The 64,607-nt window shown below is 42.9% G+C and overlaps 1 protein-coding gene across 3 annotated transcripts; it reads right to left on the bottom strand.

The window, feature by feature from the left end:
- Positions 1-4,477: 4,477 nt before the first annotated feature.
- On the bottom strand, positions 4,478-54,268 carry DDX23 (DEAD-box helicase 23). Of its 3 annotated transcripts, XM_073614073.1 has the most exons (18): positions 54,115-54,191; positions 51,503-51,586; positions 47,597-47,759; positions 30,234-30,347; positions 26,052-26,151; positions 23,876-23,941; positions 23,398-23,536; positions 20,951-21,084; positions 17,891-18,003; positions 16,911-17,054; positions 13,462-13,687; positions 12,138-12,283; positions 11,369-11,546; positions 9,885-10,127; positions 9,636-9,787; positions 9,128-9,236; positions 8,686-8,860; positions 4,478-5,002 (listed from the first exon to the last, which is right to left on the bottom strand). In XM_073614073.1, the coding sequence occupies exons 3-18, from the start codon at positions 47,740-47,742 to the stop codon at positions 4,779-4,781; spliced, it is 2,409 nt and encodes an 802-aa protein (XP_073470174.1). In that variant the 5' UTR covers positions 47,743-47,759; positions 51,503-51,586; positions 54,115-54,191; the 3' UTR covers positions 4,478-4,778. The 3 variants fall into 3 exon arrangements, with proteins under 3 accessions (XP_073470174.1, XP_073470173.1, XP_073470172.1); XM_073614072.1 differs by lacking the exon at positions 51,503-51,586 and having other exon boundaries at positions 54,115-54,268; XM_073614071.1 differs by lacking the exons at positions 51,503-51,586; positions 54,115-54,191 and having other exon boundaries at positions 47,597-47,776.
- Positions 54,269-64,607: the final 10,339 nt, after the last annotated feature.

Here is a 64,607-nt window from a genome sequence, read left to right as displayed (position 1 = left end):
AATGTGCCTTGGTCATGCAGGGCAAAGTAAAATTTTCACATTAACCACTTCAGCCTCGAAAGAATTGACCCCCTTCCTGACCAGGCCATTTTTTGCAATACTGCACTGCATCGATTTAACTGATAATTGCACGGTCGTGCGATGCTGTGCCCAAACAAAATTTACTTTTTTTGGGGGGGGGGGGGGGGGGGGGGAATATTGCAATAAGCGAATATTGAGTGATTTGCGCAAAAGTTATAGTGTCTAAAACAAAATAGAGGATAGGTTTTAGGCATTTTTTTTTTTTTTTTTACTAGTAATGGCGGGGATCAGCGATTTTTATCAGGACTGCGATATTGCGGTGGACAAATCGGACACTTTTTTGGGACCATTGACATTTATACTGTGATCAGAGCTAAAAATAGCCACCGATTACTGTATAAATGTCACTGGCAGGGAAAGGGTTAACACTAGGGGGCGATCAAGGTGTTAAGGGTGTGTTCTAACTGTGAGGTGATTGGACTGACTGTGTGAGAAGACAGATCGTTGTGCCTACTAAGTAGGAACACACAATCTGTTTCTCCTCCCCTGACAGGACAGGGATTTGTGTTTACACACACACACAAATCCACTTTCCTGCTCTCGTGCCAGCAATCGCGGGTGGCTGGTGGGGATTGCCACGTGCAGTGGGCGCCTGCTATAGCTCTTAAAGCAGCCGCAGTATATATACACGGCGATTCGCGCAGCAGAGCCATTCTGCCGATATATATATACATACATATACACACACAAGTCGGTTGGGAAGCAGTTAATGGCACATCCACTGACTGTATATATTAACCTTTCTTTAAGACACTACAACATTTGGCAATGGGGAGTACAGATGAAGCCCTGTGTAAGTCCCATGTAGCAACAAAGATGAAGGGGAAGCTAGGAAGTAAGTCACATGATTTCACTATTCCTGGAAGCACCAGGTATTTTACTTCAGTCCTGGAAGCAGGATAGTGTAGAGAAAGAGGGTTTGTGCTGCCAGTAGGGCAATTATTAAAAATAAAAATGTAGCTTTGGCCTCCATGGGTAAAAGAACAAGCTCCATTTAAGGAACGTACTAGTAGAGATACCTTATAGAGGAAAATAACAGTAAATGAATCTACAAAGGGGACACTATCCTTAAAGTGCAGCTCTATATACAAAGCTGTTGATTGCTCCCCCACGAAAAATTAAAAGACAGCAGCTACAAATACTGCATATTAAGAAAAAATTGCGCTATTTGACTAAATTGGAAGCTGTGGCTCAAGATGTTATACACCAACAGAAATAAACAAAAAAAAAAAACCAAATACTCCAGGGAGCCCGCGATGTCGGCACCCCAGCCATTCCTGTTAAAAGGAACCTGGCAGCGAAGCCTTTTGGCTTTACAGCCGTTTCCCTACTGCACATGCGCGGAGCGTGCTGCACTTTCAAATTGGTCTGGCGGGGGAGTAAGGAGGAGGGGGCCCGAACTTCCGAGAGATGGTGCCGCAGTCCCACCTCCTGGAAGTGGGGAACGGTACCCGTCGAAACAGGTACCCCCCCCCCCTCGAAAGGTGCCAAATGTGGCACCGGAGGGGGAGAGAGACGGATAAGCAGAAGTTCCACTTTTAAGTGGAACTCCACTTTAAAGGACAAAAAAAAAATATAGCAGCCTAACGGTGGCCGTACATTATACCATTTTTCTTGAACAACTTTCCTTTAGATTTACCAAAACCATATAATAGGAAGTCAAACCTAAACACTTTCAATTTTTATACAATCAGGCAGGCCCTAGCACTACATAGTTCAAGGTAAATCTAAAGGAAATTGAATAAGAAAATGGTATAATATATGGCCAGCTTAAGGGCTTATATGAAACCAGATAGAATAGTAGATAACATCATAAAATAGTTCAGATCCGGAAATAAGTTGACATGAAAGGGTAACTACACATTTAGTAAACAGCATTGTGTGGATACAAAGTAGATAACAGCTAAACATCTCCGAATGGAGTACAATGGAAGCTTCAAAAAGTCTGTAAAAGGTGAACAAAACAAGAGGCAATGAAAGAATTTATAATTTCGATGACTTGCGTTATGATACGATGTTTGTCAGAAATGACAAATTACAATTTAAAGTGGAGCAGTCAACTTTCTTACTCACACCTCCATTACACAAAGTGCACTGTGGACCAAGACAAAGCAGAGGATATCTATCTATGCTTCTTACTACTTCAAAGGGAGGCTCTGAAGAGATTAAACACTAGGGGGCGTAATCATAAGGCCGCTAATCTGACATTCACTGTAGGTGAATCTTTCAGGTGCCTGGGTTTTAAATGAGTGACTGATTCACCACCAGTGAATGTTTGATGAAAGCAATGATCACTGCTTCATAAATATTCCCAGGTACAGTGCCTTGCAAAATTATCCCCCCCCCCCTTGGCTTTTTACCTATTTTGTAACATTACAGCCTTTACTTCAATGTTTTTTTAATCTGAATTATATGTGATGGATCAGAACACAATAGCCTAAGTTGGTGAAGTAAAATTAGAAACATATATACACAAAACTATTTTTCAGAAATAAAAAACTGATAATTGGCATGTGCGTATGTATTCACCCCCTTTGTTATGAAGCCCATAAAAAGCTCTGGTGCAACCAATTACCTTCAGAAGTCACATAATTAGTGAAATGATGTCCGTGTGCAATATCAGTGTCACATGATCTGTCATTACACAACTTTTTGAAAGGCCCCAGAGGCTGCAACACCTAAGCAAGAGGCACCACTAAACAAACACTGCCATGAAGACCAAACAAGTAAGGGACAATGTTGTTGAGAAGTACAAATCAGGATTAGGTTATAAAAAAAATCCAAATCTTTGATGATCCCAAGGAGCACCATCAAATCTATCATAACCAAATGGAAAGAACCTGCCAAGAGACGGCCGCACACCAAAACTCACGGACGGGGCATTAATCAGAGAAGCAGCACAGAGACCTAAGGTAACCCTGGAGGAGCTGCAGAGTTCCACAGCAGAGATTGGAATATCTGTACATAGGATGACAGTAAGTCGTACGCTCCATAGAGTTGAGCTTTATGGCAGAGTGGCCAGAAGAAAGTCATTACTTTCAGCAAAAAACAAAATGGCACGTTTTGATTTTGCGAAAAGGCACGTGGGAGACTCCCAAATTGTATGGAGGAAGGTGCTCTGGTCTGATGAGACTAAAATTGAACTTTTTGGCCATCAAAGAAAACGCTATGTCTGGCGCAAACCCAACACATCACCCAAAGAACACCATCCCCACAGTGAAACATGGTGGTGGCAGCATCATGCTGTGGGGATGTTTTTCAGCAGTCGGGACTGGAAAACTGGTCAGAGTTGAGGAAAAGACGGATGGTGCTAAATACAGGGATATTCTTGAGCAAAACCTGTACCACTCTGTGTGTGATTTGAGGCTAGGACAGAGCTTCACCTTCCAGCAGGACAATGTCCCCAAACACACTGCTAAAGCAACACTTGAGTGGTTTAAGGGGAAACATGTAAATGTGTTGGAATGGCCTAGTCAAAGCCCAGACCTCAAGCTAATAGAAAATCTGTGGTCAGACTTAAAGATTGCTGTTCACAAGCGCAAACCATCCAACTTGAAGGAGCTGGAGCAGTTTTGCAAGGAGGAATGGGCAAAAATCCCAGTGGTAAGATGTGGCAAGCTCATAGAGACTTATCCAAAGTCCATATCTCTATGGAGCTGTGATAGCCGCAAAAGGTGGCTCTACAAAGTATTGACTTTAGGGGGGTGAATAGTTATGCACATTGACTTTCTCTGTTATTTTGTCCTATTTGTTGTTTGTTTCACGATAAAAAAATAAAAAAAAAATAAAAAAAACACATCTTCAAAGTTATGGGCATGTTCTTTAAATTAATTTATGCAAATCCTCAAACAATCTATGTTAATTCCAGGTTGTGAGGCAACAAAACACAAAAAATACAAAAGGAGTGAATACTTTTGCAAGGCACTGCATATTGAAGCAACTTGCAGGCATTGATGTAACATGCAACACGTCAAACACTTGCAGAATATTGAAGTTTCCTGCACTGGAACAAATGTGAATATTTTGTGGTGTGACTGTCGCCCATATTTGATTTAAAGCGGAACTAAACCCACATATCCCTTTGTAGCCAAAAACTTTGCCATCTTAACCTTGATTTAAAGCAGATACCATGGTGCTGCACCGTGACAGTTATCAGCAGAGGATGCATTGAATGTAGTATTCACACTGTGCATACATTTAAAGTGTAGAGACACATATTAGGGTCTCTGGAGGAGGAGATTATGGTAAAAGACCCAATCCAAAAACCTTCATTACAAAACTTAATTGTTGATTTGCTCTAATCGTACACCCAAAGTAACTGTTCCACACAAGATAAGAAAATGACAAAAGTAGTGTGATTGCAAAATGTGGAAATAAAAGGGCAGCGATGATACAGTTGGGACCTACAAAATTGTTTTATTGTCCAGGTTTTATTTAAAGGAACGTTCATTTATAAAAGGACACATTTGGTTTGCCCCTCCTTAGCACACCAGGCTGGAGAGATTTATTATCTTATCAGCATGTCAGCTCTTCCTTGAGTGAGAAGACTTGAAGGGCCTTTTAGGATCTACTGATAAGTAAACAAGTCACTGTCATTAGTCTCTTATGTTCAAGGTACATTTTATCAATAAAAAAACTCAGTACACAAAAGCACTGATAAGTGCTGAGAAACACAATATACTGTCTTCAGATACGGTTTAAGCAAAAATGGTCTCTTCTCTTCTCTTCTTGGTAAGGATGGTGCCAGGCTTGTGCTGTGCGTCAGGATGATTAGCCAGCTCAGGTGGGCACGAGGACACTGGACTCTCAAGGATAGCTTGTTTGAGGTCATAGAAGACAGAAGAATCTTCTCTTGTGAGGAAAGTGATGGCAACACCACTCTTGCCAGCTCTTCCAGTTCTACCAATACGATGGATATAGTCTGTGTAGACAGAAAACAGTGAGCATAAATGACTAACTGTACAATGCCACTTTGGTCAGTTTGGATAAATGCTATATTGCACATTCAGGGAGTAAGCAAAATAAACAAAAAAAACAAAAAACAAAAAAAAAAACAAAAAAAAAAAAACAGTATAATCCACATGTAGCAGGAGAGGAAGGACTTTTCACTAGTGCTGAAACAACTAATCGATTAATCGACAACTAATCGATTGAAATTAATCGATTACCATTTTCATAATCGATTAATCGGCCAGTAACATAATGTGGTTAAAAAAATTAAAAATGAGCCCTTTATAGTACAAAAAGAGCAAATAATCGCTACTGTACTTACACAGTTCTACAGAAAAAAAAAATGAACCCCTTACAGTAGTGATTATCTGCTTTTTTTTTGTACTATAAAGGGCCAATTTTAGTTTTTTTAACCCCATCATGTTACTAAACGTTTTAGACCTGGTTCACATTTATGTGTTTTTTGGTGCTTTTTGCAGAAACGCACTACAGTTCATGTAAGCTCTAAGGAGCAGGGCTCTCTGATTCCTACTGTATTGTATTGTAAGTGTATTGTATTTGTACTGTCTACCCTCAAGTTGTAAAGCGCTTTGTAAACTGTTGGCGCTATATAAATCCTGTATAATAATAATTTACATGGTTTCCTTTGGGACATGCTTACATCTATGGTTTTTTCAGCCGCTGCATATTTGGAAAGGGTCAGAGACTTTTTTTAATGCAAAACGGTGCTTTTTTGGTTCAATATACTTCAATGGAGAAGCTGCAGAAAAGCATGCAATGCGTTTTTGCAGAAATGTGTGTTTTTTAATCTGCCCAACGACAAATTGGCCAAAAAAATGCAAAAACACAAATGGCAGCAAAATCATGTGCGTAAAAATCAAAACGTACTTCAGGAACAGATCAAAAGCAAACTGCATAGGTGTGTACCAAGCCTTGTGCTGGCCACACAGATCAATTTTCAGACGAGAATATTCAGACGAAAAATCTTTGTACATTCGCTGAATGAAAGAACGTACATTTCACTTGCTTTTAACGTTTCTGTTTTTAAAATGAATGTAATTTCTGAACAAAAGCCACATACACTGTCTGAAAATTCCTTTGACCAAGAAGTTTTCTATTGTTTCTTTTTTTTTTTTTTTCAATTCAGTACTTTTTTTTTTATTCTTTTCATAGCAGTACAAGTTATACATACATTTTATTCCAGATAGACAATCTTCTAGCATTCGCCCACCCCAAAAAAACAAAACAAAACTAAAAGCAAAAAAAAAAACAAAAACCCAACAACAAAGAAGATTTCCTCCCCCTACTGTATCGCCCTCCCCCCGTCCTCCCATCCTCTCCCAATATTATAATATTGTTTCCAAATTTTCCCATCACTGTGATTGAAAATGAACGTCGATTTGACCCCACTAATGATTAGAAAATTGAATGAACGTTCTTAAAATTTTTTTTGAAGGAAGACATTTTTAAATAAAAAAAATTTGATCTCTGAGTCTAATGATATTTACAAGATTCACCCTTTAATAGTATATACAGTATATCTCTCCTCTAACAGTTAATACAGTATATGTCCTCTACTAGTATATACAGTATATCTCCTCTAAGGGCCAGTTCACACCACATGCAGTCCAGTACATTTTTTTTTCTGCATCAAAAACGCATGGAAAGTAGGCTATATGGCTTTCAATGGCATAGTTAACACCAGTGCAGTCAGTTCCAGTGCGTTACAGTTCCAGAAAAAAAAAAAAGAACATGCTGCATTTTTTTCTGCACTGGACTGTACTGGAATGCTGTAAAACGCATCAAGAACGCTCCAAAAATGCACTGGAATGCACTTGTCCTTTTTTAAGGTTAAGAAAAAAAAGGGGGGGGAGCACTGGACTGCATCAAAAACGCACTAAAAAAGCGCCTGTAGATAGGCACCTGGAACACATCCGGACTGCGTTTCTATGGTGTGAACTGGCCCTTATAGTATATACAGTATATCTCTTCTGTTTGTTATTCTCAGAGTGGATTAGTTATTTTGCTCCCTAACCATATAGTTGGTTATTTATATTTACCACTGCATAGAGATATTTAAGAATACATTTCTTAAAAACTTTACATATTAACTAAATTATACACCACACTTTTTTTTAAGGTTATTAACCAATTAATCGAAACAATCGGCCAACTAATCGATTGTGAAAATAATCATTAGTTGTAGCCCTACTTTTCACCCCCACTATGTACCTCAGGTAGTAAAGTCATGACAGACGCCTATTCTCAATAGCCCATGACAAAAATACAACTATACATTAGTATAAATAAATGGAAACCTGGGGTAGTCTCCAACTAGAGGTAGCTAACAAACTGAAGACTATGTACAGGTATCAGGTAGTTGTAACTTGTGGTCTCATATCTTGTTGTATTTAGTAGAGATAGCCTCTATTTATGTGTGTATATAAAAAAAATAAAGCTCTCATCTATAGAGAAAAAATGTATCTATCTAGATCAGCTTTTTAAGAGGTAGGGTATTGTGGACTTCAGTTATTCAAGCTTGAAGTGTTGGGGGAGTAGCCTGCATCCAACTGCAAGCTATCAACTTTCTGGCTGTGAATAAGGTTTCGTGCAAGAATATGGTAATACATTTATCTGAGTCGGGGTTAGGGTAGAGCCCCAATAGGCACTGTTTGGAGTTTAAGGACAGCGGTGACCCCATTTTGCCATATAGGAATTGTATCACTTGCGACCAGAATCTCTGAATCTTAGGAGAAGCCCATAGGGAGATGACCAAGAAAAAAAGTGTCAGGTTCAGTCGACCACTTCAGCCATAGCGAGCTATGCATAGGATGGAATTTTGCCATGCGTATCGATCCGAGCGGGAAGTTCACCCCCCCCCCCACCCCCTCAGTCTTTTGGGACACATCACAGGTCCCAGAAGACTAAGGACCAATCACAAGGTGCAGCGCGGCTCACGCAAGCGCAGTAGGAAACCAGCTGTGAAGCCTCAAGACTGCACTGCCCATTTCCCTTACTTGGGATACCAGAGCCTGTACCCAAAGCTGATTTGAAGAACTAGCTTGAGTCAGGACATCACTATCTCTGGACATGGAAGTGTCCTTATATTAAAAGTCAGCAGCTACAGTATTTGTAACTGCTGATAATTTTTTGGTGGAGCCTGGACCTCCACTATAAGAAGGTCCTTTGTAAAATAAAGGAGTTGGGCAAGGCTGTCAGGCAGCTCCGCCCACACAGCTGCGTTATCCATTCACAGTTTCCTGTGAATAAACTACAAGTACTGTCATCCACCACAGCAGACAGAACTTATCATTTGAATGAACTGATCAGAGCGCCCGTAGTTCATTCACACTGCTTACAGCTCCGCAATCTCAGCCGTATACAAGCAACAGAGCTGCTGGCAGTGTGTGCAGGAGCCCGAGATTGCACCCGCGATCTGCTGATCGCGGGTGCAATGCTTTCCGGGATCCAGTTTAAAAAAAATAAATAAATGCAAAATGTTTTTACCAGCAAAAAGATGTCCATCTATTTTTTTTTTTTAAGTAAAGGTGAACTTAACCTTTAACTAGTAAAGTTCATGTACCGTCCTGCCAACACCAATTATGTTAAGCCATCAGTAAGAATACAATGACAGAATAAAGATAAAGCACATACCTTCAATGTTTTTAGCCATATCGTAGTTCACCACGGTGGACACATCATGGATATCAATACCTCTTCCAGCCACATCAGTGGCAACCAGAATATCTTTAGCTCCAGCCTTCAGGTTAGACAATGCAAACTCTCTCTGTTCCTGGCCTTTACCACCATGAAGAGTACAAGCATTGTACTGGAAACAAAAAGCACACACATTCAAGAGATTTCCAATTCCTTAATACTTCATCAAAAAACCTCCCACCCCTTACTGTCTGACTCTTACTGAAGCCACTATGTGTGCTCAAATATGGTAACTTGATTTTATATTGGAGAAAACAAATGCAATGATTAGACCTAACATTTATATCTTAATTCAAATGCAAGAAGTGATTCAAGCAATAAGAGTTAGTACATATACAGGTGGCATTTAAATCCCTGTTGCTAGATGTAATATACATACCCCCATCTTCTCAAGGGACTTGGCCAAAACATCACAACCTTTCTTCTGGTTAACAAAAATAATGATTGGTGGGTCAAATCCTTTCTCCAGGATTTGAAGAAGCTTCTTCCTAAAATAAGAACAAACACTCAAACATAAGCTAAAACATGAGATAATAATAGCAAACTAAACATTTTTCACTTTGACTCAGAAATCAGATTTAAAAAAAAAATAAAAAACTAGGGGATATCCCCAAAACTCAATCACAGTCCTATATGAGATTAGTGTTTCGCTAATAAAAATACTGTTGGGCTATGTTCATGGAGCAGATGCTAAGGAGCTGTAATCTACAACGTCTGTTTTAACAGGAGCCTATAGAGCAGGATAAGGCAGAGTTGCCAACACAGTGAGGGGGTCTCAACCAGGGATCGACTTTTTAAAAAAAAAAGTCCCACAAGGTGTTTTATTCTAAATGGTGCTTCATAACCAGGTGTCTCAAATTCATTTTACTCATGAACAAAAACCTCACCTCTTTTCACCTTCAGACATGAGGAACACTCTCTGTTCAACTCTTTCGTGTGGTTTACCAGCAGAGCCAATGTACACCACTGCAGGCCGCCGCAAATAGCTTCTGGCGAGACGCTCTACAGCTGGAGGCATAGTAGCTGTGAACATGACTGTCTGAATAAAGGGAAAAAAAATAAAATAAAAATGATTCTGAGGCAGTAAACAAATATACAAAAACCTGGAATTCTACAGATCTTCCACATGAACTCACTTGTCTGTACTTGTGCTTTCCAGACTCAAAGTTGGCAGTCATTTTTTCTGGGTCTTCTGCTTCATCTGTGTCTGGCTTCTGGTTCGTAACTGGCATGTGCTCCAAGATCTTCTGGACATCTGGCTCGAAACCCATGTCAATCATACGGTCAGCTTCATCCAGTACTACATATGTACAGCGGCTCAGGACTAAGTAGCGATTTTCTAATACGTCTATCAGACGTCCAGGTGTAGCAATCACAATCTTTAATTTTAGAAAAAGAAAGTCACTTGTGAATGAATAGTTAGGAAAATGAAATTACTTCTAGTAGTCAATACCGCAGTTTAGATAATGTCTTCAGTTATGCATTACGGAGGAAGAGAAAACATGCTATGCAAACAAACATTTTGTATTTAAAAAAGGACAACTGCTTAATCTGTACATATTATTTGGTCCTTGTAGTCTGTACAATAAATTAAACGCAATACCTGTTATACTAGGATCAATGTGTTCAACATATTGCAGTCAGCAGTATCTCTCCCCCTTTAGACTACCAAGTGCACACTCTAGTGGCAGGTGGGAGCAACTGCAGGCAGTACACATGCCAGGAGACCGCAGTATAAGTATAACATCAATCCTGGGAAGATGTATAAGGCATTCAGCCGATTTTTTTTTTTTTTTTGTACAGCCTGCTAGGTCCAGGCCAGGAGAATAATATGTACTGAACAGTGCAGATGCTCTTGAGCCCACATGTACTTAGTGTATAGCACTATCTCTTATAGCATTCTTCCTGTGTATTTTTTCACAGGGCCTGGACCCAGACTGAGCAATAAAGGCCAAGTTGTGTAACAGATCATGCACTGTCCTTTTTCTGCCCCCACCCCCAACCTTAATTTTTTTGTAGATGAAAGAGTGACTAATTTTAAAAGGAAAATGGCCATCAGTACAGGGCCTGGAGAATGGCAGACCATTGCTCTCTATGGAAAGCCACTACTGTATACACATTACAGCTGGGGAGCCGAAAGGCTGTAAAAAGCACTGCCCAGGTCTATATATGCAAGAGTAGTGAAAAAAATAAAATAGGTGATATACACTGTATATACTCATTATTTAATAAGGAAAGGGGCCCCATATCATAGTTTATTTTAAAAGTATAATTATCATATAAAAAGGCACTATGTGGATCTTTTGCCTTTGGAACAATCACAAGGATGCAAAATTTTGAGGGTTCCACATCTTGCAATGTATTACTACACACACTCTCATAGGAAACAAAGGAAGGAAAAGTGTTGACTGATTATTTTTAGTAATTTCAACAGACTTTTTTTTCTTTTTAAATAGGCCGATTTTGAAGTAAGCAAAGTTCTTCTGACAAAAGGATGCAAGCACGGTTGTAATATGTAGCCAGAAATTGATTCGTTCTACACAAATGCATTTCTATGTAGATACTGAAACATGGTTGCCTTCTTCATGGAAGAAGAGAAAATGTAAATTATTATACCTACCTCACACCCCATTCGCAGACGGAATCCTTGGTCCTCACGAGAAATACCACCAATAACAGCCACAGTTCGAATACCCAGTGGCTTTCCAAATTTGATGGTTTCCTCCTCAATCTGTTGGGCCAATTCTCTTGTTGGAGCCAGAATAATAGCATAAGGTCCCTGGTCTGATTCGTCAATCCTAAAAATCAGAAAAAAAAGAAGAAATACTGTCATATAAAGTTGCATGTCACTGCTACCTCTAGGAGACCAAATGGTGTTTGAAAATGAAAGTGGTTCTAAAGTTGAAATGCTTTTTTTCTTTACCTTAATACATTCCCTGCATTAAGGTAAAAAATGTTCCACCATTTGTCACCCCCTCATCCCTGACTCCTTCCAGTGCGGCCCCGTCTGCAGCCCTGTTGCGCTCTCTTCTTGGTCTCACAGGAGATTCAGAGCAGTGTGAGCCATGGGCCCCTGCTACTGTCAGTCAAATCCTATGAGGAGGGAGCAGGGAGGCATGGCTGAACCACGCTGTGTGCATGTATGGACGCACACAGCTCAGCCTAGGTGCATGCCCACACAGGTGCCCCTTCAGCTAGCTCTAGTTCAGGTGGCATCCAAAGAAAGGAGATCCTGATAGAGCCAGCGGGGAACCAAAAGAAAGAGGAGGTAAGCCAGCATTCTGTGCAATATCCTATGAACAGAGTAGGCAAAGTATGATGACATTTTTTATTTTGATTAAAAAAAAAAAAAAAAAAAAAAAAGTTTATCATTTTAGCAGTCGCCTAACCTGTCAATCTTGGGCAAAGTTGTGATCCAAACCAGTAAAGGAATAAGGAAGGCAGCAGTTTTACCACTACCAGTCTCGGCTACACCGATGATATCACGATTCTGCAAGCCAATAGGAATGGCTTGTCTCTGAATAGGTGTTGGTTCCTGTAAAATACATAAAACAAAAAAATTTCAGTTTTGATCATGGTCTAAAATCCCAGTGATATTATTATACACTTTGCCTTGTGGTTTGCAATTTTGGGAAAATTAAGTGCGTCTTAATAAAAATGTTGACAGGGTAATTGGGACTATACATCTATAAATAAACTAACACTAATAAGCTGGTATGAAATTTAAACAGTGGCTGTCTAAGTAAACAGAAAAGGGATGACCAGTCAGGTAAGCCAAGGAAAAACAAATAGCAACATTTTTTTTTTTTTCAGATTCATACTTACATAGCTGGATGCAGCATTGGTCCGATGCTGCATGTGTCCCCTGGCGCCTCTGCGCCGTGAGCAGAGAGCTGTAGACTGTCAGTCACAGCTCTCTGCTTTTCTCCCTCCTCGCTCATTGGAGCACTGGGCTGTGGCAGGATGCAAAACACACCACACAGCACAAAAATTTGTGCTTGCACCACTCCTAAAAACAATGCACCAAACCACATAGGACTGCGTTTGCGACCTGTTTTTCGGGTGCGGCTAAACAATGCACTGGCACACGCATGCAGATCACATGGACAGTGTGATAACCTGTGGTGTGGGAAACACACACGGAATGTCCCCAATAGGTGATCAACTACACCAGACACTGATAACTGTGATGGCTATTACATACTGATAAGGGGAAGTGGCCATAAGCACCTACTAATTGTAAGTTGGAGGGAGAGGGAGATGGGGAGAGTATGTATATATATGACATTCTTCTTGGAATTGATGCTAAATAGTTTTACTAATAATGACTACTTGCTCAGGTATATTTATGGAACACATCAACAAGTACAGTGACTGCCATTACTGAGCTCTCCTTTTCAAAATACTAATTGCCTGTCTATTTCTATCGTTACAAACATTACACAGATATAAAAGTTCGGAAGTCATTCAGTTTCCTGATAAATGTGCTTGTTTTAGGTCAGTGTCTCAGAGTACTGATGTCAGACATCAAGCAACTAGCATTTCCAAATTGGCAATGACAACCTTGGTATTCCCCACAACAGATTTGCTTTACACATTACAAGGGCTATCAAACCACACATGAAGCACTTTATATAATTCATATATCTTGCCAGATATCCCCATTGCACACTTAAGCCTGTATGAGGATTCTTCCTACTGGTGACAACACACCTTGTATCCGCACTTGTCAATAACTTCCAGAATATGTGGCGGCAGGGAGGAGTCAATCCAGGAGCGGATCGGATTGGGAATTTTGCCGCCTTTGGTTGTAATGCTGTAGTCCTCCCTGAAGATACGCCAATCTCTGTCTGTCATCTCATCAAGCTTTTTCTGAGACCAATGTCTGTCATCCCAACGCTGCTTGGCTTCTTTCTTCCGCAGCTTGCGCAGACGAACTCTGTAAATGCACGAGTCACAATGACACCTCTAGAAATTCAGCAAGGTGCCCCCTAAATGGGCACCTACATCTAGGACAATTACTACTACTGTAAAGGCTGTATAAAAAGATAGTATTAATAAAACAAAGGTCGGCGTTCAGTGAGAACAGGTAGTTTGCATACAGAGGTCAACGAACCCTTTTCGACAAAATATAAAATAAATGCAGTGCCAAACATAATGTAAACTTAAACAACCACCAATAAATAATATAGACCATAAATATTAATACATACTGTGTAGTGCACAATAAATATATTACATGTAATCAAAATTTATAAGTGAATAAACCAAATGCTTTCAATTATGTGCAAAGAATATATGACCAAAAAAAAGTCCCACAAAGCTGGCTGTTACTTAAAAGGGACCAGAGCAGTTATGAGAAGGAAAATCTGTTCATGTTTAGAGAGCACTGTTGCTGTCTTATATTGTGCATCCATTATTGCTGGTGAGTGCAGCCTGTTGGTGGTGGTCAGGTGACACCCACAGCAGGAAATATAATCACTCTCGGGATGCAACACAGATAATTGGTGGAAGTTAGAACTGTTTGCAGAGGCATATTAATGAAAACTTTTTTTTTTATTTAACATAACTGAAAGCATTTGATTTATCCACTTATGAATTTTGATTACATTATATATATGTATCACTGCACAGTAATTCTTTTTTATGGTCTAATATTTATTGGTTGTTTAAAGTACAACTAAAAAGGCAACAAATATTTTAGTAAATTCTCATATAAATACCTGAAAGTTACACATGGTAATAAACATAAATAACTGAAATGATTATTTTCCTACCATATAGCTGCAATTGGGGTTTCTACTCCCCTCCACCAGTCCTCCTCTGCTAGATAATGCTAGGGATGGTGGGAGGAGTTTTGCAGAGTTAATATGTCATTTCCTTCCACTGTGCTAGCTTCTACTTCTCCCACAGGGAACTACAGTTCCCATGACTCCTTGTGCCTTCTATACTTCTCAGTGTATTTTACATAACACGCGACCATCTGCCAATCAATAGCTGGGTGTGTGCTATATAAAACAGTCAGCACAAGATATGTGCCTTTACCAGTGTAATGCGGTCAGTGGAAGATGGAATAGTTGTCACTGATCCTTATGTTTATAAGGTCGATTTTTATCTATTATTTTTTAAGATTTATATACACGTTATGTTTTTTTTAAGAGAGAAGATAGAGAGAAAAAGAGAGGGTGTCCCCTGTGACCCCAGAGCCCCTGATCATCCTGTGAACCCACAGTTCCCGAATCATCCAGTGTCCACTGTGACCCTTGAATCTCAATCATCCTGTGTCCCATGTGACCCCCAAACCCTTAACCATGCGGTGTCCCCTGTAACATAGTCTACCGATCATCCCATGTCCATTGTGAACCCTGAATCCCTATCTTCCTGGGTCCCTCATGACCCCTAATCATCTTGTGACCCCTCTACCCCTAATCATGCTGTTGTCCCCCTGTGACCCCCGAGAGCCCCTGCTTATCCCATGATTCCTGAGTTCCATGAGCATTGTGTGTCCTCTGTAACCCCTGACCATCCTGTGAACCTAATCATCCTGTGTCCCCTGTGACCTGGAGGGGAGGACGGAGACAGGTGCACAGAGGAGAGGGGATTTGCAGCCAGGTGGAGAGTAGGACGGAACCAGGTGCACAGAGAAGGGAGTTGCAGCCAGGTGGAGGGTAGGACGGAGACAGGTGCACAGAGGAGAGGGGATTTGCAGCCAGGTGGAGGGTAGGACAGAACCAGGTGCACAGAGGAGAGGGGAGTTGGAGCCAGGTGCATAGAGGAGAGGGGAGTTGGAGCCAGGTGCACAGAGGAGAGGGGAGTTGGAGCCAGGTGCACAGAATTTCTGTAATGATTGATTTGCCTGACCTTTTCATGGAATGTAAGAGCACCTCCCCCAGTGATGTAAGCACGACAATCTGTAGTTTCTTCAGAGCAGAATCACGCAAAAGGGGACAACAGGCATTTACAGACAAAGGAAACAGCGTGGTCTCCTCCTTGAGGCTGCATTCACACCTGAGCATTTTCAGCGCGTAAAAAAGACATGAAAAATGCCTGAAAAACACGCAACAAGCAAAATCCCAACCATTTCAATGGCACCTGTTCACATCTGAGCGTTTTGTCACCTGAAGCAAAATGCCTGAAAAACGCTTTAAAGCTCAAAAAAAAGAACATGAGCTTTTTTGGGGCAGACTATAGGTGTTTTTCTACTTTTTACATTGGTGACCTGTACAAAATTGCGGCAAAAACACACGACTTTGAAATGCTCAGGTGTAAATGCTGCCTAAAAGGAAGTGGCATGAGAGTTTTAAGCTGCAGGGGACAAGGTAGATGTCTGAATATCCTTACCGAAGTTTGCAAAACAACTAGTGAGATGTTTAACACATTGTGGAGTTACATGACATATAGATTTTTTCATTTTGACCATAGTTCTACTTTAATAATTTTTGTAACTTCATTTATTGTATCTAAACAGATAACATCGTTCATAAGTTCCCATCTATACGGCCATTTTATCTGGACATCAAAAGCTTTTCCAAAGTTAATTACATCTAGTGTTGAAAAAGATTGCTGCCCACACAAGAACCTGTCATTCCTATTATCTCGCTACAGTTTACACTAATGAGTCAAGAAATAATTTCAACCACTAACCAAAGTATATATAAAGTGCGCGTCTGTTGAGCATATGTGGACAGGCATTCACTGGCTACATAAACTCTTATACTTATTCAAAAGGTGGCATGCGTGGAACTAGTAGTCATTACGTGTCAGCACAGCTGGTTGCAGTTAAGCAGTTTGCTGATAATTCATGCAGACCAATGTGAGGTTTCAGGGACACAATGGCATCACTTCCTTAGCATTCAGTATATTCTGTAGGTTGCCTTGAGAAAGGAGGCCAATGCATTCCTGAATCCCCATGTTGGTGTGTATGGAACTCTAGTAAAATACTTAAGTGGCACTGGGTGTGCTGGTACTGATTTACCACTGGTAGTGATGATGTATGAGGATCTTATGATCAATATAATGAATGATACTGTAAACAACCAGTTTCAGCTGGCACTGAAATACACAAATGTCATAGGTGTGAGCAAAAACAAGTCTCATTGTTGTGTTGTGTGACCTGAACAGCATAGAACAGTTCAAAATACTTTCTTTTGTAGTCCACTTACTCCTCCTGTTCTTTCTCCTCCAATGTCCGCCTTCTCTCCATAAGGTCTCCGTAGAACCGAGACTGTTCACGTTTCTGCTGTTTTAGGTCTATACCTGCAATGAACCCTCGACCAAGGAGCTGGACATGGTGTCGTTCTTTGTATCTGGAAAAGTAGACATGTAGTTGAGAATCGATTTTGAGGTATTTATGATTTGATGAGAAACAATTAAGGACACCCAATGTAATTTGTTGTTGAAGCAGAAAAGCACCGGCAGTTGAATTGCACTAGAAAAAAATAAGTAGCCAAGCCTGCAAACCTGTTCTAAAATTTGGGACGAGGCACCACAGTATCTGAATGACAACACGTGACTTAAAACAACTGTCTAAAAGGGCAGATAATGGGGGTCAGAACAGCCTGCCAGGCACGTCCATAAATTTCCAGGGGGAAAGAGACACAACTACAAAAATTGTGGGAATAGCTTGCTCAGAATTTTCTATTTAAGAAATCACAAGATTGAGACATCATAAAATTTGAAGTACATTCAATGCGTAATGCTAAATATTTTGTCCTCTAGTTCGAAAGTAGCAGTGAGCTTGTTTTATTGAATTTATGGGGGGGGGGGGGGGATGTCAACCCCCAGTCCACTGCTGTCTTGCCTGCTCTGCTGGTACTATAAGTGATGACACCTGCCTCCTATCCTTTTGTATTCAGGATGTCAATTGGGGAGACAAAATGAGAACGTGAGTGTCATTTTCACTGATCTCTTTGGCTGTAAACTAACACAAAATGTTCAGTTGAACGCTTGCTAGTTCAGTGTCACAATCATGCTGGATGGCAGGGAACTAGAAGAAGATCGAGGACTGTGCCCCCAACATCCTTCACCCAGCCCAACTGGAGAGGCATCAGGAATCTGAAACCATTTACAAATCTGGACACACCAATAAGTTCCCCTCACTAGTCTTATCACCACAGCAAAACACGCACCAATGTTCACTTACAGAGGGTTGTAATCAATAGATGTGTCTTCTGATGCATCCCATTCAAACACAAACTTCCTGTCATTCAAATGCCGCGTCCTCCTTCTTTTCTTTATTCCTCCGAGGTAACGCTCCTAAATAAGTGTTAAAGGATCACTTTAAACAGACAATTCTTCCCATAAAGAAATGTGTTATTGCTCTGATGATCGTAGTTTGGTTATTTGACTTAGTAAAATTCTTCTTGAAATCCTTAGTACCGTGTACACACGAGCCGACTGCCCGACAGAAAAAAATCCGACGGAAGCTTTTCATCGTATATACCGATCATGTGTAGGCCTCATCTGACTCTTTTTTTTCCCGAAAAATCTGATGGACCTAGAAATCGAACATGTTCTAAATCTTTCCGACGGACCCAATTCCTATTGGGAAAACCGCTCGTCTGTATGCCGTTCCGACGGACCAAAAAAGATGCATGCTCTGAAGCAAGTAAGAGACGGAAGCTATTGGCTACTGGCTATTGAACTTCCTTTTTCTAGTCCCGTCGTAAGTGTTGTACGCGTTCTGGACGGTCGGACTTTGGGTTGACTGTTTGTAGGCAAGACCGCTTGAATGGAATTCCGGAGGAGTTCCATCGGAGCTTATTACGACGGCAAAACCAGTCGTGTGTACGCGGCATAACAGTATTCCACCAAGAAGATCCATATGGCACACAAGTCTGGATATTGGCTTTTAAACTTCAAGCGATTGTAAAGGCTGGTTGTTTTTTTACCTTCATGCATCCTGTGCATGACGGTAAAAAAACCTTGTGTGTGCTGCTCCCCCCAAATACTCACCTGAGCCCCCTCTCGATCCAGCAGCACTGTTTGTGAGGGAGGAGCCAGGAGCACCGGTGGGGGACCCGAGAACAACAGGTTCGGGGCTGCTCTGTGCAAAACCATTGCACAGAGCAGGTAAGAAAGACGGTTTGTTTAAAAAAAAAAAAAAAAAAAAGCTGAACCTTTAATACATGATATGGATTCATTTCTGTCTGCATGTCCTGAAGAAGCTCATATGATTGGATGAGCGAAATGCATACATGTCAGCATGTCATGTGATCCGCCCCACATGATCACTCCATGCAGCCTTACGATCTATGAGCTGCTGTCCATCACTGAACGGAATACCCTGGCAGCATGAATCCCTTCCATTAGGAGAACACCAAGTCGGCCAGCATCACTGCAGAAGCAAACAAGGGGGATTTAACAGACACAGAAAAAAACACATATTGGACCAACTTGGGGACCCTGTCCCGGCTGTGGGTGAGATTGCTAAAGGCATAAGCCATACACAATAGGAATTCCGGTCCACTGATGTTATACACCCTGTGAGGACTGCCTATGTACCTTGTTACACCTGCATTGGGATTTACCAAAGCCCCCAAGCCCAGTACTTCCTTTCAGTCCTTCCTGTGGAGTATTAGCCATTAGCAAGTGGTTTACCATATATCACCCATATAGCTCCAACTTTCCCCTGCCACTTTCAGTGTGAGTTTGCATGTGAGCCCAGGTTTTTTGTTTTTAAGCATGTTGTCATACTGGTATTTTTATCTTAGTATGGTGACTTTTTTCATAATGTGTGCTTAACCGCTTGCCGACTGGCCCACGCTGATATACGTCAGCAGAAGGGCACGTACAGGCATATTAACGTATCTGTACGTTGCCCTTTAAGAAGCGGCTTGTGGGCGCTCCTGCCCGCTGCGAGCTCCATGAGTGTGATCGCGGGTCTCGTGGACTTGATGTCCGCTGGGATACCCGCGATCATCTCATGGAGAGGAAGAACGGGGAAATGCTGATGTAAACAAGCATTTACCCGTTCTGCCTAGTGACACTGACACTGATCACAGCTCCCTGTAATCGGTGATCAGTGTGTTGTCACACATAGCCCCCCCCCCACAGTTAGAACACATCCCTAGGACACCCCTACAGCGCTCCTCCCTGGTTAACCCCTTCACTGCCAGTCACATTTACATAGTAATCAATGCATTTTTAATCGCACTGATCGCTGTATAAATGTGAATGGTCCCAAAATACCGGCAAAAGTGTCCGATCTGTCCGCCGTAATGTCGCAGTCACGATAAAAAAAAAAAAAAAAAAAAAAAAAAAAAAAAAATCGCTGATCGCCACCATTACCAGTTAAAAAAAAATAAAAAAGAAATATTAATAAAATTTTTTTATATATTTTTTGGGGACATTTATCATAGCAAAAAGTAAATTTTTCAAAATTGTCGCTTTTTTTGGTTATAGCGCAAAAAATAAAAACCGCAGAGGTGATCAAATACCACCAAAAGAAAGCTCTATTTGTGGGGAAAAAAGGACATCAATTTTGTTTGGGAGCCACGTGGCACGACCGCGCAATTGTCAGTTAAAGCACCGCAGTGCTGAATCGCAAAAAGTGCTCTGGTCTTTTGCCAGCCAAATGGTCCGGGGCTGAAGTGGTTAATAAACTTGAATTTTTCTAAGAGATACTGCAGTTTGTTCCTTTTTGAAGCCCCTTTGATGGGCACTTCTCTGTGCTTTCATTCCCTCTTTCTTTCCATGTCAGGGACAGGTAAATACTTCCCGGTAATGCTCTCAATCAACAATGTCAAGCACACAAGATCTGGAAGTAATTACTTGAGAGTCAAAGAAAAAAAAAAAACCAACAGTAGCATTTATTTATGGTGCAGAAGAAAAATTTTACATGCTGCTGTGGACCCTGCATGTACCATCTAAAAGCAGGTTTAGCGAGTTATCATCGGCTATAAAAGAGCTTAGACCCTGGTGCTCAGAGAAGTAGTTTTGAGACTCTCTCCTATGGCTCATCTTGGACATTTCAGGGGAGCTCGTTGTCCTTTACCTTACTGTAAGTGAGAAATTGTCATTTTTTACATTAAAACTACAGTTTTAACACAACGCCTGTGCTTTCCTGTTTTTCTTCTGCACCAGTTTGGATCACTCCCAGACTCTAGAGAAGCAACAGGATTTATTGTGCGTGTCCTACTACTGGGTCATACACCCATGTGTGCCATTATATGCTATACTATTGACCACAGCATTTATTTACCTTTATAGCCTGTAGCTCTTTGGTTTTATCCTTCTCTTCTCTGACTTTTATCCTTCCTTCATCATCCTCATTACCATTGTTTTCACGATCCATGCGCTCTCTCCGCTCTCGTCTCTCTCGTTCCTGAGGATCCTCTGCAAATTAAACCCAAGGTATTTTAACAATGGAGATTATTAACCTAAAAGATTTACCAATTACTAAAATTACTACCATGACAACTCAGTCTAAAAAGAACAAAAACAAAAGTAATTATATTTTTATAAAATACAGGAACACATATAATTTAACAGACAAGAAGTGAACATAAATTCCTGACTGCACAAAGGGATAACAGCCAACACCAGACCAGGTTTTGTTTTTCCTGTTGGTGTTGCTCCATATTGCTGTGATCTAGTTGCTCACAGTTTGGTAGAAAACCTTCCCTCTTTCAGTTACCAACTGGAGCAGGTCCCCAAAGGGCCCAGAGAGCATGTCAGATTGCCTCTCTGCCTCAGCCAATCAGGGGAGGCTTTGTATTGATTCACAGAATACTAAGCTCCCTATGAATGCCTAAGCAGAGCCCAGCCCCGCTCGATTTTGCTCCAGAAGCGGGGTGGGAATTTCTGGTCCTGCTGTTGGAACACAGCACTGTATACTGTATGTAGCTGAGGCTACATACACTCTTATATAGTGCTCCCAGCCACTGCAAAAGAAAATAGCTTGGTCTAAGTTAATTATTTAAAGTTACATGAAACCTAGAGATCAGCTTGACGCTTCTTTTGTGGGCCCAATAGAATTATATCACTCTAAAACAAGACATACATGTAACCAAGGGTTTTTTGTGACTCCTGGAGTTGGGCTTTCAATAAAGAATTGTGAAAGATTTAAAGATATATATGACAGGGATGTATAATAAAACAGATTAATATCGGTCTTTCACATTAAGCACACAGCTAAAATGTGTAGTCCTAGTCTTAAAGTGTCTTAAAGTGGTTCTAAAGGCTAGATCGGAGTATGGCAACAGGTTCCTGTGCCGCCATCCCCTGCCTTCTAGGTGCTGGTCCTCGTCTTTCCTCCCAGCCTCCAGCCCTCTCTGCGGGGGGGGTGGGGTAAGGGGTGTTTTGGTGTGGGAGGAGGAGCCAGCCAAAATAACCGCTGGCGATTGGTTGGTAGGACACAGGGTGGTCCTAAGCAACCAATCAATAGCTTGCTAATATGAAACAGGGTCTGCCAGCTCCAAACCTCTGTCCAGAACTGTGCTGCCTCCCAGTCTCTGCTGTGGAAACAGGTAGGACACTGCTATGGGAGGGAAGGGGGTCCAGAAGACACGTACGTGTGTGTGTATGTGTGTTGTGATGTATTGTGAAGGGGGCAGAGGGCACTGTTATGGGCAGGGTCACCCCCATAGCAGTGTCCTCTACCACCCTTCACATTACCCCCCACCCCCCCTGAACCCAGCATTCTGAGCGCAACGCACTCCTGCACCCAGCATTCTGACCGCAACGCACTCATGATCCCTGCATTCTGAGCATATTGCGCTGGTAAACCCTGCATTCTCTGCATAACGCACGCCTAAACCCTGCAGTCTCTTGTAATACTTATTTTATTCTGAGTAAAAATATTTTATTTATATTACAAAAAGGGGGGAAGAAGTCGGTGTTACGGTCTTTGACTTCATTAGTGTTGTTCAAGTAGATTTCCATCTCTCTACATTAAGAAAAAGAAAAAAAAAACAAAACACACAAACACTTTCAAATAATGCTCAACCCCCAGACAAGGAGCCCAGACCTGGCCCCGCATACTCTCTCCCGATTGGGTAGCTGACTGACAGCAGCAGCCTATGACGCCGCTGCTGTGTTTCAGCCAATCAGGAGGGAGAATCCTGGACGGCTTCTGCACACAGAAGGCTTATCTTAATGCATAGAATTCATTAAAATAATAAAAACCTTCTGACCTTACAATCCCTTTAACCATGTAGAAACAACAGGAAGCGAGAAGAAACATCTTGGACAGGACACAAATGGCAAAAAATAAATAAACACACTGATAGGGATGTTAACCAGTTTCCACCCAGGCCAATACTGACATTTCTCTCCTACATGGAAAAATTTGTATTTTTTTGCTAGAAAATTACCCAGAACTGGTTAACTAGGGTTGCACTGATACCGGTGCCAAAACAGAGTATTGGCACGAGTACTCCTACAAATGTCCCGATACCCAAAACTGATACCTGGTCATAGAGACTTCAGCCTGGGTTCACACGGGGGCGGTGCAGGAAACTGCATGCGATTTGGACAGGAATTCATTTTCTATGGGCTTAAATCACACCACAGTATCGGCGAATACTTGACGAAAGTATCGATGAGCGTGCGTGCCGATAAAAAACGGTGCAACCCTAATTTTAACCATTTCCTACTCTAGCCAATTAAAAAAAGTTTTAGATATGAAAACATGATACTGAACATTACCAAGCATCCGCCTGCCCTGCTCCTGGAACTGTTTCCGCTTTTTGCGCTCCTCTTCTATTGATTTCTGTCTATCTTCTACCTCCAACCGTCTGCGTTTCAAGGCTTCAGCCTCCCGTTCTGCTTTGGAAAGGAATTTCGGCTATGCAACAATGAATAAGACAAGCTTTAATGCAATGCTTAAAATGTCAAGAGTACCGATTGGTGCTGATTTTAATATAAATATACACTTCTAAAAAACTAAGAATAAAAAAAAAAAATGCTGAGTGTAAAACATTTTCATTGTGGATAGATTTTGTTTTTAGTACAGCAATAGTGAAAACAACTTGTGTGGTTTCATTCGTGGATCCTTAATTGAGCATCACCATCCTCTTATGTACAAAGGAAGATTGCCACAACAGTCTTCTAATTCCGTAACACCAAGACGATAATAATACCAGTAACACTCAAGTTATAGCAAACATCAGATGCATTTGTCTACCTTAGATTCAGCCTCCTCCTCCTTCTTCTTCTTTGCTAACAACTCTTCCAGTGAAAGTGGTTGTACCTTGGATGCACAAAAACAAAACATGCTCAATTTGCAAGAATGCAATGTCTTAAAGGTCACAGTTTTCGAACAGTAATTTATGGCAGTATGTTTTCTTTATGAAGTTATTATTAGCTTTATCTACTGTGTGCTATCTGAGCCCTCGGCTATACTACTGGACATACTTGTATCTAGTGGTGCACCGAAATTTTGGCCGCCGAAAACAGTGTTTTCTCATTTGGCTGAATGAAAAAAACAGCCGATACAGAAAGGGGGCGTGGTCTGCCCGGGTGCCACCCAGTCCTCTACTCCCTCCTCCTCTCGCGGCGATCTCCGTGTTTCACTGAGCTGACTTGCCCGGCCGCAGTAACAATGGTGGGACATTGAATCAGTGTGACGTGATTACAGGAGGCGGGACATTGTTACTGAGGCCCAGGCTATTAAAATCCAGTTCCGTGACACATGGAGATGGCCGCTGAGGCAGGCTGCAAATGATGGGCACTGGTAAAGCTGCTGCGCATACATGATGGGCACTGGTAAAGCTGCTGCGCATACATGATGAGCACTGGTGGGGCTGCTGGGCACTGGCAAGCTGCACATGGACACTGATGGGCTACATATGACGGGCACTAGTGGGCTGCATATGACCGGCACTGGTGGGGCTGCTGGGCACTGGCAGGCTGCACATGACTGGCACTGGTGGGGCTGCTGGGCACAAGCAGGCTGCATTGATCTCTTGTATTATGTCTGCAGTCTCTGACCATCTCCAGTATCATGTCTGCAGTCTCTGACCATCTCCGGTATCATGTCTGCAGTCTCTGACCATCTCCGGTATCATGTCTGCAGTCTCTGACCATCTCCGGTATCATGTCTGCAGTCTCTGACCATCTCCGGTATCATGTCTGCAGTCTCTGACCATCTCCGGTATCATGTCTGCAGTCTCTGACCATCTCCGGTATCATGTCTGCAGTCTCTGACCATCTCCGGTATCATGTCTGCAGTCTCTGACCATCTCCGGTATCATGTCTGCAGTCTCTGACCATCTCCTGTATCATGTCTGCAGTCTCTGACCATCTCCTGTATCATGTCTGCTAGAGGTGCATCGAATGGAAATTTTGCTAATACTATTAGCAATGTGCTTAAGTTTAATTAAGAGATTGCAGACATGATACAAGAGATGGTCAGAGACTGCAGACTGCACTTTTCTTAAAAGGAGCCAATAATGGTCAACAATAAATTCATATTAATTTAAAATTGGTGATATTAATTAAAATGTTGTATACTATAATACAATTATATATAAAAAATATATATTTTTTTAAAAACTGTAATTTGCGGTATCGGTTTCGGCCTAGGGTATTTTTCATTTTCGGTATCAGTTTTGGCACCAAAAAATCCCATTCGGTGCACCCCTAGTTGTACCCAATGGCCTCGTTCACATAGGGCGATTACATTCGTTCCCTGTGCAGGGCACATTTTATCAGCATGGAAATGCACAGGTGTTATGTGTATCCCTACGCTGGCAGTCCCATTCATCTCTATTGGGACACAGACAGCTATGTTGCAGTATGACATCTCTGCAGGTGTGATCGGAGCAGGCACCTGCATAAATGTCATATTGGGACACATCGGCTGTATTCATGCAGCCACTGAATAGACATGAATGGGACGTGCCGTCACTGGGATGCGTGCAACACCTGTACATCCCTGTACAGGTAAAACACTTCCGTACAGAGCATGGATGTAATCAACCCGTATGAACAAGGCCATACTCTCTATGGAGAACACTCCTTACAGAATTATACAAGACACAGACATGTTGCAGTAGGACATCCGTGCAGGTGCGTTTGGGGCGAGCACCTGCATGAATATTATATTGGGACACAGCGGCTGTGTTCGTGCAGCCATTGTATTCGAATAGACTTGCTGTAATGGGCATGCACGCAACACCTGTGCATCTCTGTGCAAGTAAAACACTGCCCTAGATGCGGCACGGATGTGATCACCCTGTATGAACGAGGGCCATACTCTCCATGGAGAAAACTCCTTAAAAAATTATATAAGACACAAATTTTATATGTCTAACCCTAAATGATAGCACAGGGAAATACTGCGTAAAAATTAAGTTCACCTTTGACTTCTTCTCAGCTTGAGTTTCCTCCTCAGATTCCTTCTTGATATCTTTTTCTTTTTTAATTTTAACATCTTTATTGCGGCTGGGAGATGGGGACCTAAACAAATAAAAACAGATATTGTGCTATGCAAATATCAGTCTTCAACAGAAATATACAGGCAAAAAAACAGAACGGGGTCCTAACAGCAAACATCCTATAGCAGACTTTGACGGCAGACTAAATTATTAAGGGCAAGTTCACACCACATGCAATCCAGTGCATTTTTTTGCTGCATCAAAGAGGCATGGAAAGTAGGTAGTTCAAAAGGATCTTTTGTGAAGGCTTGCAAAACTACTGACAGGTCCCATTTAGGAAAATGTTTAGTAGGAGCTAGTCTGGACCTAGTAAGCACCTTAAAGAATCTTGTAACCAAAGGAACTGAAGAAATTGGCCTTTCTAGGTATACTCCCAGGGCAGCCTTTAAGAGTGCTAATCGCAAGACCTTTGTCCGTGCCATTTTGTAGAAACTCCAAAACTGACACAATGTGCTCTACGGTTCGGTTGGATGAATGACACCAAATGTTGTAGACTCTCCAAACTTTAGCGTAAATATCTCTAGTTACTTTCTTTCTACTGGCGAGTAAAGTGGATAAAAGTAAAGTAAACTAGAGGTTCTGACAATCCTTTGTTCCTTAACAGCTGCTCCTCAGATACCAGGCGGTGAGGCTTAGTCTGGCTATATCCGCGTGGTATACTGGGCCTTGAAGTAGCAAGTCCTGTCTGAGAGGAAGCTGCCAGAATGGTTTGACTGTCATTTGTAGAATGGAGGAAAACCAGGCTCTTTTCGGCCAGAACGGAGTAATCAGAATTACTGACAATTTTTCCTTTAGTATTTTTCTTAATATCAGTGGAATTAGCTGAAAAGGAGGGGAAGGCATAGCACAGTTGAAAGTTCCAGGGATGTGCTAAGGCATCTATCCCTAGTGAGCTTCTGCCTTGGTGCAGAGAAAAAACTACGGGAGCTGAGCATTTTCTTTTGACGCAAACAAGTCCAATTGTGGACGCCCCCACATCCTGGTGATCAATGAAAATATTTCTGGATTCAAGCTCCATTCTGCTTCCTGAAATTTTCGTTTGCTCAAGAAGTCTGCCCCTTTGTTTAGCGTGCCTTTGAGATGCGCTGCTGACAGGGAGAGAAAATGATTCTCTGCCCACTCCAGAATTTCCACTGACGGTAGTGGCATTGTCTGATAGAATCTGCACATGGGACCCCTGGAGGTTTAGAGATAAGGCAGCCAATGCTAGGGCAACTGCTTTTAACTCCCTCCAATTTGAGGACCTTCCTGCTTTGGATTGGGACCAAATTCCCTGTGCTATACTTTGATCCCAGTGGGCCCTCCATCCCCAACTGCTGGCGTCTGTCATGACTCTTTTTTCAGTCGGGAAAGACCATAGTAAGAACTTTGACAAAGCTGACCGAATTCAGCACCAAAGGGTCCTTCTTGACCCTGGTGGGGAGCTTTACTTTTGTGTCTAAGGTTTCTGGGGTGTGATTCCAAACCTTTAGGAGAAAACTCTGGAGGGGTCTGAAATGGAGCCTTGCCCATTGAATGGCCGGCATTGTCGAAGATAAGATTCCCAGGGCTGACATTACCTGATATCTCCTGGTTTGTTTGTAGCCTGGCTACTACATTCATGACTTTGTTTTTCTTTTCTTCTGGAAGAAAAAAACATTTGTTCTACAGAATCTATTTGTTAACCTAGAAACTGAACTTGCTGAGCTGGATTGAAATTTGATTTTTGAAGGTTCAAAATCCAGACCAAGGCTTCCAAATGACTGCAGGCATTGGCCAGGTCTACCTGCAATTTCTCTCTGGAAGGGGCAAAGAAGAGGAGGTTGTCCAGATAAGGGATTACCGCAATTCCATGCAGACAGAGAGGAGCAAGAGCTTCCGCCATTATTTTTGTAAAACTTCATAGGGCAGATGAAAGACCAAAAAGGGAGGGCCTTGAATTGTAGATGCAGCACCTCCTTCCCCATATTTATTGCCAGCCTGAAGAACTTTTGAGACTGAGAGGCTATAGGTACATGCAGGTACGCATCTCTTAAAACGATTGATGCCATGAAGCATCCCTCGATTTCTGACCGTAAAAATGGAGTCCATGTGGAATCTCCTGTATCAGACTAACCCGTTTAAAGGTTTTAAGTTGAGAATGCGACGAAAGGTTCCCGACGGTTTCTTTACCAGGAAAGTAAGGGAATAGAAACCATGATAACGTTCCTCTGGAGATACCTGAATCACAACCCCCTGTTGCATCAGATCCCCTAACAGGTTCTTCATGGCTAGGGCCTTTGTTGTGTCCCTTGGCAGGTTTGTTACAAAGAATCTTTCTGGAGTAAGATCCGAAAGCTCAATTTTGCATCCCCATTTTAATATTCCCATATCTTCGAATGCCAAGTCGGTCGATCTGGAAACTTGGAAAAAGACACGTCCAATTTAGGTACTTTGTTCCAAAGCGCCTCTGGGTCTTCATTGAACGGGAAGCGTCTTTTATGCGCACTTGGGAAAAAAAGTTTTTCCTCTGGATCTGCCCATTCCTTTTTGATGGCTTCAGAGATTACTGAATGCACGGAGAAAGTGCGACTTTGTTTCACTAAGCCCTGCGTACATTCGGTCATGCAGCTATAACTCTTTCTTCGCTTCACCTAAACCCAATGTTGCATAGACTGCTTTCAACAGACTGTCTACTTATTCCAAGGACAGTTTATATCTTGAAGGTGCATCTTCTGCCTCTTCCTTGGAGTGAGAGGGGGAATGCTCCCCTTGGGTAGGAGGACCAGCTTCAGCCTCCACCGTTGGGATTATTTGTGAGCCCTGAGGTAGGTTGGCTGACTCAGGGCTGGTTTTGTAAGAGAAGATCGAAAAGATTGGATGGTAGCATCTGGCGCTTTAACTGAGACGATTAAATCGCTGCATGCAGAAGAAGCTTCTTCCTTAACTAAAGAGTCAATGCAAATTTGACCCAAAGTCTTCTTCTAACCCTCAGGTAACTTTGTTTTACATGAGGGACATCTCTTTTTCATCATTGGATCAGAGCTCTTAGCTTGCCAAAAAAGAACACAAGAGCATCCCAGTGAGTCAAACCTGCCTCCTAACGTGCTCACCACAGGTAGTACAACAGCCAACTCCATGTGCCCAGACAGGCCCCAGCCACCAGGGGAAAAAAAAATGGAAAGAGAGGCACAATAGTATACAGGGCAGACCCCCCAAACCCTCTTACCTGGGCATTGCTGGTGCCTGTCCCATTTGCCGCTGCCACAGAAGTCATTGTGGTGCTGTGCTTGTTGTGGCTTAGAAAGCCGCTTCCGGAGTCCATCAGCGCCGCAACATAGGCACCAGGACCGCTCCTCCCCTCTCCCCCTGCGTGGTTTCTGGCGAAAATGACACCATGCCTGCGCCCCTTGCCGGATACCTCACTTCCGGCTGGGTCTCTACTCTGCCACCAAAAAGATGGCGGCGGCCTGTAGCACCGGACATGCTGGGGAATCCTGTGAACGACTGCCGCTGCCTAGGAGTGATCCCAGAAACAGTCAAGCTCTCTATGAGCTGAAAGGGGAAGGAGCCCACTTACCAGCCACCCTTGGTGCGGCGTGGGAGGGGCGGACTCTCTAGAGGCAAAAATGTATGGTGGGGTAGGCAGTCTGGCTTCTCAGGACAGCACCTCAGAGACCCTGAACTCCCACTAGGTGTTCCCTTGCCGGAGGAAACACAAGAACTGGTGAGCTGTGGGGAGAAGCCTCCTTTAAAAATTTGGTGGAGTTGGTGTTTCCTGTTTCCTAGTGGGTGGAGCCACACTCTCAGGAAAAAATAAAATACAAAACTGTCAATGGAACACACTAAGTGAGTGCGTCATCAGACTGTTGGAAAAAACTTGTAAGTATGTGTCTGATAAAGTGCACTGCCACACTAACTACTTTTGTTGCTCCTAAAACTAAAAGCAAAACGAACCTTAAAAAAAATAAATAAATAAATTACTTGAAGGTAAGGGTTCTTGTATAATGCGAGGCATACTAGTACTTTATGGCAAAAACTCACATTGATGATGGTGGTTTAGTTCTGATAATGGCCACCAATGGTAGTTTAGGTAAGTGATAATTCATGTATAAAAAAACAAAACCCAAAATATTCTGGGTTTACCTGGATCTTTTCTTGTCCTTGTCTTTGTCTTTGTCCTTGTCCTTGTCCTTGTCTTTGTCCCGACGATGAATATCTCTCTCCCGATCTTTCTTTCTATCTTTCTGTCTTCTGTCCCTAAAAACCAAATGATAAAATAATCTTAGTGAACACAAATCCAAAGAGATTTGTGAGCATGTAAAGAGTCCTGTGTCTCAAAAATAAAATATACATAAAAACGTTTTTTTTTTTTCTAATAACAAACAGCTTTATACTTACCTGCTGCCGAACACCCTCTTCTTGGGTCCCTTGCCAATGTTCCTGGCTCCTCCCCTCCAGTGAGTGCCCCAACAGAAAGCCGCTTTTTTGGGGGTCACTTATGCGGGCTCACCACCCAGCCTCACAGTCTGCATCTATTGCCTCACTCCCTGCTCCCTCATGACTGGCTTTGATTGACAGCAGCAGGAGCCAATGGCCTCAGAAAAGCCAATGAGGGGAGAGAGGAGGTGCACAGTGCTGGATCAAATAAGGGCAGGTAAGTGTAAAGGGGGGGGGGGGTGATACTGATGCCTAAACATTTTTTTACTATAGCGAGTTTAAAACAGGAACTGAACTCTGACTGCTGTGGCCAAGAAAGGAAGGCATAGTACAAAGGACTAGTCACCAGCTTTTTCAGTGATCTTAATGAAGCAGACATTTCCCCATTACTGTATTTACCATTCCTTGCTCAGCATCATCTGTGTAAGGAGATGGCCATCATGTTAAAGGTATGCCTTTAAGTAAAAGCATGAAAATATGCAACACCTTAGTGGAATCACCAAATTACACTACAAATCTGAGACAAGCAGTCAGAGGCAGCAGAGTCACAGATGTTACACTGCAGATATAGTTACAAGGCTGTAACATAGAGTGACACCTATAAAAAGAGTCTGATAAAACTGCACACCCAGAGATAGATATTGGCAAAAATAATTGGAGGTTCCCCATGGGGTTTTTTTAAGCAGCAAATATAGATCAAAAAAGTTTTCTATAAAAAATAGGTTTTATTAACAAAATACTCTGGACATAGATTAAACAGTACAAAGGTTTAGAACATGAGCTCCGGTTTACATGATACGAGACACGATGAATTGGATAACAAATCAAACAATTAGTAATGTATAGATACAACGATTATGGGGGGTATGCATCCAATGATGCTACCTGCAACGTTGAACATAGTTATGCTATCTGATGTTGGAAAAAACCCCAATGCATTTCAACCTTATTAAGTCATGGTCTTCCTTAGGGGGTCCTTATATTTCTACAAGTACATCAGAAAAAAAAAAAAACATTTTAATATTGTTTAATATATCCTATACATATATTAGTTTGAAATAGTCACTTTATATTTACCCTCTATACTGTGTAAACTCGTTAATCCGGAGACTTATTTAAAAAAAGCATAAAAGAAAACAGAAGATTCCCCCCACTTGTGATCCTAGATTCTGCTGGAAAGTCGTCCCTGCTTGCACCCTCAATGGGGAGGCAAGACCGACCCGTGAGACTTGCAAGTGGTCACAGATAAGAAGTGCCCCCCCACGCACACAGCCGGAGGAGGGAAAAGGAGAAAACGGGGCACCAGAAAAGTTACCATGAGATATATATATTAAAATGCTGGATTATATCAATGCTCCAGCCCGAATGCGTATAATATTTATCTATAGTGTAAGGAAGAAAAATTCCAGGAGAGAAAAGAAAAAGAAAGAAAGAAAATTCTAACTTTAAGTTTTATTATTTTTTTTATAATGAAGATAACTACAAGAGTGTAGATATTAATGTATTTCATACAGATCACTAAAAGTATATGTATCACTATACATCTAGATTTTATTTTAAAAAAAGTGTATAATAAATATCCCATCAAGATATATAAAACTTTATCTGGGCTATAATCATAGTGTCTATGCCCAAGAAAAGCGAGGGGAGTGAGAAGAGGTGCTAAAGGTGCAAAGTGAGGAGTTGTGAAAAAAAGGGGGGAGGGGGTCATGCAATATGCATGCACCTTCATCCCCTGAAGAGTTGCTAAAATACAATAGTGCATAAAAAGTGAATAAAAAATGCAGTAATAAATACTGGCACTAAAAAATTGCATGCAAAGAGAATGAAAAAATACTATCAAGAAATTATACCCACACAGAAACACCAAAAAGTGCATTAGATTTGGTAAATAAGATCAAATATTCATAAAATAAAGTGAATATAAAAGTGAGCAGAAGGTGCCACTGAATAAAGTGCTGGTGCTAAAAATAGGATTTTTTAAAACAGCTTACCTGTAAAATCCTTTTCTTTCGAAGGACATCACGGGACACAGAGCCACAGTAATTACTGATGGGTTATATAGGTATCACTGGTGATTGGACACTGGCACACCCTATCAGGAAGTTCAACCCCCTATATAATCCCTCCCCCTTGCAGGGATACCTCAGTTTTGTAGCCAAGCAATATAGTGTATTAGAAGAGGGGTGGGACCTCTGTGTCCCGTGATGTCCTTCGAAAGAAAAGGATTTTACAGGTAAGCTGTTTTAAAAAATCCTATTTTCTTTCTCGAACATCACGGGACACAGAGCCACAGTAATTACTGATGGGATGTCCCAGAGCAATGCTACCTGAGGGGGGGGAACCACGACCAAGTAGGGTGCAATCAGACCTGAGGACCCTGTACTGCTGCCTGCAGCACACTACGCCCAAAGGCGATATCCTCATGCCTTCTCACATCCACCTGATAGAATCTGGTGAATGTATGAACTGAAGACCAGGTTGCGGCCTTGCAGATTTGAGCCATAGAGGCCCGGTGATGCACTGCCCAAGAAGCACCAATAGCCCTTGTGGAATGTGCCCTGATCTGAAACGGAGGAATCTTCTGTTTCAAACCGTAAGCTTGAATGATCAACTGTCGAATCCATTTAGAAATGGTAGCTTTTGACGCTGCCTGTCCTCTATTGGGACCCTCTGGCAGCACAAACAAAACATCCGTCTTGCGGATCTGAGTAGTTGCCCCTAGATAGGCCTTAACTGCTCTTACTACATCCAACGAATGTAGAGATCTCTCTTCCGGAGAACAGGGATCTGGAAAAAAGGAAGGTAGAACAATGTCTTGGTTTAAATGAAAATCAGAAACCACCTTCGGTAAAAAACTAGGATGAGGGCGTAGTACCACTCTATCCTTGTGTATAATCAAATAAGGCTCCTTACGGGAAAGGGCTGCTAATTCTGATACTCTTCTAGCAGAAGAGATGGCCACCAGAAAAATTAATTTCCTTGTCAACAAGACCAAAGGAATCTGACTTATTGGTTCAAAAGGTCGTTTCTGTAACACAGCCAGGACCAAATTCAAGTCCCAGGGGTTTAGGGGCGCTTTAACCGGAGGATTAAGACGCATCACCCCCTGCATAAAGTTTCGGACCAAAGAATGCGAAGCAAGTGGCCGCTGAAATAATACTGATAAAGCAGAGACCTGGCCCTTGATGGTACTCAAGGCCAGCTTCATCTCTAATCCCATCTGTAGAAAATCAAGGATTCTACCTATGACATATTTCCTGGGATGCCAACCTCTGGATTCACACCAGGTTATATAAGCTTTCCAGACTCTATGATAAATCATCCTGGAAGCTGGCTTCCTTGCATTAATCAAGGTAGATATGACAGGACCTGAGAGCCCACGACTCTTCAGAACGTGGGTCTCAATAGCCAAACCGTCAAATTTATCGTTTGTAAGGCAGGATGGAACACTGGACCTTGAGATAACAGGTCTGGGCGTACCGGTAGGGTCCACGGGGAACCCACCGTCATCCTTACTATTTCTGCATACCAAGTCCTTCTGGGCCAAGCGGGGGCCACCAGAAGTACCGACTTCCTTTCCTGCCTGATCCTGCGAAGGAGTCGTGGTAGTAGCAGAATAGGCGGGAATGCGTAAATCAGTGAGAACCGATGCCACGGAATCACCAACGCATCCGTCCCGCATGCAAGAGGATCTTTTGTCCTTGCCACAAATCTGTCTATCTTTTTGTTGAATCGGGATGCAAAGAGATCTACATCTGGAACCCCCCATCTTTGGCATATGGCCCAAAAGACGTCGGGATGCAGAGACCATTCCCCTGGAAGTAACTGCTGGCGACTTAGATAGTCCGCCTGCCAATTCTCTATTCCCGGGATGAAAACTGCCGATATGCATGGCACATGCATCTCTGCCCAGACTAAGATCTGGTTCACCTCTTTTTGAGCAGCTCGGCTCCGGGTGCCTCCCTGATGATTGACATAAGCCACTGCTGTGGCATTGTCAGACTGGATCCTGACCGGACAACCCTGTAGCCTGATAGTCCAGGCTTTTAGAGCTAGATGTATCGCCCGGATCTCCAGAATGTTGATGGGTAAGGTCCTCTCTGTCTTGGACCATACCCCTTGGACCGCAGCCTGTTCCAGAACTGCTCCCCAACCTGACAGACTGGCATCTGTTGTTACCACCGTCCAGGTAACCGGTAGAAAGGATTTCCCCTTCTGCAGGTTTTCGGGTATGAGCCACCAATTGAGGCTCTGACGCACCGCATGTGACAGGTGCATCGGAAAGTCTAATGCCTGAACCTTCTTGTTCCAGGTCGACAGAATACTGTGTTGCAGCATTCTTGAGTGAAACTGAGCATAGGGAACTGCTTCGAATGAAGACACCATCTTCCCTAGTAGCCTCATACAAAGGCGGACTGAGGGACCCTTCTTGGTCCTTACTGTCAGAATCAGCTCTCTCAAAGCAGTGATCTTTGCCTGGGGTAGAAATATTTTCTCCTGGCTTGTATGTATAATCAGACCTAAATATTCCAGTCTTCTTACTGGTTTTAGGAAAGACTTTTCTAAGTTGAGGATCCAACCCAGGTGTTCTAGATACCTGACCGTGGTCCTCAAGTTTCCATTCAAAGAGGCTACCGACCGGTCTATCAAGAGCAGGTCGTCTAGGTATGCTATGACAGCTATACCCTGAGCCCTTAATCTGGCCAGAGGAGGAGCCAAGATCTTTGTGAACACTCGAGGTGCAGTGGCTATCCCAAAGGGCAGAGCCATAAACTGGAAATGGCGCCCTCCTACCTCGAAGCGCAGAAACTTCTGATGAGCAGGAAAAATGGGCTCATGCAGATATGCATCTCTGATGTCTATTGATGCCAGAAATTCTCCTCCCTGCAGGGTGGGAACTACTGTTCGAATTGATTCCATGCGGAAGGATTGAATCCTTAGGAATCGGTTCAGATCCCTTAAGTCCAAAATGGGCCTGACATCCCCATTTGGCTTTTGGACCGTAAAAAGGTTGGAATAGAAGCCCAATCCCTGGTCCTTTGCGGGAACTATCATAATGACCTCCTGCGACAAAAGTCGCTCTAACGCTAGAAGGAGCGACTGCTTCTTCTCTGGGTCTCTGGGAACATTTGATCTGAGGAAGCGAGGAGAAGGGAATTCCTGAAACTCCAGCTTGTACCCTAAGGTTACCGTGGAGACTACCCATCTGTCCTGGAAGTCCTCCTGCCAGAGCTCTGAGAATTGTCGCAGTCTTCCCCCCACTCGAGTGAGCGGGGGCGCCCCCTCATGCAGAGGTCTTAGTGTTTTGCCTAGTAGGCTTCTTTCCCCAGGACTTCTTTTGTCCCTGGGGTTGACTCTTGTCTCTGGACCCCGATGGAGGCGGCCGTCGAGACTGCCTGGAGGCTGAAGCCCCCGGCGCTGGGGAAAGAGTCCGTTTGAAAGAGGGACGCTTACTCTTCTTCTTGACAGGTAAGAGAGTGCTTTTCCCACAAGAGATTCTCTTGATATAGTTATCCAAGTCCTCTCCAAACAACCTTGCACCACGAAATGGAAACCCAGCCAGTAGCTTCTTACATGGTGCTTCGGCTGACCAATTTTCCAACCATAGGATTCTACGTATATGCACCAACCCCAGTGAAAGACGGGAGGTTTGCACGATAGAATCTCTAATGGCGTCAACCACAAAGCATAAGGCCGCTGGAAGGTTAGCAAACCCCTGGGCCTGCTGTTCAGGTAATACTTTGATGACCTGCTTAACATGGTCTCTTAAGTATTGACAGACTCCAATCGCTGCTATTGCAGGTTGGGCCACTGATCCTGCTAAGGAGAAAACATCCTTCAATAGGGATTCCATCCTTTTATCTACAGGATCCCTGAGCATCTGAGCATTGTCTACAGGACAAGTCAGGCTATTATTTATTGAGGAAATGGCGGCATCAATAGCCGGAATTCCCCACATTTTAATAAACTTTTCTTCCATCGGATAAAGTGTTGAAAACTTTATCGGCGGAAAAAAACGTTTGTCTGGGTGATCCCACTCAGAATAAATAAGCTTTTCAAGTAAAGTATGAACAGGAAAAGCATGTGCTGCTCGGAAAGGTTTCAGTGACCCCAAAGCAGAAGAGGATTCTTTAGCAGTTTCAGGTATGGGCAACTTAAATGTGGAGCGGACCAATCCAGTGAGGATCTGCACTAAGACTTTCTCCTCTTGGGAAGTCGCAGAGGGTCCCTCTCCACCTGAATCCTCCGAAGAGGAATCATCCATCCCATCCCGATCCTCTGAAAGGGATTCATCTCCTTTATCCCAGAGCTCTTCTGTCTGAGGGTCTTGGGGAACAGAGGAAAGCCTAGTGCGTTTTCTTCCACTGAGTGAAGACGTAATCACGGCCATTAATCTTTCCTCTAGACCACTAATGGTTGAGGAAAAAACCTCTTGTGTAATATATACAGGGGCTGAAGTGCCAGAAGCAGGTGTAGCCCCTGACCCCAATGGCTCTCCCTGGCTAGCCGTCCCTGGCCCATCTTTAGGGGGGAAGGATGCTGCCGACAGGGGGCCCTCAGAACCTGAACGAGATCCCCTAGTGTCTCTGGTTCCTGGGGTGCTTGAACCTCTTCTACCCATAGTGCAAAGCAACAAGGTGTGAGGTATACAAATGAACACTGTCCGCTGAGCGATGTAGTCTGGCTAAAAGCCTTGCTACCCAATGCTCAGTCTGGTGTTACTTCAGTAAATGCTGCCTAGGAGAATGCCTGTGTCCCACCTTACATGCGACCGTCAGCTCTGTGTCTCTCAGAAGGCTGAGTGCACCTGTACAGAGTGCCTCTAATAGCCTGCAGCTGGCCTGAGTGGGAGTCTAAACACTCTGTGCTGACATCCCGCCCCCTCCTCTACCGCCCCCCCCCCTCGAGTTTTGAAAAAAACGAGCGCTTCCCACACTGCCGACTCTCCTGTCATGCTCTGGAGAAAAGGCTGGGGATGGGGGGGGGGGGGGGGGAAGGAGGGAGACTGGTAACAAGATTTGCCTGAACGGCTATCTTCAGAGATGGTGGCCATTAGGCCACAGAGCCCGGGTGGTATCACCACTTTCTAGACCCCTGTGGCCCCTCTCTAGCCTGGGGGGGAACATTCAAACATGAGAAATCCCCCCATCCACCTTACCTGCTTGCAGCCTGCTTGATACGCTGGGACATACACAGCGATTACAACACCTGAGACAGACATTCAGCATGTGTAGGTTTGTGCTCTTAGCAGCCCCCGGTGGTCACAATAGGCATAGCATGCATTTACCTTAAAGGAGAAAAGCCACTAGAACTCAAAAATTCTGTGGAATCTCCTCTTACCTTATCCAGCCGCAGGGTGCTGTTTACACAGACCCAATCTTCACCTCTCACGGTGGGCTCCGTTTGAAAAAAAAACCGTCAGAGACTGGGGCCCCCATCAGTAGGGGGATCCAACGGTTCTGGGACCGTAAAGCACCTCGCCAGAAATTAGGAAGTTTAAAGCCATTTTCTGATCTGCGGGGTCCAGCTCTCTAAAAAGAGAAGCATTACGGGTAAAACCTCGTTTCTTCGGACACGAGGCCCGGGTACCATTCAATTCGGCCATGAAAAGACACTTTGAATGGATCCGGTTCGCCTGGCTTGCCCCAGTATAGGATCTTAGGATATTCCCTTTGGAGCTCAGCACAGGACATCTTTACACGTCCATCACCTAAGACACTGGCGTAAAAACTGAGGTATCCCTGCAAGGGGGAGGGATTATATAGGGGGTTGAACTTCCTGATAGGGTGTGCCAGTGTCCAATCACCAGTGATACCTATATAACCCATCAGTAATTACTGTGGCTCTGTGTCCCGTGATGTTCGAGAAAGAAATATAGTGCCTCAGCAGTTATAAACAAAGCTGCCAAGGATACTGAGTGCTAAAAAGGAGAATAAAAATAATAAACATCAAGGTGAAGTGACACTGAGTTAGACTGCTAGAGTGCTGGAATGTAATCCCTCAGCAAATATAAGAGAAGCTGCTAGGGATGCTAGGTGCTAGGAAAGTGAAGGAAAAAAACCACAAAAGGTCAATACCTGATTTTTATATTGGAATTGTTGGACCACTGTAGCATTAAAAAAAAAAAAAAAAAAAAAATGCAGTGTCTAATTATCAAAATCAAAAGACATATGCATAAAAGCCCTAAATAAGGAAGAAAATGAATAGATCTTATTAGTGGCAGGGGCTTTGTAAATGAGTTAACAATTATATAGCCTTGCCCTCTATTGTTGTGTATCCTTATCCAGTAGCTCCGTGTGCTGCCATGCTCGTATCAGGGATCAGCTGAGCAATCCCGGCATGGAGCGTCTCTTAATATAATCCCTGAGTAAATGAGTGCTTACTTACAGGTGCTCAAATTATCGCCCCAGTCCATCCCCAGGGAAGCAGAATGCGTCCCTACTGTGGCCACCTCAGCGTTCCGGTGAGCTGAATGCTCCGGACACCTCCATCACCTCCGACATAATCCACGTGACTGAGGGCGAGCTGCGCGCACACGCGGTGTAGGCATCCTGCAAAACCCAGGAGGCCGCCCCGCGCATGCGCGCGACATCAACTCCCCGTCCAAAGGTGGACACGGAACGCCGCCAGCAGGGTTAGAGCTCCACCCTTTGGTGGATATGAAAACCACGGGTGTTGATAGGAAGGGTAAATGCCTAAGGTTGCATCCCCCCACCCTGCTGGGAAGCCACCAGATCAGGTATTGACACCCCAAGGTGCAGAGGGAGGACAAAAACAACAGTCCAGTATCTGGGGGAGAAAAAAGAAAAAACTATAAATATAATTAAAATTATTTCAACTTTGCATCAATTCATATATTACAATGTCCAAAAGTCAAACATGCTAATACAATAAAAATAAAATAATGTATTTATATTGTATGTTGTTTAATGAGCAAAGAAAGAAGGAAAAAAGTACACTGTGAAAACTACGACCTAAAAAAGCATCAATCAAAAAGAGATGCATGGGAATTCCCCAAAGACTGTTTCCAGGAAGAAAATTACCAGAAAGGATGAATGGATAGATGTTCATGGGAAGGCAGTACAGGGAATACAGGTATTACAATAATTGTCATCATATGAATTTATTAATATGTAGACATGTATATGTACATATATATGTATTATTATACCCGGAGAGGGCCAATTTCATATCTGAATTAGAAGGCAATACCATATTCTAAATGGATGCCAACAGCTACTTTCTCAATGAGGGAATAGCAAATGGAGTGATGTTTAGAAAGAAAATGTATTTTTTGCCCCCTCCATTCAGCTCCCCATTTCCTCAGCCATATCATCCTAGCTGGCCTTTCCTGAATTGAAGCCCTTCAAGAAAGGGATATATGAATATATGACTCATTAAGACCTGGATATGTGGTGGCCCCGAGTCTATATATCCATTTTTGCTCAATTTGTAAGAGCCTTTTGTTCCAATCGCCGCCTCTTCCCGGAATATGAATCCGGTCTAGGGCGGCAAAAGCAATTTTTGGCATTTTGTAATGATGTTGGATAGCTCCATGTCTTCCTAAGGGTAGGTAGATGTTGCCTATTTCCATGCTATAGACATGTATAGACGTTCTGCACCAAAATTTCTTCCTGGTTTTACCCACATAAAATGCGCCACACTCGCAGGTCATTACTACTGCGGGAGTCTGGCAGTTTACAAAATGTTTAGGTTTAAAAACCTGGCCGTTGGGAAGAATAAATGTTTTTTCCTTTCTAATCCACGGACAGTGGGCGCAATGTCTGCAAGGAAATGTCCCATATATGGAACAATGTTTTTTATTGGATTTGCGAAATTTGTATTTCACCAATTTATCATTTAGAGACGCAGCCCGTTTGAAAGTGATAGAGGGGACCGGAGGGACAAAATGCTTGACTTTGTCATCATCTGTAAGAATGGACCAATGTTTCGCAATGATATTGCGAATTTGTTGATGTTGACGTGAGTATTATATGATGATACGTGAAGGATCTACTTCCTTCCTACTTCTTGTCCGTGGTCTGAACAACAATGTTTCACGAGCCTGTGCAATAGTTCGATTATATGTTGTTTTAGGCAACGACGACTGTAGCCTCTATCCAATAGTCGATTCTGAAGTTTGCCAGCCTCAATTTTAAAAAGTGTCTCGTTTGAACAATTCCTCCTCAGCCGGAGGTACTGTCCATATGGAATAGAATTCTTGAGGGGGTTGGATGGAAACTCTCCGCGTGCAACACAGTGTTTCCCGCTGTACTTTTTCTATATAATATACTGGTTAAATTTCCTTGTATGTCACACTCAACTTTTACATCTAGAAAAGTTACGGATCAGGCATCGAAATGCATAGTGAATTTTAGATTAACCCTTTCATGACTAAGCCTATTTTTGAAATTTGGTGTTTACAAGTTAAAATCCGTATTTTTTGCTAGAAAATGACTTAGAACCCCCAAACATTATATATATATTTTTTAGCAGAGAATCTAGAGAATAAAATGGCGATTGTTGCAATATTTTTTATCACACGGTATTTGTGCAGCGGTGTTTTAAACGCAAATTTTTGGAAAAGTGACACTTTCATGAATTTTAAAAAATCCAAACAGTAAAGTTACCCCAATTTTTTTGTATAATGTGAAAGATGATGTTACGCTGAGTAAATATGTAAATACCAAACATGTCACCCTTTATAATTGCACGCACTCGTGGAATGGCGACGAACTACGGTACCTATGAATTTCCATAGGCGACGCTTTAAAAATTTTTTACGGTTACCAGGTTTGAGCTACAGAGGAGGTCTAGGGCTAGAATTATTGCTCTCGCTCTGACGATCGCGGCGATACCTCACATGTGTGGTTTGAACACCGTTTACATATGCGGGCGCGACTTCCGTATGCGTTTTCTTCACTGCGCGAGCTCGCGGGGACGGGGGCGCTTTAAAAAATTTTATTTTTTTTATTTATTTTATTTATTTTTGTACTTTTATAAATTGTGTTTAAAAATTTTTTTTTTTTTTTACTTTTATTGCTGTCACAAGCAATGTAAACATCCCTTGTGACAGTAATATGTGGTGACAGGTACTCCTTATGGAGGGATGGGGGGGTCTAAAAGACCCCCCATCCCTCCTTTACACTTCAAAGTATTCAGATCGCCGAAAACGGCGATTCTGAATACTGTGTACTTTTTTAAATTCGGCGCCATTGGCAGCCGAGTAAACGGGAAGTGACGTCATGACGTCGCTTCCGCGTTTACAATTAGAAGGCTGGAACGAAGCCGCTCACAGCTTCGTTCCAGCCCGCCCCCAGCCGCCGGAGATTCCCGAATGGACACCGGGCCTCCCGATCGCACGGGAGGCCCGGTAACAGCGGCGGGAGGCGGCGGGAGGGGGGGATGTCCCCTCCCGCTCCTCCGGTATAACAGCCGAGCGGCTTTTAGCCGCATCGGTTGTTATATTCGGGTAGCCGATCGCCCGCTGAAAACAACGGTACCGGGATGATGCCTGCAGCTGCGGGCATCATCCCGGTATAACCCCGGAAAGCCGAGGACGCATATGTGCGTTCGGTCGGCGGGAAGGGGTTAAAATTATTCGTGTTTATGTAGTTGAAAAATTGAGTCAATGTTTCCTCAGGACCTTCCCAGATGACAAAGATATCATCAATGTACCTGAGCCACGTAGTGACGTTGCCCAGGTACATGACGAGATCCTCATCACTGAAAAGTGACTGCTCCCACCCCCCCAGGCACAGATTGGCGTAGGATGGGGCACATGTCCCCATCGCTACGCCCTGCACCTGGAGGTAGTGGGAGCCATCAAAGCAGAAATAGTTGTTTAGAATATGATCTAATCCACTTGACAAAATCATTCAAAGCCTTATCATACTGTGACCCTTGTTGCAATACATTGTGGATGGCTTGAAGTCCTTTCCCATGTGGGATTGAACAATAGAAGGATTCCACATCTATTGTAACCAGAATTGAATTTTCAGAGAGTTTTAGTTTGTTTATCATCTGTGGAAAATGAATAGTGTCTTTTGTAAAAAAGAGGGTAATGCTACCACAAAGGGCTGAAGATACGAAATCGATTACCCTACTCAGATTTTCCGAGATCCTGGCATTGCCTGAAATGATTGGTTGCCCTGTAATTTGAGTGGAACTTTTACGAATTTTCGGGAGGTTGTAGAATGTGGGCGTTAGGGGATGTTTGATCCTAATGAAGTCATATAGATCTTTATTAATTGTGCCATTACGGTATGCATCGTCAATTAGATTGTGGAAGGCCTGATTGGATTTCACAATGTGTCTAGTATGAATGGTTTTGTACCATTCTCTGTTCAATATATTACGACACATTGTTCTATACATTGTGTTGTCCATAAGGACAACATTGCCTCCTTTGCCTGATGGCTTCACAATGACTGAATGGTTCATGTGTAAAGATTTTAGTGCTTGGTTTTCCTCAACCGATAAGTTTTGTGGGGTATTGGTACCGCAGGATATTTTAGCAACATCCTTAAGCGTCTGTCTAATGAATGTAGCTACACTTGGTTTTGTTTGTAATGGCGGGAATTTGGTAGATGGTTTTTTAAAGAGAGTCACTGGGTTGAGGGTGGAATTATTCACCTCTTCAAATAATTTGTCAAGATCCAATTGATCTATCAAATCATCCGAGTTGCTCTCTTGAAGTAATGAAGTCAAGTCTCGTAGGGCTTTGAACTCTTTCATGGTATATTTGGACCAATCTGTCGTGTCTCTCTCACTGGGTATTTGTTCATACTGGCATTTTAACAATAGTTTGTGAGCAAACAGATGCAAGTCCGTAACTAATTCGAACATGTCAAAATTTTGTTGGGGGCAGAAGCTCAAGCCCTTCGATAGAAGGCGGGTCTCTGCTTCTGTAATAGGGTGTGAAGATAAGTTAATAACATTTAGGGGTTGTGTTGTAGCCGGATTACATGTGGGTCCATTCCTCTCCCAGTTTTGTTGGGTTGTGGGGACCTCTGGGATGCTGGACGTTCAAACAAATTTAAAGGTCGATTGGTAGCAGTGGTGACATCTGATAAGGACGAGTCGGACTCCCCAGGAGCTGTATGGGAGGATTCCCCTCCTCTTGGCGGCATAGAAAAACACTCATTGAGACTACTTTGCTGGGTGCAGTCCGAATCAGTATCCACCAAATGTTTTTTGTGGTCTTGTTCTAGAGCAGGGGTCTCAAACTGGCGGCCCTCCAGCTGTTGCGGAACTACAAGTCCCATCATGCCTCTGCCTGTGGGAGTCATGCTTGTAACTGTCAGCCTTGCAATGCCTCATGGGACTTGTAGTTTCGCAAGAGCTGGAGGGCCGCCAGTTTGAGACCCCTGTTCTAGAGAGCCCCTGTTAGTTCTACTCCTCTTTTGATGTCCTCGCCCTCTATTATTGGTATTCCTGTCCTGATTGTACCTGGACGGGGAGGAGTTGGATTTAGAATGGGTAGCTAATTTGTTTGATAGTATTTCTTCATTCTCTTTGCATGCAATTTTTTTAGTGCCAGTATTTATTACTGCATTTTTATTCACTTTTTATGCACTATTGTATTTTAGCAACTCTTCAGGGGATGAAGGTGCATGCATATTGCATGACCCCGTCCCCCCTTTTTTCACGACTCCTCACTTCGCACCTTTATCACCTCTTATCACTCCCCTCACTTTTCTTGGGCATAGACACTACGATTCTACCCCAGATAAAATTATATATCTTGATGGGATATTTAATATACCCTTTTTTTTTTTTTTTTAAATAAAATCTAGATGTATAGTGATACATATACTTTTAGTGATCTGTATGAAATACATTAATTCCCCAGCAGCTGTGGGCGGCTGTTGCCGCTGCGCTGGAGGGGGCCGCCGTCTGCCCCAGTACCTGCACTGTGTGACGTTGGGGGGAGTCCCCTTTTCCTGGGGGAGTGGCTAGCTGCACATCGGGTCCTCATTCCGTGCTTGCCTGTCCTTGGGCAGCACGTCCATTCCTGGGTAGACACATTTGGCCATTACCTACCACCCACAGGTAAGGGGGATACCACACGGTTAACCATGCACATATTTCCGTGATTGGGGGCTCTATGCAGCCTGGAGCTACACCTTACATATACTATTTCTATTACAACAGAACCGTCACCCTCACTCATCACCAGTGTGGACATATGTTGCAATGGGGGTTTTTGTGTGCATTTGGCCCCCTCCCCTCTTTGAGCTCCTCCCTCAGCTCCCAGAGCTGACTCATTTGCTGGCCTGTGACAGCGGACCCCTTTTAAGTACACACCCCTTCGGCATGTGAGTATCCATTTGGGGTTAGTGGCTTTCTGCCTCCCCCAAAATGCATACGTTTTATTTTTACAATATGTATTGAAGTTCACTTATTGAACCCCCCCTTTCTTATTTTTTAGACTTTGGTGCAAAACTTCCCCTGAAGAGTGTTTGATACACGAAACGCGTCGGTCTTACGACGTGCACCAAACCATTACCCTTATTAATAGGTCTACATACCAACAGACTTCTACTTACCTACCTTGTGACCCTGTGCATTTTAAATAGATGTTTCACCTTTTAAGGACTATTTGCCCTGCATAATTTTTTGGGAGTTTATTCATTATGTTTTACAATGTATCAATCAGGATGTTACTGTATATGACCTGACGGTCTACCCACACTGTGATTGTTACTGTGTCACTATGCTATTGTTTAGCAATAAAATGGTTTTATGTAATGGTGACTGACCCTCTGGCCTCAATTGCCCACCTCATTCAAAGTCCCAACCTTCCAGTTGTATGTATGCATGTATAGGGATGGAGACTTGTGTCTCATTTAAAGTCCCAAATTCTCTCCTCTGTATGAAATACATTAATATATACACTCTTGTAGTTATCTTCATTATAAAAAAAATAAATAAAAAAAATAATAAAACTTAAAAAAGTTAGAATTTTCTTTTTTCTCCTGGAATTTTTCTTCCTTACACTATAGATAAATATTATACGCATTCGGGCTGGAGCATTGATATAATCCAACATTTTTAACACATATATAATATATTAATTTATTTTTATTCTCATGGTAACTTTTCAGGTGCCCCGTTTTCTCCTTTTCCCTCCTCCGGCTGTGTGCGTGGGGGGGCACTTCTTATCTGTGACCACTTGCAAGTCTCACGGGTCGGTCTTGCCTCCCCATTGAGGGTGCAAGCAGGGACGACTTTCCAGCAGAATCTAGGATCATAAGTGGGGGAATCTTCTGTTTTCTTTTATGCTTTTTTTAAATCAGTCTCCGGATTAACGAGTTTACACGGTATAGAGGGTAAATATAAAGTGACTATTTCAAACTAATATATGTATAGGATATATTAAACAATATTAAAATGTTGTTTTTTTCTGATGTACTTGTAGAAATATAAGGACCCCCTGAGGAAGACCATGACCCAAAAAGGTTGAAATGCATTGGGGTTTTTTCCCAACATCAGATAGCATAACTATGTTCAACATTGCAGGTAGCATCATTGGATGCATACCCCCCATAATAGTTGTATCTATACATTACTAATTGTTTGATTTGTTATCCAATTCATCGTGTCTTGCATCATGTAAACCGGAGCTCATGTTTTAAACCTTTGTACTGTTTAATCTATGTCCAGAGTATTTTGTTAATAAAACCTATTTTTTTATAGAAAACTTTTTTTAATCTATATTTGCTGCTTAAAAAAACCCCATAGGGAACCTCAAATTCTTTTTGCTAATTGTTATAAGGCTGTAGGCCTTTTTTAATCCCACTGCTGTTGCTTTCCAGCTTAAGGGGAAGTGACTTGGGGGGCTTAAGGCATAGTTAAGCCCCCAACCACAAGTGTACAAGAGGTCTAAGTGAAATTCCTGACATAAAAAAAAAAAAAATCGATTTTTAAGGGTATCGATCAGGCACAAGTTCACTTTGGGGGTTCAGGTCCACTTTAGCTTGAAAGAGAAAAAAAATGCATATTAAAAAAAAAAATAGATAGATAGAGATATATCTATATATATATATAGATATATCTCTATCTATCTATCTATCTATATATATATCTCAGCTCCAATCAGACAGGAGGCACGAATGAACTACTATGATGCTCTACAGTGCCGTGGTGATTCCTTGAAAGCTACAAGCCGACAGCCACAAAGGCTGTCAGACCTTGTAGTTTTCCATGCACAAAGCCCTATCAATCAGTGACGCAGCCTGGTGGGCTGAGCCCCACTCAGCCACGTTTTTTTTTTTAATTTGTGACAGCTAGCGGGGAGGTGCAGGGGCCAGTCCGTTCATAACATGTTACATCTTGAATATGGGTGTAACATGTTACAAAAGGTGAACTTATCCTTTAATGACCACTTTAACCCATTTTCTAAACCAGATAGGTTTGCCAGACACAGAAAAAGCCTGAGCTTTTACTTCTCTCCACTGCAGTTAAGGCAAGAATTAATTGCATATGAAAGAATTGCAGCTTGCTGATGTGCTCTCACCTCCAAGTAAACTTCATCTGTTAGTTCAACAGTATACTGCAATGCAGTAAAATCTGAGGGGTGTAGAGTGCTGCCCCTTCCTCTCACTACCTGAATAATGGAGGTTATAAATGGAGATTACAGGAAGCAAAGACAAATGTAAATGTAATTTTTAATGAACACAATGCTGAATTAAAAGGTTGTATTTTATCCATGCTTATACTTTCATTTCATGCCTGGCCTATTCAAGCTGCCATTTTTCAAGCACACTAACCCACTGCAGAGAGGTCACGACACGCTCTGACCCTACAGCTAAAAAACGTAGCTTTACCTGTCCCCAAATTACACCCCCAAACTGGACCCTGTTTAAACATATTTCTGGAAAAAAAAGACCCATCAGTCAGTCCTGTGGTATATGGATTACTTGAGGCGATTCTTCTCAGAGATTAATAAATAAAATGGCCCGAGTAGTTTGGTAATTAAAATATAAAAGAAGTTATGTGTATTCTACAATAGAAAAATAGCAGAATCAACAAAACACTGTGGTCATGTCATACACGCATACCTTTCATTAGACTTAGAGCGAGAACGGGAACGGCTGGGAGATCTTCTTTCCCTAGATCGATGCCTCTTCCTGTCTTTTGATGGAGAAGTCTTCCTGTCACGCTCTCTGTCATCTCGGTCGCGCTTATCAGGCAGCTCCCCAGCCATCTTTACAGAATGGCTAACTGTCATAAACAACCAACTTCTTTTAATGAATAACAAAAAGGATTTACATGTGTACAGATAGAACAAAAAGCTAATTCACACATATTGTAGACTATACTAGAAAATAACTGCTTTAACACATTAATACATAAGGGCACTTTCACACTGGGGCTTCGGCGGTAAACACCGATATTTTCAGTTGCGCTTTTCGGCCGATAGCGGGGGGCTTTTAACCCCCACTAGCAGCCGAAAAAGGGTTAAAAGCGCCTACAAAGTGCCGCTGCTGAAGGTTTCAATGGCAGGGGTGTTTTAGGAGTGGTGTATTCACCGCTCCCGCAACGCCCCAAACATGCTGGCGCTACCCTATGTGCCAAAAGATATATGTATTAGTGGTATGTTAACTAGTTAAACATAAAAATAATAAATCAAAACCCAGTGTACATATAACTTAGGTAAGCAGGTCTCCTACCAGTAAGTATAGGATTTAATCACATAAAATGAACAAGTGTTGTGGGTGAGTGTGATTGGGCAGGAACGCAATCCTGCTGGGATCAAATCTCCAGTGCTTTATATCCCCCACCCATCCACACCACTCCTCCAATACCTCAAAATATAAAACTACCAGATCTCAAAATCTAGCATTAGTAAATAACATAATCCTACAGGTGCAGGTAACTCCACTTCTATAGTGCATGCAAACATTAATAATATGTTCATCAACCAACAGTTCATACGTCCAGTGTCCGCAGTGCTTGACTGATATGTAAATGTTCAATATATAGTGCAGGTCCAAAAAATTTTTTTGTACCAATTTGTGAAAAAGTATATTACATAAAAAAATGATTAACAAAACAAAATCAGATTCCAAGTATAACATCCAGTAACTTCTGTGCACAGCAGGTATCGTGACTTGGTGCTCCCCCAGTGTGTCCCCACTCACCAGAGGTAGTAACCCCTGCAGGGGTAGTAGGCATAGAGTGGGCAGCTTATCAAGGATCTCCCCCTTAGGTAGCCGTGTAGGTCCTCTGCACCTCCGTCCCCCTGTTGCTTTATTTCATGGATTGTGTAAATAAAGAGGGGTGGTGGCGCTTCCTAGTTTGGGTAAAGGTGCCAGATGTAAGAAAGAAAAGGGAAAATTAATTTATTAATTTTTAATATTAATACTCAGTGACCTATGACTATGTGACTGGTAAACGGGCTATTATTCACTTAACGAAGTGATCCTGCCAAAACCATGACTCATCTTGAAATCAGTGAGTGTTTCCTCTTGGTAAATATGCTTTAGTGTGCAATCTCAAAGTGTATGCTAGATAACTAGTATTATTGGGCAACTAGTACAGAGTGTGTCGGCTAACACAGCAAAAAACGCCAAATAGAAAGACTGTGGAATCAGCAACAACGCGCTGCGTTCCACCTGCGTTCGATTGCGACGGCGCCACGCACGCTACGTCACTTCCTGGTAGAGGCAGCTGGAACGCAGGTGGAACGCAGCGCGTTGTTGCTGATTCCACAGTCTTTCTATTTGGCGTTTTTTGCTGTGTTAGCCGACACACTCTGTACTAGTTGCCCAATAATACTAGTGGCACTGCGTGCAGCCTGTGAGCTACAATTAGGCTATCCAGGATTTTAAAAAATATATATTTTTTATATTTTAATTTTAAACTGCTATCGTTTGGAGTAAGTTGTTGTGTCTTAAATAAAACCCAGCGTTTTTACTACACTATGGGAGCCTATATCTCTTCTTTTCCTCTGTGAGGAGTCAACCATAGAGATAACATCTACAGGAAGGTGAATTACCCCAGACCTTTGGATGAGTTCGGTGGAGCAACCTTGGTGGGCCTAAAGATAAGCGCAGTGCCCCCGTGGGGGCGAGGGGATCTGGTGAGTGGGGACACTTGAGGGGGAGCACGAAGTCACAAATGGATTTTTTGAACACCTACAGTCACCGATTTTTTGAACATTCACAGTCACCGTGTTTATGAACTATTAGCTATACGCAGCAAGATTTGTTGGAATATTTGCACTTATTAATTTGGGATGTCAACCCCGAGGGGGGTTCTACATATAACTATGGACTATTACTAAGTCTTTATGCAAAGATTATTTTTGTTTTTTCACTATTTTTGTTGTTTACCATTTCACATGTGTTCACTGTATATATATTCCTCTATGATTTATAATTGAGGGTATGTGTTCGATTATGGTCTATACCAATACTAATATATAGGACGGGTAATTTGGAGCTAGTTATCTAGCATACACTTTGAGATTGCACACTAAAGCATATTTACCAAGAGGAAACACTCACTGATTTCAAGATGAGTCATGGTTTTGGCAGGATCACTTCTTAAAGTGAATAATAGCCCGTTTACCAGTCACATAGTCATAGGTCACTGAGTATTAATATTAAAAATTAATAAATTAATTTTCCCTTTTCTTTCTTACATCTGGCACCTTTACCCAAACTAGGAAGCGCCACCACCCCTCTTTATTTACACAATCTGCGGTTATAGACCCCTTTGGGGGACTATACTAGGGGAGGCAGCATACCAAGACAGATCCGTAAGCGCGATTATTTATTCCCTTTATTTCATGGATTCCCAGCATATATTCCGGACCAGGGTTCCTCGAGTTTCTTCACCGCAACAAGCGGCCCGATCCTCACCAGAAAACACAAGGGACTCCCATAGTGTAGTAAAACGGTTTATTTAAAATAGCATACATAAAAGAAAACTGTCCGGCGGAAAAACAAATATGCAGGGGCGCATACAGTGCTGTGGATGGAAAGCTGCTCCGTAGCGTGCGCACCACCTGCGTTCCAAGCCGAACCTTCCGGGTATGACGTATGGACCTGCACTATATATTGAACATTTACATATCAGTCAAGCACTGCGGACACTGGACGTATGAACTGTTGGTTGATGAACATATTATTAATGTTTGCATGCACTATAGAAGTGGAGTTACCTGCACCTGTAGGGTTATTTACTAATGCTAGATTTTGAGATCTGGTAGTTTTATATTTTGAGATATTGGAGGAGTGGTGTGGATGGGTGAAGGATATAAAGCACTGGAGATTTGATCCCAGCAGGATTGCGTTCCTGCCCAATCACACTCACCCACAACACTTGTTCACTTTATGTGATAAATCCTATACTTACTGGTAGGAGACCTGCTTACCTAAGTTATATGTACACTGGGTTTTGATTTATTATTTTTATGTTTAACTAGTTAACATACCACTAATACATATATCTTTTGGCACATAGGGTAGCGCCAATTCCCCACTCTCTTTTATATACTCCTTTAGGTCCCGTAGGGAACTAATCAGGGGAGGCTGCAACCCTTGCCTTCCTAAGCGCGGATTTTTACTATACTGCCCCAAAGATGCTGCTTGCAAGCGCATCGCTCCAGTGTGAAAGCACTCGGGCTTTCACACTGGGGTGGCAGGGGAGGCGTTTTTCAGGCGCTTTATAGGTGCTATTTTTAGCCCTTTAGCGCCTGAAAAATGCCTCAGTGTGAAAGTAGCCTGAAAGGTACACCGATCAAAGCAATTAGAAACAAAATTATGTAAAGGTCAGTCACATATGTCTCCAGCAACCTGTAGAATTGTAGGGAGGCCTGACAGACTGGGATGAGTACACAGCCCAAATGAAAGAGATATACCCAACTTTAATGACATTTAAAATAAATCTATGATAAACGTGCCCAATTCAAACACCATACTATGAAAAACCACATAAGCGGAGGTTACCAAAATTACCAAAAAAATTGATGTCTTTTTCCCCCACAAATAGAGCCTTCTTTTGGTGGTATTTGATCACCTCTGTGGTTTTTATTTTTTGCTCTATAAACAAAAAAAGACTGACAATCTTGAAAAAAAACACAACATATTTTTACTTTCTGCTATAATACATATCAAAAAAAAAAAATAAATAAAATAAAAAAAAATATATATATATATTACACATACATACACACACATTTATTCATCAGTTTAGGCCAATATGTATTCTACATTTTTTTTTTTCCTTTACCAAAACCGCAAAAAGCGTATATTGGTTGGTTTGCACAAAAGTTATAGCGTCTACAAAATAGAGGATAGATTTATGGACTTTCTATTTTTTAAATATTTTTACTGGTAATGGCAGTGATCTGCGATTTTCAGAGGGACTGTGACATTGCGGAGGACAAATCTGACCCCAAGTGACACTTTTTGGCTATCAGTGCTAAAAAAAATGCACTGATCAATGTATAAATGACACTGGCCATCGAGTCCGCCGGACCGCCGCGCGCCCACAGTATCTACTGCAGGAAAAGACGTACAGGTATGTAGTTTTGCGCAACAGAGCCAACCTGCCGCAGTATATGTACTGTGGCTGGTCGGCAAGTGGTTAAAGGAGTTCTAAAGGAAGGTTTTTTTATCTTAATGCAGTCTATGCATTAGGATAAAAAACCTGTGTACAGCAGCCGCCCCAGCACCCCCTGCTACTTACCTGAGGCCCATCTCTGTCCAGCAATGTCCACGAATGTCTCGGCCGTCCGAGACTCTCCCTCCTGATTGGCTGAGATACAGCAGCGGCTCCATTGGCACCTGCTGCTGTCAAAGTCAGTCAGTGAATGAGAAGAGAGAGGGGCGGGGCTGGGACGCAGCTCTGTGTCTGAATGGACACAAGAAACTGTGACTCTGCTCGGGTGCCCCCATAGCAAGCTGCTTGCTGTGGGGGCACTCGACAGGAGGGAGGGGCCAGGAGAACAGAAGAGGAACCCGAGAAGAGGAGCATCTAGGCTACTCTGTGCAAATACATTGCACAGTTGGTAAGTATAACATGTTTGTTATTTTTATAGAAAAAAAACAAAAAAAAAACAAGACTTTACAATCACTGTTTAAAGGAAGAAGGTTTTTTTTTTTTACCTTAGAGTGGAAGTAAACTTCTAAGCATCATTTTTACCTATAGGTTAGGCCTGGGGTCTCCAAACTATGGCCCTCTAATTGTTAACCACTGCAGCCCCAGACGGTTTTACCCCTTCCTGACCAGAGCACTTTTTACAATTTGGCACTGCATTGCTTTAACTGGCAATTGCGCGGTCATGCAATGCTGTACCCAAACAAAATGTGCGTCCTTTTTTCTCACAATTAAAACTGTGGTTTTTATTTTTTGTGCTATAAACAAAAAAACAGCGACAATTTAAGAGCCCTCTGGCAGCTCTTAAAGGAACCCCCGTACGGGGTTTTGCACAGGGGAGCCATTCTGCCCCCGTAAATAGACGTGAGCCGGTCGGGAACCGGTTAAGGAGCTACAATTCCCATCATGCCTAGTCATGTCTGAATGTCAGTTTTACAATGCCTCATGGGAGGTGTAGATCTACAACAGCTGGAGGGCCGCAGTTTTGAGATCCCTGCGTTAGCCTATAGTAAGGCTTACCTATAGGTACTGTAAATATCTCCTAAACATGCACCGTTTAGGAGATATTGACTGTACATGCAGCTGGTGACCTCACCAGTGCATACATTCTAAAGGAACGGCCACCCGGGTTGTTCCTTCAGAGTCCTGTGCCGTAAACAGCGGCTCCAGCGTGGCTCCGGTCCCTCACACAGCCAGAGTCTGTGAACCTGGAAGGACAACCAGGTGAAGATGAAAGCCCTGTCAGCGGACCGCTGGAAAGCTTTGTTCTGAGGCAAGTTTCAAATGAAATGCATACTAGCACATTGTGGCTTTACCTTGTAGGCTGCAAAAAATAAAATAAAAAATAGTATGCGTTAATGGAAAAAACTTTCTGCAAGCAGTTGACAGTGTGTGAGGTGAGGGGTGTCGGGAAGCAACAATCCACATAGGGGACATCTACACCCATTATCAGTGCAGCCCCAACAGTGCCGCCTCACCAGAGCACATCAGTGACGGAGATCAATAACTTATTTATAAAATTCTATACTAGAAACTATGAAAAAAACATTATTTAAAAAAAAAAAAAAAAATGTTTATTGTTTGTTTAGTAAAAAATTAACTAAAAGCAATGCAGTCAGTTGTACAGCACGGTGACCTGGCTGCACATGAGACAGGCGTAGAGTGGATGGGGCCCATCTCTGATCTCCAGTCCTCCCCCCCAGGACAATGTGCTCCCAGTCTTTACATCCTCCTCCAGCACCATACATGGATACAATACACAGGACAGGTGAACTAGTGGGAGAGAACTGAGGCCCATTGCCTCAGAGATGTACCTAGTCCTTATAGAATGTATAAGGTGCTTCCACTGTGTGAAGGGAGAGGTGCTCTTGGAAAGCCTGGCTCTGAAAGCAGTGCTTGGTCTATCCAATGTCAGAGTGTCTCTGAGGAAACACAATACATTCAATCATAGCTGTGTATCACTTCTCACCTCAACTCCGCCACTCTCCTCTACTAGAACGTCGCTTCTCCGTTCTCACCAAGCCGCCATCTTACTTACACTGTGCATGCCGGGAAACCAGGACGCATACTACGTAATACGCAATATTTACCGAAAACAAACTACAAATCCCGGCATGCAGTTTGCTGGGAGAACGACACACTAGGGGACTTTGTTACAAGTACAGCGCCTCCAGCGGCAGGGAGTAGAACTCACAGCTGTCACTGCTTATTGTCGGTCTGTGACAGTGAATGCTGAACGTACACATTGCTTGCAGAATGAGCCAAAATCACCCCCTGCATTTCCACCATGTATTTTTTTTTTAATAATATCTTCTTGCTAGCAAGACTATAACAAAAAGTAAATTAAAAAAACCGGAAGAACAACACATCTGGCTCCAGGCAGGAGGAGCACAATTCAGTGATTACATCCTAATTGGTGAAATAAAGAAATGTGACTTATGGCCATGCAGTTATTTCTGCTTTTATAATCGAATGAACTTTATTAAAGTGATACTAAACTATGTTTAAACAAACATTCTATTCAGATATGTACAGTGGGCAGGGGCGGACTGACCATTGAGCCACTCGGGCACTGACCGAGGGCCCTGGGCCACTAGGGGGCCCCATCAGGGTTGCCAGCCTCAGTAAAACCAGGGACAGTATGTATAAATATGTGTTTTTTTACATCTGTCTGTGTATACTGTGTGTACATGTATGTGTATACTGTGTGATTGTATACTGTGTGTGTGTATACTGTGTGGCCCCATAATCTCCTATTGCCCGGGGGCCCCATGAATTATCAGTCCACCCCTGACAGTGGGTATAGAAAAGAACCCCCCCCCCCCTTTTAAATAATCACATTTTGTTCCTTTGCAGCCTGAAATGAAGACAGACACCGTTTTTGTTTTATCCAGCTGTATATAATCAGTGCAACTTCTAGCATCCAAGTGAAAAATATAACACTAACATGTCAGGGAAAAAAAAGAATGAAAAATCAAAATCAGAATCACTGAGTTGGAAAAATGATCACCCCTCTCCTAAAAATGACTTATAAAATCAACTGGGTGTAGTTAATCACCTTCACAATGGCAAAAAAAGCCATTTGACTTTCAACTGTGATCAGTATTCTTAAAGTCACTGTATTCTTAAAGTGGTTGTAAACCTCAGACAGTGCTTCCATCGCAAGGGCTGCTGCAGGTAACTGTCTCCCCTATTCGTGCACAGCCAGACACCATGCATTTTCCACTTACATCTGGACACAAGAAGTCAGTCTCTGGGCTTGTTTTTTTTTTAATGTTTTTATTAGGGGTAATAACTTGGATGGGGTAGAGGGGATGGGATGCCCAACTTGGCAAAAAAACAATGTGTACAACTTCCTTCCTCTGTACAAAGGAAGAATCCTGGACTGTTCTCCTTCCTAGACACCCTCAGTCCATAAGGCTGGGTTCACATTGGTGCGCTGTCCGACATCTCATGTGATTTGCACCACACTGGTGTGCAAATCACATGCGATGTCTGTGCAAATGCAAATTCAGCCATACAGATTGTATGGTTGAATTTGCATCACATTCGGACCAAAGTCCTGCAGGACCCTTTTTTTGGTCCACACCAGAATCGGATCGCATGGGTGTTCACACCCATGCAATCCGATTCCTATCCAAATTGACAGTTCGCACTGCGAAATGTGAACCGATTTGGGGTGTTATTAACTTTGTATTGACACTCCCAGTGGTTTGCATAAGGCAGTGTGAACTGCCTGCGAGTCAGGTGCAATGCGAGAGCCCACAATGGATTTGCAGGGTTTCCTGCATCACACCAATGTGAACTGAGCCTAAAGTAGAAGTAAAACCATCGATTTAACAGTTTCAAAAAAGTTATATTTCCAGCATGCCGGGAATGCTAACTGTCACATTGCTTGTGCTCTCAACCAAACTGTCAAACCATCCAATGGCTGGTGTCATAACTGATCACATGTGCAGCATCATGGCAGCTGAAGATTAACCACTTAAGGACCGGAAGGATTTGCCCCCTTAATGATCAGGCCATTTTTTGCGATACGGCACTGCATCGCTTTAACTGACAATTGCGCGGTCGTGTGGCACTGTACCCAAACAAAATCAATGTCCTTTTTTTTTCCCACAAATAGAGCTTTCTTTTGGTGGTATTTGATCACCTCTTCGGTTTTTATTTTTGCGCTATAAACAAAAAAAGAGCGACAAATTAGAAAAAAATATATTTATTTTTTACTTTTTGTTATAATAAATTTCCCCCCAAAAAATAAAAATAAAAAAATGTCTTCCTCAGTTTAAGTCAATATGTATTCTGCTACATATTTTTTGTAAAAAAAAATCACAATAAGCGTATATTTATTGGTTTGTGCAAACGTTATAGCGTCTACAAACTATGGGATCAATTTATGGCATTTTTATTATTATTATTTTTTTTTTTACTAGTAATGGCGGTGATCTGCAATTTTTAGCAGGACTGTGACATTGTGGCGGACAGATCGGACACTTTTGACACTTTTTTTGGGACCATTGACATTCAGAGACGATCAGAGCTAAAAAAAAAAGCCACTGATTACTGTATAAATGTCACTGGCAGGGAAGGGGTTAATACTAGGGGGGCAATCAAGGGGTTAACTGTGTTCCCTGGGAGGTGTTGCTAACTGTATGGGGGCTGGGCTGACTGGAGGAGGAGAGAGATCGCTGTTCCTAATCAGTAGGAACAGACAAACTCTCTCTCTCCTCCCCTGACAGAACGGGGATCTGTTTGTTTACTGTCAGGGCTGGTCTCAGCCCTTCCTTCTCAAAGCTGGCCGCTCAGCTGTCGGATAATTGCCAGCTCCTTTCTCTCCACAGTGACTCACCTGTTGATGATATCCTGCTCGTCAGTCCTGCCTACTTAAGCCATTCAGTCCAGATGATCTCTGCCTTCGCCTTGGTCACATCTCTAGAGACGCTCTCCTGTGTTCCTGTTAAAGACTTGCTTGGCTGACATTCCTTCTGGCTCCATATCCTGCTTGCTGTTCTACTACGCTCATCTCTGGCTCACTGACGTTTTGGATTGTCTGACTATCTGTTCCGGTTCCTGAACTCTGGCTATTTGACATTTACGCTGTTTACCTTTTTATTATTATTATTATTATTATTATTAATAATAAAAAGTGTGATTTAACTGTACTTCTGTCTCAGTCTGATTCATGGTTTCTGACAGTTTACACTGAGAGATCGCCGTTCTGACTGTCTCTGGAGCGATCGCGGGTGGCCGGCAGACATCGAGTCCACCGGCCCGCTGGTTGGCTCCCCCGCTCACGAATGGTGGTGCGCGCGCGCCCACAAATCGATGTGTACGCACCCGACGTACAATGACAGCGATTCGCGCAGGGGAGTACAACTGCGGCAGGCAGCCCGTAACTAGTTAAAGTGATTGTAAACTATTACCTTGTAAAACAACCCATTCAGTTTAATAGAAATGAAAGGCAAAACATTTGTGTATAGATATAAAAAAAAAACATTATAAATACCTTTTTTCTCTTTTTTATAAGTGATCACATTCCCTCTGTTCTCAGCTGCATAAGAGCTGGGGGAGGAGAAGCAACAATACTCTGAGCTTCCCAGTGGATGGCTGTGCAGGCGGTGTGTGTCAGGACAAGTCTAATCATTGGAGGAGAGCACACGGAGCTCTCAGCATAGCTAGAGAACTTACCACGGTGAGTTCTCCTACTTACTGTGGTCAGTTTTTAATAGGAAAGCATGAGAAGACTCTAACCGGAAATCTCTCTCTCTCTGTATCCTGGCTCTGGGTATTGGTGCCTGCCACGCCACACTGCAGCCCACTGGGATCTGAATTGCAGGCGTCTCTGGATGACTTGGAACACCCTCCAGTCTGCTGCAAGGAAGAAGCGATGCTGTCCGCAGAGGTCCCTCTGGGTATAGCTGTCTGGCTCCCCGCTGTGTAGGCCGCAAATCATCAGCAACTCACTGTCACACAGATCTCCTGCTGGCAGAGTCAAACGGCATCCCGAGAGACTGATGTTGGCCGCACCAGCCCCTTTTATATCCTTTCCCAGCAATCTGTTCTGTCCACTCGGCATTCTGTTAATTGTAGTTCAGATCAGTCCTGCTGGCATAGTCGCTTCAGCATTCTGAATTACACATCCCACGATGCATACCTTCCAACATTTTGAGATGGGAATGAGGGACACCTACTAGCAAATGTATGTAGGCATAGGACACGCCCCCTGTCACGCCCCCTTAAAGGAGAATTAACCAAAAAAAAGGTTAATTAAATCCACAAGAGACTTTTTTTTACCACTACTATTCATTTATATTGGCTTTTAAAATTTACAAATGCAGCAATTTAGAATTTGGATGAAAGGTTTAGAACTGGGAAACACTATTTGAAAGATAAAAAGTGCATTTTATATATAACTATATAGATCAGACCAAAATGAAGGACAAATGAGGAGGAATGAGGGACAGAGGGACATTACTCGAAATCAGGGACAGTTGGGAGCTATGCATGACGCTTTGCTCTAAATACTATCACAGGAAAGGAAATTGACACACACAGAGTCTAGAAAACACTAGAGAGAGCCAACCCCACATTAATAACATAGAAAATGTCTCTAGATTGTAGACATAATAGCCAGTCCTGGCTACATTTGGAATGAGCAGTGCATGTTAGTTGTCATGTGCTTTTTTAGTAGAGGTCATGTGCTTTGCTCTATATCAGTGACAGAAATCATTGCCCATTAGTGACACAAATCAATGCCCATTACTGGTGCCAATCAGTGCTGCCTTTTAGTGCCCATCAGTGCCTGCTTATCTGTGCTGCCCATCAATTCCCATCTGTGCCACCCATTAGTGCCCATCAGTGCTGCCCATCAGTGCTCCCTATCAGTGCCCACCAGTGCCGCCTATCAGTGCCCCCCAGTGCCACCTATCAGTGCCCATCAGTGCTGCCTATCAATTCAACAGTGCCGCAAATCAGTGCCACCTATCAGTGCCCATCTGTGCGGCATAATAGTGCCTCCTCCTCCTCATCAATGCCACCTAATCATTGCCCATAAGTGCTGCTTCATCAGTGCCCATAAGTGCTGCCTCATCAGTGCCCATCAGTGCCGCCTCATCAGCGCACATCAGTGAAGGAGAAAAACTTTTTATTTTTAAAAATTTGGGTACAGTGTTGCATGACCGCGCAATTGTCTTTCAAAGTGCGTCAGAGCTGAAAGCTGGAAAAAATGTAAAAAACTTTTTTTTTAGGCTTTTCCCCTCTCTGTTTTCACCTTGTGATCTGGCCAGTAACATATCTCCTGTATTACAGTGCCCCTAATCTGGATGATGGAGCACAGGGACACCTTTAGACAGTAGCATTGTCAGTCAATGCAGGAAGGGAGTGTTAGATGCACTAGCAGATTTACATATACTAACAAACGGAAGCCAAACTTCAGCTCACATATAAGCAGACTGTTTTTTTTTTCCTTTTGGGATACAGGTTTTACATAAATAAATAAAAGCTGATCATTGTTAGCACCCCAGTCAGTAGTAAATGGTTTGCCTCAATCCTCAAACTGTTACATATGCAGGTCTGCCTTTCTTTCTTTTTTTTTAAACAGACTTACTGGCCAGATCACCAGGTGAAAAATAAAAAAAGAAAGCCTAAGAAAGAAAACGAATGCAATCATCACATCTAAGAACTGGTAAGCTGCAATACAATAAAATTTGCTTTCGTGTGTAGTACACTTGTCCTAAACAAGACTGTTAGTAAATTTAGTTGTGCTAGGTGGTAACTAGCCTGGCTAATTTGTGGCTTGATCAAATGGTTTTCTCTACTGCGTCAATTCGGTTTGGGAGACAAATTTATATCATGGGTGCAACTACTGTACACTGCCTCCACAGCAAGGGTGAGGATTAATGACACCCTATCGGAGCCATTTCCTCTGTTTCATGGTACACGGCAGGGGTGTCCATTGTCGTCCCTGCTGTTTGCCCTCGCATTGGAACCTCTTGCAGCTATGGTATGGACCTCTCCTAATATTGTGGGCTTCAAAGTGAGGAAAAAATCTCATTGTATGCAGATGATACCCTGCTGTACTTGGGAGATACTGGGGACTCCTTGAGGGTGGTAATGTGCCTGTTCAATCAGTTTGGGCGGCTATCGGGCTTTGCCATTAACTGCCATAAATTGTCTCTTTTACCACTAGATTCTCTATTGGCACCTTTACCAGACAATGTCTCTCACATACAGGTCGTAACCTCATTCAAATATTTAGGTATAATAGTGACAAAAGACCCAGGGGACTATATTACACAAAACCTGAAACCAATACTATGGACATTTCAACATAAACAGGCCAGTTACCGCTGTCAGTAATCTTATGAAAATGATCTGGGCACCACAACTATTGTACATTTTACATTACACCCCAGTCTGGATGCCACAGTACTGGTTCCGACGGGTTGACTCACAATTCAGGGCCCTCATCTGGAGAGGTGGAGTGGCACGTATTAAATTTGCCACTCTGCAACTCCCAAAAGATCAGGGTGGAATGGCTGTTCCGCACCCACAAATGTACTACTTTGCTGCCCAACTACAACATTTCATGGGGTGGAATATTGGGATAGCCAGGGACGCCTCCAGGAGTCTTCTTGTTGGCCCAGACACGGCTTATACTGCCCTGTCCCATATGGAAATGGGACTCCCTAAAGTCCCATTTAATTGCCCCACGACTCAGCTACTGATGAAAGTATGGAAGGGGGTTAAAAACACACTTGGATTAACAAGCTACTTGTATATGCGCCAAGCCAAAATTCCATCTGGCACAACTGCTTCTACACAGATTTAGCCAAGGTTCCCAAACACCCGATATGGGAAAGGGCAGGGATTAAACTCCTATACCAAATCCTTGATGGGCCCACCCTAAAACCATACTCCCAATTACTGAGTGAATTCCCCATGCTTAAAGGTCACCATTACCAGAATGTTCAACTACACTATGCTCTGAGATGCCAAAGTAGACACTCTAAATTGAAACTAGAAGACTCCGCATTCCTAGACTCCATATACACTGAACCTGAGAAGAAAGGAATTATTTCTAGAAATTATACTCATCTATTGTCACACATACAGTGGGAGCAGATTTTGGAGGTAGGACCATTGGTATCAGTGTCGGTGGCACAGAGACTATCCCATCTGTTCATATTGCACCGCGTGTACCGTACACCTGTGCAGTTGCACAAATGGGGCAGGAGAGATACCCCCATTTGTCCGAAATGTCAAGCCCAACCGGGCGATCTTATTCATATGCTCTGGAGATGCCCTAAATTGGTGAGGTATTGGAGCACCATCATTGCCAAAATCAATAGTATATTTCAGGTTCAATTAGCAGTAGACCCACTGACATGTCTGTTAGGGAATCTTAATGAAGAACTGTATACCCCTCCAGTATACATTGCCCTCACAAGACTCCTATTTCTAGCAAGAAAGCTGATTGCTCGATTCTGGCTCTCGGCAAATGCACCACAAATAACACAATGGATACAACAGGTCAATACCATCCTTATCGGGAAAAAAATAGTTACCATCATAGGAAATCACCAAAAAATTTGTAAGTATATGGCAGAATTGGTTGAACTCTCCAGAGGTGGCACCCCCACAGCTGGCATTAGACAGACTACTGATGGGATAGTAGCTTGTGTAAGCTAATTTCAGAGATTTATAGGGTAAAATAGGTGACCCGCCAAGAGAGATCTGCTAGTGCTTTAAGATCATGGTCACACTAATGCACATCACCAGTTGGACTGGAGAGAGTTTTTTCTTATGATTTAATTTCATATGTACTTCTTCTCCTTTTTGTTTTGTTTGTATGTTGCACTTCCTCTAGTTATGGGTGCTGAGAACTCAGGGTATTGCACAATGCTTTTCTGGCATAAGATAAATGAGATGGTTATATATCTACCACCACCTATAGATTGTTTTGATTATTGAAAATACTGTTGTTTAAAGATTGTATACCTATGCAATGATACCATGTAGTGCCTTGTGTTCTCATTAATAATAAAAACCTTTTATTGAGTAAAAAAAATGTTTTTCTCCTAAGCTTGAGTGGAACTGTGATTCTGTCTTTTGTCAATAGGTGGCACTGTTACCTTTGGAATTAGTATGATAGATTAAAGTTACTTCAGGTTATGAGTAAATATGCTTTCTCAGCCAATCAGCAGGAGTTTCTCTAGCCTCTGAGGCTGCTGGGATAGTCTATTTATGTAGTGCTGGTAGATTTTTAATCTACCGCTGATAGGTAAATCTAGTGGGTCACTTGTTAGAGGAAGTCAGATTTGCCTCTGTTCCAGCTTGGCTGAGTTGCATGTGGTTCCACACTGTGCCGGTGGGTGTCGTAGTCACCATGGGCCAGTGTTGGAAAAGCAACGTGTTGAAGCGTATGAGTGCTCCTCTGTCCCGGGGACAACTCGGTGGAGGTGGTCCTCCGAGTTGCATTCTGGGAGAGGGTATTTATGGGACAGACGCCATATTTTGGGGTTCGTTTCCAGCCACCTGCTGGCCCTCCTGGCCGACAGGTATGTGTTAAGAGTACTACCTCGTGGTCCTCCGTTCTGGAGGCCCACGGCACTGCAGCGTGTGGGTAGGCCCAGAAACCTGTCTGGGGCCTACCACAGCAGCAGAGGAACGGTCCTGAGCTGTCTATCCTGAGTGAAGAAGCTGGACAACCAAGAAGATCCAAGGGGAGGACGCGTCATGGAAGGATCATGCAGAGTGCTGGTCTGGAGAGGGGCCTGATGACTCGGTTGGAGGACGTATCCTGAAGTAATCTTACTGCATAGTACTGCCGGGTTGGCTTAAAGGTTCAAGTACTGTGTCTGACATTCATCGCAAACCAATACATCCTGTGGCAGAGGATCATATGGGTTTCAGTCCAAACAAGTCTGTGGCAGAGACTTTTGTTCATGCTGCGTACTGGCTGCTAGGCAAGTGAGAGATGTCTATCCAGGCGGGCAAAGATTAGATCCTACAAGAAAAGGGGAGACTATTCAACTACAAGTGTTCAATTCCAAAGAATGTTCTGAAGAATGCTACTGAAAGGTATTTGAGCTTCCCTGCAGCTTTCCTTCTGCCTCTTTCCTGCTACTTCCTTTATTTGTTCATTAAAGCATTGGAAAAATATACTCGAGTGTTCAGTGCTTGCATCGCCCAGAGGTAAACTCAACGGAACCCTAGACCCGGTGCCGGTGAAACAGAGGTATCGAGAGTGAAGGTAACAGCCCGCTTTAAACCAGCAGCTCCACTGAGAGTTATTGCTACATGTGGGGGCTCGTCCGGGATGTGTTAGCCATCAATTCTCGCAACCTAGAGAGGTGTTTCACCGGGAGTTTACGGTGAGAGCTGGACTTTGTCATTTTCTCAGGAAAAGAAGAGGTTAAAAGTTGCAGGACTTTATTTCTGGGTGAGTAGGCGGCGGGCACCAGTAAAAGCCCGGGAGCTACGTGATCAGAACAAGTGGGGGGAGTCTACTCTACTTTATACCGCGTGGAATGCATGTATGTGTTTTTGGCGCCAGAGAAGAAGAGAGGCCTCGTGATTGTGCTGAGAAGATCAGAGTGTGGCCATGTCTTTTCCGGCGATGCAGCCAATTATGGGACCAATAATGTTCCCTGCGAGTTCTGTGTTGAGTACTGTGCTGACAGGAACCCTGCTTACAGATACCGGTATTCGTCTGAAGTCGCAGGGGAGGTTTGTTCTCTATACAGTCGGAGATATCGAAGGGCTGGGGATGATTTGCCACAAATGTGACGGACTGGCCGTACATCTCCATCCGTTTGGTCGCTGCCCGCAATGTGGAGAATATTTGTTTGTGGTGGAGCAACCTACCATGTCACCCCGTGCTTATCGTATGGACTGGGCTACAGGTGTCGCCACAGTAGAAGCTGCTACTTCTGCTGGAAGGGAACGGCAGGCCGTGACTTTACCTGTTGTTGCCGAGAATGTTCCGGAGAGAGACACTGCTGTTACCGATTCATCAGCGGACATTACTTTGATTTCCGTGTCCACTACACCTATCCCCATTGTGCCTGTCCAGAGGAAGGTGGGATATGTGAAGGCTTCCCGCGGCCGTGGCCGAGGCCTACCCCAGAGACTATCCGAACCGGATCCAATAAAGTCCACGTCAGGAATGGCTGAGCAATCAGTGGGGAATGTATCTGGGACTGTAAATAAATATCTGCCAGCAGAAGAGCTGGGAGATTCGGAGATAGAATCCATGTCGGATCTCTCTGGTGATGATGACCTATTTGAGACTATGTCACAAGAACTGTTATGGGCCCAAGGTGAGGATGTTGCCTCTGCTATGACTTTCCCTGAATGGACAGCCCTGAGTTCTGGGAAGACGTCACCCTGTGTGGAGCCACACAGAACTGTAAATGAGACATTGTCAAAAGTTACTAGTTCACTTCAGACACCGGCTGG

The sequence above is a fragment of the Aquarana catesbeiana genome, linkage group LG02 (genome assembly GCF_042186555.1).
Source record: "Aquarana catesbeiana isolate 2022-GZ linkage group LG02, ASM4218655v1, whole genome shotgun sequence".
NCBI classification, from domain to species: Eukaryota; Metazoa; Chordata; class Amphibia; order Anura; family Ranidae; genus Aquarana; species Aquarana catesbeiana.
This window is presented reverse-complemented; position numbering and strand designations above follow the sequence as displayed.

Coding starts and splice junctions, on each gene's coding strand:
- DDX23 (XM_073614071.1), bottom strand. CDS start 47,766: ATGACAGTTAGCCATTCTGTAAAGATGGCTGGGGAGCTGCCTGATAAG. Junction 18,004..20,950: donor AAGAGCTACAGGCTATAAAG/GTAAATAAATGC, acceptor ACACTTATTTAG/GAGCGTTACCTCGGAGGAAT. Junction 12,284..13,461: donor TTGACAAGTGCGGATACAAG/GTGTGTTGTCAC, acceptor TGTATTTTACAG/GAACCAACACCTATTCAGAG.